This window comes from Odocoileus virginianus, chromosome 27, assembly GCF_023699985.2.
Source record: "Odocoileus virginianus isolate 20LAN1187 ecotype Illinois chromosome 27, Ovbor_1.2, whole genome shotgun sequence".
Classification (NCBI taxonomy): domain Eukaryota; kingdom Metazoa; phylum Chordata; class Mammalia; order Artiodactyla; family Cervidae; genus Odocoileus; species Odocoileus virginianus.
In genome coordinates, this window is record NC_069700.1 from 43,970,394 (window position 1) to 44,039,052 (window position 68,659).

General features: G+C 47.6%; 3 protein-coding genes, 1 long non-coding RNA gene and 1 pseudogene across 10 annotated transcripts in view; 4 read left to right on the forward strand and 1 right to left on the reverse strand.

The window, feature by feature from the left end:
* The first annotated feature begins 1,269 nt into the window (after positions 1-1,269).
* Positions 1,270-1,937, forward strand: LOC110127292 (large ribosomal subunit protein uL13 pseudogene; annotated as a pseudogene).
* Positions 1,938-9,410: 7,473 nt separating this feature from the next.
* On the forward strand, positions 9,411-16,095 carry ZFP57 (ZFP57 zinc finger protein). Of its 2 annotated transcripts, XM_020877443.2 has the most exons (4): positions 9,411-9,596; positions 10,048-10,174; positions 10,857-10,937; positions 11,775-16,095. In XM_020877443.2, exons 1-4 carry the CDS (start codon positions 9,411-9,413, stop codon positions 13,055-13,057), a joined length of 1,677 nt encoding a protein of 558 aa, XP_020733102.2. In that variant the 3' UTR covers positions 13,058-16,095. The 2 variants fall into 2 exon arrangements, with proteins under 2 accessions (XP_020733102.2, XP_020733103.2); XM_020877444.2 differs by lacking the exon at positions 10,857-10,937.
* Positions 11,564-24,027, reverse strand: MOG (myelin oligodendrocyte glycoprotein). 4 transcript variants are annotated; one of them, XR_011484003.1, is made up of 9 exons: positions 23,750-24,022; positions 22,292-22,639; positions 18,131-18,244; positions 16,893-16,913; positions 16,546-16,566; positions 14,741-14,857; positions 14,422-14,442; positions 12,581-14,041; positions 11,564-12,263 (listed from the first exon to the last, which is right to left on the reverse strand). XR_011484003.1 is itself a non-coding variant. In XM_020877447.2 (8 exons), exons 1-8 carry the CDS (start codon positions 23,832-23,834, stop codon positions 14,028-14,030), a joined length of 741 nt encoding a protein of 246 aa, XP_020733106.2. In that variant the 5' UTR covers positions 23,835-24,022; the 3' UTR covers positions 11,564-14,027. The 4 variants fall into 4 exon arrangements, 3 of the variants coding, with proteins under 3 accessions (XP_020733106.2, XP_070312972.1, XP_070312971.1); XM_020877447.2 differs by having other exon boundaries at positions 11,564-14,041; XM_070456871.1 differs by lacking the exon at positions 16,546-16,566 and having other exon boundaries at positions 11,564-14,041; positions 23,750-24,024.
* A 3,025-nt stretch (positions 24,028-27,052) lies between these two features.
* On the forward strand, positions 27,053-39,803 carry LOC110127306 (uncharacterized). The gene is made up of 3 exons (XR_011484004.1): positions 27,053-27,328; positions 39,019-39,120; positions 39,280-39,803. It is a non-coding gene; the product is annotated as an uncharacterized lncRNA (long non-coding RNA).
* Positions 39,804-43,110: 3,307 nt separating this feature from the next.
* The window catches only part of GABBR1 (gamma-aminobutyric acid type B receptor subunit 1), a 29,113-nt gene continuing 3,564 nt past the window's right edge, over positions 43,111-68,659 (forward strand). Inside the window, exons 1-20 of one of the 3 annotated variants that reach the window (XM_070456867.1) lie at positions 43,111-43,235; positions 43,819-43,903; positions 44,553-44,756; positions 45,504-45,689; positions 47,050-47,070; positions 48,616-48,776; positions 52,150-52,284; positions 52,663-52,833; positions 53,893-53,994; positions 54,424-54,489; positions 54,929-55,120; positions 61,157-61,399; positions 62,018-62,081; positions 63,512-63,589; positions 64,945-65,095; positions 65,552-65,684; positions 66,992-67,108; positions 67,211-67,318; positions 67,738-67,831; positions 68,534-68,659. The exon at positions 68,534-68,659 is cut by the window's right edge and continues 2 nt beyond it. In XM_070456867.1, coding sequence (XP_070312968.1) covers positions 43,819-43,903; positions 44,553-44,756; positions 45,504-45,689; positions 47,050-47,070; positions 48,616-48,776; positions 52,150-52,284; positions 52,663-52,833; positions 53,893-53,994; positions 54,424-54,489; positions 54,929-55,120; positions 61,157-61,399; positions 62,018-62,081; positions 63,512-63,589; positions 64,945-65,095; positions 65,552-65,684; positions 66,992-67,108; positions 67,211-67,318; positions 67,738-67,831; positions 68,534-68,659 — 2,437 coding nt within the window. In that variant the 5' untranslated portion in view covers positions 43,111-43,235. Of the gene's footprint in view, positions 43,236-43,293; positions 43,403-43,818; positions 43,904-44,552; positions 44,757-45,503; positions 45,690-47,049; positions 47,071-48,615; positions 48,777-52,149; positions 52,285-52,662; positions 52,834-53,892; positions 53,995-54,423; positions 54,490-54,928; positions 55,121-61,156; positions 61,400-62,017; positions 62,082-63,511; positions 63,590-64,944; positions 65,096-65,551; positions 65,685-66,991; positions 67,109-67,210; positions 67,319-67,737; positions 67,832-68,533 lie in introns of those variants that run through there. The other 2 variants (XM_020877395.2, XM_070456868.1) reach the window with 2 other exon arrangements.

Consider the following 68,659-nt stretch of genomic DNA (forward strand, 5'->3'; position numbering starts at 1 on the left):
TGTTAAAAAATAATAAATAAGCTACTTTGCTATTTATCTGAACTCCTTCATAGTAAAGTCTCTTTAGAAAAAATCTATACCAGCTCCCTGCATTCTGGCTTCAGTGCCCATCTGTCCAACAAATCCCTTTCTGCTGAGCCATCAGCAAAGAGCTCCATGTGGCTACATCCAATGAACAGTTAAGGGTAGAATGAAGAGAAGAATGTGCCAACAACAGCAAAAGACCCAACAGGCATTTGGCAGCAAGAGGGGTCAAGAATTTAAGGGTAGGAATGCAGTATGTAGAAAATGAGAGACCAGAGAAGAGCAATCATCCTGAGAAGCTGGAGATCAGGCAGGGCACAGTGGGACCTGTTTAAGAAACTGGAGTAAAGTACCAAAGGAACAAGATAAGCAAGCAGTCATAAGACTCAGGATAAAACACTGGAATATGAATAGAAGCACTGACAGATCCAAACTATTGAATTGGTCTCCACTTAGGATCGAACAAGTTCTGAGTCTTAGGCTGAGCTGAGCTGACAGTTGAGGGTTTAAGAAAGTCCAAACTAGGTACTTCCCTGGTGGTCCAGTGGCTAAGACTTCTTGCTCCCAGTGCAGGGGGCCTGAGTTCAATTCGTGGTCTGGGAACTAGATTCCACATGTTGCAACTAAAAGATCAAAGATCCTACATGCCACAACTAAGACCTGATGTGTATATATATATATATATATTTTTTTAGAAAGTCCAAAATAGAAACAGAGATTATCAGGTCACAGAGCAGGAGACAAAGCAGATAATTACTATAACCCTCATAGTGAGTCACTTAACATGATATAAGATTTTAATTCATTAAAGCATGCCTGATATTATCTCTAACCATGAACATCATAGTGGCTTGAAAAATGAGCCTCAGGATGTAAGATGTACAAAGCTGGTGTATTTTAAATAGAGCTAAAGTCTTACAAATTAGAATAAGTCTGAATATGTGGCATTTTTAAATACTAATGTGGTAGGAAACATAAAAAATTGATTGATACCTTGACTATCATCCCATTGTCAAGTGGCTTTGCAATAAAAGCCACATCATGTTGTATGAGGCCTTCCCAGATGGCACAGTGGTAAAGAATCCACCTGCCAAAGCAAGATACACAAGAGTTGTGAGTCCAGTCCCTGGGTCAGACAGATACCGAGGAGTAGGAAATAGCAACCTGCTCCAGTATTCTTGTCTGGAAAATTCCATGGATGGAGGAGCCTGGTAGACTACAGTTCAAGGAGTCACAAAGAGTTGGACACACTTTCCCAGGCGGCTGCCGAAGATGGCGGAGGGGCAGGTCCTGGTGCTCAATGGCCGAGGCCATCTCCTGGGTCGCCTGGCGGCCATTGTGGTCAATCAGGTGCTTCTGGGCCGGAAGGCTGTGGTCGTGCGCTGTGAGGGCATCAACATTTCTGGCAATTTCTACAGAAATAAGTTGAAGTACCTGGCCTTTCTCCGCAAGCGGATGAACACCAACCCGTCCCGGGCCCCCTACCACTTCCGAGCCCCCAGCCGCATCTTCTGGTGGACAGTGCGAGGCATGCTGCCCCACAACACCAAGCGGGGCCAGGCTGCTCTGGACCGCCTCAAGGTGTTCGATGGGATCCCACCGCCCTATGATAAGAAAAAGCGAATGGTGGTCCCTGTTGCCCTCAAGGTTGTGCGTCTGAAGCCTACGCGGAAGTTTGCCTACTTAGGGCGCCTGGCTCATGAGGTTGGCTGGAAGTACCAGGCAGTAATGGCCACCCTGGAGGAGAAGAGAAAGGAGAAAGCCAAGATCCACTACCGGAAAAAGAAGCAGCTCATGAGGCTACGGAAGCAGGCCGAAAAGAACATTGAGAAGAAAATTGGCAAATTCACAGAGGTCCTCAAGACTCACGGATTTCTAGTCTGAGCCAAATAAAATTGACTGTTTATTCTTCATGCTTGGCCTGGCCTGCCCTTCCTCCATCGCCACCCTAGGATGTGGGGGCCCCCAGGGGCTGCCATGCAGGTGCCACAGGCAGACGGGGTATAGCTGAGGGGTGTTAGTCAGTGTAGGCAGGTCCAGGGGCCGTGCAGGCATCGTTGGTCTGCAGCCTATTTGTTCGTGAGACTTTTAAGACATGAACAGTTGGAACAACCAGTCCAGTTGCAATATTGGCAGAAGTGAGCTGGAAGACTTAATTGGAAGGGATTCGCATGTCTTACAGGGAGTCTGTTCACGCTTCCCCTGTGGTCGGATACTATACTCTGCAGCTGTTAGGGGGTGAGACTGCCCAAAAAGTGTCTCTGGAAGAGAAGTTTCAGCCAAGGGGTCACAGGCATCGCCCTTGTGTCTTCCCTGTATTTTGTGATCCAAAACCAATAAATTATTTTTTTAAAGAAAAAAAAAAAAGAGTTGGACACAACTGAGCACTCGCGCGCGTGCGCGCGCGCGCACACACACACACACACACACACACACACACACATACACATCTATCTATCTACTTACATGTATGAGAGAAATCAGAATTATACAGATCAAAGTTGTGTTTTCTGGAAAGCCAAAATCATGACACATTAGTTTCAATGGTATGGATGGAGGAGGCTGGACTAGAATAACAGCACTGTACCCTAAAGTGTGGGCTTCCCCAGTGACTCCGTGGGTAAAAAAAAAAATCTGTCTGCAATGCTGGAGCCATAGGTGATGCAGATTTAATCTCTGGGTTTGGAAGATCCCCTGGATGAAGATATGGCAAGCCATTCCAGTATTTTTGCTTGGAGAGTCCCATGGACAAAGGAGCCTGGTGGGCTGTAGTCCATAGGGTCACACTGAGTCAAACACGACTGAAGCAACTTAGCACACACACACCCTAAAGTGTCAACACTCAGGAGACACCACTAATAGCCCTTGAGGGGCTCAAAGAGCCAGTGAAGCCCATCTGCCAGGAGCGGGTGTGGACAATGCCCCATGCTGTGTGGCCTCACTCATGGTAAGACAAGTCAACCTTTGACAGTAGTCACAAGTCCAAATCAGAAACTGGGTCCTGAGACTTCTCTGATGGTTCAGTGGCTAAGACTCCAAGCTCCCAATCTGGGGGTCCAGGGTTCAATCCCTTGTCAGAGAACTAGAACTCACTTGGAGCAGCTAAGAGTTCACATGCTGCAACTAAAGATCCCGAGTGCCATGCAGAAACAAAGACCACAACTAAGACCCAGTGAAGCCAAATTAAGTAAATGTTGAAAAAAAAATCTGACTCCTTTACTTTGGGCCTAGTTGATGATGGTGAATATCTTGCCATGTCTGGTGTGATAATGGACTCAGGCAGCAGGGGAGACAGTTCACAAAACATGTTTCCATCTGCAGCTTGATTAGTCAACCCCATCAGAGACTAGACTCATTCTGTGAGGATTCACCTGAGTGACCCAGATGGTGGTAGCTTACGATGAATGATGTCGGAGTTGTAATCTCTGAAGAAGATTTAGCTTCAGGACCAGGGACCAGGCTTGATCACTCAAGAACTTTTGTGTAGCAGAGTTTTATTAAAATATAAAAAGGGACAGAGAAAGCTTCTGACATAGACATCAGAAGGGGGCGGAGAGTGCCCACACTCACCAGTCTTTGCATGGGAGCTATATACCTTATTATAGTAAAGGGTCTTACCAGAGGCATTCCCACAACATACATCTTGAGATAACAAGATTAGTCAGAAGGTTCTTGTTAAGGAGAAACTTGTCCTAGAGCAAGGTACATTGTTATATTGACTAAGACAAAACAATTCAGAAAAAAAGTTTGTCCTTTTCTCCTCCTTGAGAGCCTCAGACCCCTTTCTCCTCGAGGGCCCTGGATCCCTTCCTCCTCATGGGCCCTGGGCTCCTTATCAACCTACCTAAGGATGAACTTTCTCAATGGTTAGATAAGCATTTATGATTTATTTCCACAGTTTCCAGCTCCAAAGAGATACCTAACCAGTCTAGTTTTCAAGCAGCAGACCAAATAGGTTGGCAACAGCCCAAGAGGCAGTAAGACTACAGGAAGGTTGATCAAAGGGATTATTGGTCAGAGGTACGAAATGGCCTTGAGTTCTGCCCACCAAGAGGACTGACAACAGCCATTTTTGACTCTGCATCACTGGCAATGAGACTGAATGGCTGAATCAGCCAGGGAGAGAGTTGAATTTCAGCTTAGCTGAACCACAGTGAACCAGGGCCAGACATATAGGGAAATCTCTGTGAACCGAGAGCCACATGAACCAGCAGTTCTCTGCCTCAGTTGGCAGAGTAGGGGGTGAAGTTTTCCCCAGAGGGATATCTGCCACTTTTTCATGTAAAGTAGAGATGTTGAGGCCAGGTCAGCCACACCCTAAATATACCATTTCCAAGTGAGGATTATTAAATCCTTCCCACTTTGTCAGAAATTGAGTCCAAGCTGTAGCATGTCTGACTCTGCAATCTCAGGGACAGTAGCCCGCCAGGCTGCTCTGACCATGGGATTCTTCAGGCAAGAATACTGGAGTGGGTTGCCATATCCTACTCCAGGAGATCCTGAGTCCAAGTTGACCTACACCCAAATGTGAATATTAAGTAAGAGTATCCGAAGGCCTCCATGTGTTAGGTGTTTAGTTTCAATAGGAGCCCAGTAGCAAGCTGATGTGGCTTTTCAAAAAAAAGAAAAGTGTACCCAGTAACCATGATAGGAAGGTGGCAGGTCCAAAACCCTAAGGGGTGCCACTGAACACAGGCTGCCTCCACCACCATCTCCACCAGCCTACTATCTCCATCTGACTCTGTGGGTGCCTCCTCAGCTTCCCCACATGGATCATCTGTCTGCAAAGGCAGATCACTGGTTCAGGTACCTTGGGAATACTCAGGTTTATCTAGGGACTTCCCTGGTGGTCCAGTGGCTAAGACTCTGTGCTCTCAATGCAGGGGTCTTGGATTCGATCCCTGATCTGGGAACTAGATCCCACATGCTACAACTATTAATAATAAAGATGATGAGTGCTGCAACTAAAAGACCTGGTACAGCCAAAACATAAATCAGTTCAGTTCAGTTCAGTCCAGTCGCTCAGTCATGTCCAACTCTTTGCAACCCCACAAACCACAGCATGCCAGGCCTCTCTGTCCATCACCAATTCCCAGAGTCCACCCAAACCCATGTCCATCGAATTGGTGATGCCATCCAACCATCTCATCCTCTGGTGTCCCCTTCTCCTCCTGTCCTCAATCTTTCCCAGCATCAGGGTCTTTTCAAATGAGTCAGCTCTTCGCATCAGGTGGCCAAAATATTGGAGTTTCAGCTTCAACATCAGTCCTACCAATGAATATTCAGGACTGATTTAATTTAGGATGGACTGATTGGATCTCCTTGCAGTCCAACGGACTCTCAAGAGTCTTCTCCAGCACTACAGTTCAAAAGCATCAATTCTTTGGCTCTCAGCTTTCTTTATACTACAACTCTCACATCCATACATGACCACTGGAAAAACCATAGCCTTGACTAGACGGACCTTTGTTGACAAAGTAGTGTCTCTGCTTTTTAATATGCTATCTAGGTTGGTCATAACTTTCCTTCCAAGGAGTAAGTGTCTTTTAATTCATGGCTGCAATCAGCATCTGCAGTGATTTGGGAGTCCAGAAAAATAAAGTCTGCCACTGTTTCCACTGTTTCCCCATCTATTTGCCATGAAGTGATGGAACCAGATGCCATGATCTTAGTTTTCTGAAGGTTGAGGTTTAAACCAACTTTTTCACTCTCCTCTTTCACTTTCATCAAGAGGCTCTTTAGCTCTTCACTTTCTGCCATAAGGGTGGTGTCATCTGCATATCTGAGGTTATTGATATTTCTCCTGGCAATCTTGATTCCAGCTTGTGCTTCCTCCAGCCCTGCGTTTCTCATGATGTACTCTGCATATAAGTTAAATAAGCAGGGTGACAATATACAGCCTTGACATACTCCTTTTCCTATTTGAAACCAGTCTGTTGTTCCATATCCAGTTCTAACTGTTGCTTCCTGACCTTCATACAGGTTTCTCAAGAGGCAGGTCAGGTGGTCTGATATTCCCATCTCTTTCAGAATTTTCCACTGTTTATTGTGATCCACACAGTCAAAGGCTTTGGCATAGTCAATAAAGCAGAAATGGATGTTTTTCTGGAACTCTTTTGCTTTTTCGATGATCCAGCGGATGCTGGCAATTTGATCTCTGGTTCCTCTGCCTTTTCTAAAACCAGTTTGAACATCTAGATTTTACGGTTCCTGTTAGACTCTTTAGTGACCCCATGGACTGTAGCCAGGCTCTTCCATTCATGAGATTTTCCAGGTAAGAATCTGGAGTCGGTTGCCATTTCCTTGTCTAGGGTATCTTCGAAACCCAGGGGTCAAACCCAGGTCTCCTGCATTGCAGGCAGATTCTTTACCATCTCAGCTACAGTGGTAAAGAACAACCCACCTGCCAGTTCAGGAGAGGCGGGTTTGATCCTTGGGTCAGGAAGATCCCCTGGAGAAAGGAATGGTAAACCATTTCAGTATTCTTGCCTGGAGAATTCCATGGACAGAGGAGCCTGGTCCATGGGGTCACAAAGAGTCGGAGACGACCGAGCTACTAACATATTCTTTACCACTGAGCTACCTGGGTAGCCCAATTGTGTGTTTTCATCAGAAATAATTCAATCCTTTTCCCCTCAAGAGTGAATTAAGACTGGGAATGAGATCCTAGCCTTGGGTGGAACCAGCAGCTACAATTGGTAGGAGGGACGGGCTAGTGGGGTGGGCGGTTCCTTTTTCTTTCAAGCTTCCTAGATTGTTTTGAACTTTTGACTTTGGCGGTCCCACAGGCAAAACCGTGCAGGGTACGCGGTGGGCCTGCGGAAACCAGCGAGGAGAGCGGGGCCGGGACGGGGCCCTGGCAGGGACGGGGCCCTGGCAGGGCCGGGGCGGGGTCGCGGGCGCCCGGTACACTTGCGCTGGGTTGGAACGGCTAGCCGCTGGCCCACCGGAAGTCCTACGTCCTGGAGCGCCGGTCCTCGGCAGCGGCGGGTGAGTAAGGGCAGCGGGGAGTTGAGCTCGCGGTGGTGGAGGCTAGTGAAAGGTTTGTCCCGCGGTCTTACGCCCCTGACCTCGGCAGGCGAGGGGAGCATCGCGCCCCGAGTCCTGGCGGAGTTTCCAAGCCCTGGGGGCCCCTGGGGAAACCTGGACTACTCAGGGTGGGTGCAGCGACCACTCACTCCCTGGGGATTCGGCCCAGAGCACGGGCTGCTAGCACGTGTTGAAAAAGTCGGGGTCCCAGCAACGAGGTTTCGGGGCAGACGGGCATCGGCCAGTGCAGTTCCCGTCAGCGGGACCCGTTCAGTGGGTATTGAGGAGCGGGCCACGCAATCGTGAGCGAAACTCTCTGTCCCTGCCCGCGGGAGCCTCCGAGGCTGGGGTCCGAGGCCCGGCGCGCAGTGGCTGGAGGTGAGCGCTGTGGGCCCGCGATTTGACCCGGCAGAGCTAGGACCGAGCAGAGACCCGAAGACCGGATGAGAAGGGCGAAGGCCCGAGGGTCGTTCTGCCTGGCCGGAGGGCAGAAAACTCCAGTGGCTGAAGCAGCGGCGAGGGCGGACCCCCGAAGCCTGGAGGGTGTGTTGGGGGTTTCAGTGGTTCTCAGAATCGCTACGGGAAACAATGGACGGGTTTGGGGTTAGAGATCCGGTGGACTCAGAGCACTGGAAAATGGCGACACATTCCCTCGAGGGGTTTACGTTCTTGGAAGGGCGGGGACGGGCCCTGAACTGATAAACAGGTCTGCGCCTAGAGTCATAAGTTATCCCAGCCGCTTTGCACTAGCCGGCCAACCGGTTTGAGCTCTGGGGCGAGTGGATGTAGAAAGTACTATCGAGGTCAACGTGCCAGGGGCAGGCGGCAGCGGCCAGAAATTAAGACTCCATAGTCATGCTCTCTCCCCAAACCAGACAACCAGCCTAGAATCTGGATCGAGCGCCCCTGGCCACCACCCCCAGCAAATGCTTTTGAGAAAGACTTAACAAGGGTGGGTCTTTCCTGAGGGAAAACAGGAGAGCCAGAACTTTGAGGATACGATTATAGAGACTTTTGAAGTGTTACTTTTACTGTGTTCCACGGGCTAGTAGGAGAATAATCCAGACCTGCACCATCTCACCGCTTGATTGTGCTTGAAGCGAAGGGAGGGAGGGACAAACTTCACCTCTTAGGAAAAGCACCTTTCCTGTCAGCTTTCTTTTTAGCAATCCTATTAACTTCATCGTTGAACGCCCTTTGCCTTTCTGGCATTTTCAATTCTACCACCTTTCAAAAAAGTGAAAGGAAGAACGTCAACAGGTTTAAGTCTTCATTCTTTTCATTCCATTCATTCCATCTGGAGGGAGGCCTAGCGGGGTGAGTGGCAGTCCGCAGGAGGTGGGAGTTCCGCCATGTTTGGGCAGAGCAGAACTTCCCCGGTTGGATTGCAGCTCCAGCGCTGGCCCCCTGGGAGCCCTGTGTAAGTGTTGGTTGTTGGGCTGTTACCTTTCTTTCTTTCTTTTTTTTAACTGTTGTTAAACTAACTCTGCTGCGGGGCATGCAGGATCCCCATCAGGGATCAAGCCTGGACTTTTAACCACCAGACCAACAGGGAAAGTCCCTCCCTTATCATTCTTTACAAGGATCTGTATGTATTAAAAATTAACAAAATCATCTTAGATGGGATCTTAGAGAGTCTCCTTTAATCTTATTTTCCAGTAAAACCACATCAGAATGAAGACACTTGCACAAGGCTGTTTGTGACAGAACCAGGGCTGGTTACCTGAGGCATATGCTTTCTTTCCAGAATACCATACTGCCACCTTAGAGGGGGCTTTGGGACAGAGGGAATCTTGTCCTCGGTGATAGAGTCCAGGCTTTGAACGCTAACTCTGCTGTGGACTGGGAGCATCCCTGAGCACATTACCTAGCCTGTCTGTACTTTAGATGACTTAAAATGGGGTTATTAATCATGACCTCATGAGGCAGTACTGAGAAGTTTTAGGTACAGATCAGGGGTTCAATAACTCTTGGTGTTTCCTGACCAAATTAGGAAGCTGTTATTCCTCATTCTCCCTCTTGCTGATAAGTTTTGTTTCTCTCTGACCTCAGGTTCCTGGAGGTGGGCAGCAACTAGAAGCGGGGTGAAGCAGAAGGCAGACGACACCTGCAGAGCTGGCATTACTGAAGAGTGACTGTTGAGCCAAGGGGGACCAGGTCCCTGCACTCTGTGGGGCTTGAAGGGAATCAAAGGTGTTCTCAGTTGTGAAAGAGGAGAGTTTGGATAGCAGAACAAAAAAGGAAGATAGCCCCCTGGAGCAGATACCTTTGACACAGGAGGCCAGTTCAAACCCTTTGCAAAGGCCTTTGCCAAGTCTCTCCATCTGCTCAGTCGCTGGAAGGTAGATAGCCCCAGGATGGAGCCTAGTCAGCCTTGCGGGCCAGGACAGGCATGGATAAAGCTAAAAACAGACAGCATGGAAGAGAAGGTGTCTGACCAGCCGAAGCCAGTGGAACCTGTACAGAAGCTGCTCCCTCAGGTGGATGAGGAGGACCTGCTGAAAGCCCAGAAGGGAGGGTGCTGGTGGAAGATGTGGGTGAAGGTGAGGAGACGAAGCCAGAGGGAGGGAGGGAGGGCCTGGGTCCTGGACTCCAGGAGCTCTTTCATCCATTATCCTGTCAGCAGACCAAATGGAATCTCAGAGTTCCAAGCTGAAAAGCATCCAGGAGAAGGGGCTTTGAGTCCTTTTTTCAGATTCCACACCAGCCTGGAATCCTTCAAGGACTACTTGCTGAAATTCATCAGAGTGGCAGCCTTTCATCCTTCCTACTTGTACATTCAGTACATACCCCTCCCTTCTCCCCCTGCATTGTTCTCCCTTCCTCTCCACCCTTCCTTTCCTGTTTGTACATTAAAGTTGCTGATTTTGTACTTGTCTTTTCCTATTTCTTCCCTCCTTCCATGGTTTTCCTTTTCTCTTAGTGTTCTGAATCTTTAGACTGGATGTCTGTCTGTCTGTATACAAACTCCCTGAATCTTTCCTGTTCTTCCAGAAGCCAGTCACCTTTGAGGATGTGGCAGTGACCTTTACCCAGGAAGAGTGGAAATGTCTAGATGCCAGTCAGAGGGTCCTCTACCAGGATGTTATATCAGAGACTGTCAGAAACCTGATGTCTGTGGGTAAGAGGCTGGGGTTCCTCACAAGCTCTCTGTCCCAGGCCTTTGGGACATCTGGTTTCCCTGGATAGGTAGATCAGCTCACAATTATCTTCACTGATCCTTGGTTTTGGTTCTTTATGTTCCAGGTGGGAAAGATCTGGGTTACTAGGCTCAGGGTGAAAGAAGGAATGAAAGCTTGCATGAAGGCAAAGATAACACTTGTAACATGATAACAATGTTTTCAAAGAATGCAAATCTGCCTATTCATCCAACCAGTATTTACTGAGCCACTTGTCTTCCCTGGTGGCTCAGCTGGTAAAGAATCTACCCTTAGTGCGGGAGACCTGGGTTCGATCCCTGGGTTGGGAAGATCCCCTGGAGAAGGGAAAGGCTACCCACTCCAGTATTTTGGCCTGGAGAATTCCATGGACTGTATAGTCCATGGGATCGCAGAGAATCACGACTGAGCGACTTTCACTCACTCACTCACTTGTCTTATGTACCCAGCACTTTGTTGGAATCTGGAATCTGGCCTTTTACATGTCTCCTCCTAGCACTTAAGTGTCCCAGATTATGGCTTTTAAACCACAGATATGCAAGAAGGGAGCCTGTTGTCCCCATGAGGTGTGAAGGGGCTGAGCCTGGGACCTCAGCTCTTCCTCTCCTTCCCATCCCCCAGACGGAATCTTTCTGTCTAATCTAGATCTGATCGCCAAGCTTGAGCAAGAAGAGAAACAGTGGGAAGCAGATCTCTGTTCCCCGAATGGAGAAGGCTTTCATTCAGGTGAGAATTGCAAAGGAGAGAGGAGGGTGAAAAGGGCCCAGGACATGCCTCAGGAGGATGGAAATGAAATGCCTGAGAGGAACAGGGCTCTGAATACCTGGTCCTAGCTTGCATGCTTCCTGCCTGGACATCATCTGCTCGAGTCCCCTGGCTTCAAGAAGATGAGTATCTGAGCCTTTTGGGATGAGTGAATAGCTTCAGTTTCCAGAGACAGAGAGATTCCATGTCAGTTACTTATGATAGCGATAGCCTCTTGATTAAAAAGTCCTTCCCAGGAGAAAAAGACAGGGATGGGAGATAAACTTGATGCTGAGTTGGACTAAGGATGACTTGTTCCTGAGAGTACAATAAGGACTTGAGAGAAATTTAAGTCTGAGCTGACCCCACTCCTGGTTTGCCGGGGCAGTTCTGGTTTATGCTTCTCACCTTAGCTTGATTCTTAATAGCACCTCTGGTCACCCAAGTGTCCCAATCCTCATGATATATTATGAGGTCACCTGTGGGTATCTGGGGTGTCTGGGAGTTTGATCAATATTGAAAATGAGAGGAATTAGCACATATTGTAAATAAACTATACTTGTTATTGAAAAAAGAAAATGAAAAGAAATGGATTTCAAGAAATGTGGTTAAAATTTTGATCTCCAATATTGTTGGAAGAGTCCAGTTAAATTTTTATTTGCTTTTAATTTGAAAACCCAAAAGTTTACTCTTATCTCTGGTCTCTGAGGTGTAAGAGTGAGGGTGAATGTCGGGTGGGAGAGGAAGCAGTGTGGACTGAGCAGAGAGCTGTGTCAGGGCTGTCATGATGAATCCCATCTTTTTTCTTGTTCCCTCCAGGAGGCAAGAAGGAAGGATGCCAAGAACAGAGTCAGAGTTTGGGAGATGAAGGGACTGTTGATGACAAGAAGGCCTCCCTTGATCACAGAGGCTCAGGCCCAACCTCTCCTCCAACTGGGTCCCCGGACAAGACGCCAGCGTTGCCAGAATCCTGGGCTCGGCCAGCCTTTACCTGTCACACCTGTGGCAAGTGCTTCAGCAAGCGCTCCAGCCTCTACAACCACCAGCTTGTTCACAACAGCGCCCATTGTGGGAAGTCCTTCCAGAACCCCAAGGACCTCAGCTCCGGCCGGCGCAAGCAACTCAGGGAGAGGCCCTTCCGCTGCTCACTCTGTGGCAAGACCTACTGCGATGCTTCTGGACTGAGCCGTCACCGCCGTGTCCATCTGGGCTACCGGCCCCATGCGTGCCCCTTCTGTGGGAAGTGCTTCCGGGACCAGTCTGAGCTCAAACGCCACCAGAAGACGCACCAAGGCCAGAAGCTGGGGGCTGGAAACCAGAAGCATATTGTGAGGACTCCGGATACCAGAGCTGGATTACAGGGGCTGGCAACAGGGAACCATGCACCAGTGGCTGGGACCCAAGGACCCACACTTAAAACCAAGGGTCCCCAGACTCAGCCCCAGCCGTCAATAGACAGGAACCAGGCACCTGCCACCAAGAACCTGGTAACCACTGTGAGAGCTCAGGCCCCAGTTATTACGGCCCCGGAGCCTGTGACCAGAACCCCAGTCCCAGAGCCTGTGACCAGAACCCTGGCAGCCAACATGGGAGCCACCCAGCTGAATACCAAGTCCAACTCTCACCCAGAGAAGCCTTCAAGACGCAAGGTCTTCTCTTGCCCTCATTGTCCCTTGACTTTTAGCAAGAAAACCCGTCTCTCCAGTCATCAGAAGGTCCATTTCACAGAGCAGTCCAACCGCTGCTTCCACTGTGGCAAGTCCTTCACTTTATTCTCCGGGCTGATCCGGCACCAGCAGACTCATTGGAAGCAGAGGATCTACTGTTGCCCTATCTGCGACGTCTGCTTTGGGGAGAAAGAGGACCTTTTGGGTCACTGGGGGGGCTACAGAAGCAAGGGGCTGTTCCTGGGCAGTCCCCACAAGTGCTGGGCCATCCTGGGTCAGTGGCTCGGCTTCTTTCCTAATGCCTCTGCTGTGGCAGGGAAGGAAATGGATCTTTCTCCTGGATCTAGACCCTCAGGAAAGGGGAGGAAGGGAGAGGAAAAGGCATGCAGAAGAAAGAAAGCAGAGAAGGCAGTGAAGGTCTTGGAAGGGAAATGAATGGCCTGTCCGCCCGAGGTCTTTCTCTGTTTGGTTTTCCAGAGGAATGACCTCCAGGGTAAGGAGACTGGGATAGAGGAAGAGAGGTGAGGGGATAGTGGAGGACATACAGAAAGGAAAGGGGACAAGAAGTGGCACTTGGAAACTTGTATTGTTATTAATTAGCACCTAGCTTGTTTCTTTGTGTCTGATAGACCATCAAGTAGTAATTGTTCAAAAAGACAGTGGATCTCCAATAGGTATGAAGATGGGAGGGAAAGGATGAGAGAAGGGGAAATCTGAGGGGCCCATCTGGAGGGGTGTGAAAGTAGAAGGGAGGTGTTTGAAAGCAGGCGTGTTGCTCCCTTCTCATCCCTTGCTCCCCTGGCTCCTCGCTGAGCCGCCCAGACAAGATGGAGCTCTGGCCAGCACTCTATGGGTTTCTCCCCAGGTCCTTACTCCGCAGGTCACTTGGCTCTCTCTTGGATATTGTGGACTTTTCCTGCACCTTCTCTTCAACCCTTCACACCCCTCAGCTCTGCCTACGAGGGCTGAGATCTTGGAAGAAATGACCACCATTTGCAAAGCTGATGTGTTGTAATTTGCAACGAGGAGGTTCCTGGTCTCCATTTCATGGCAGAGACCCTCTTGTCTTCGTTACTCTGCAGCACAGGTGTCCTCTGACAGAAGAACACCTGCCTGGCTATAGCCCGAGAAGACTTCCAGGTGGAAGACAAACCAAGGAGCAGAACGATGTGGGCAGCAAAAAGGGGGAGAGGAAGGAAGGAGCTGGGGAAAGGGACAGACAAGGTAATGACAGAAGAGAAGTCGATCCTGTTTGGAATTCAGAGCATTCCTGAAGTGCAGATTGCAATGTCCCCGCAGCGAAGAGGGAGGCCAGTGAATGTGCAACTCAATGGATGTGACATCCCAAGGACTGATCCTTGGACCAGCCAGGCTCTTCTGCATCTCAGCCAAGATGCGGTGTCCTTCAGAAGGGGTTTCCTAGAAGGAGGAGAAAATAACTTGAAAAAGCTGTCAACATTTTCTGTAATGAAACTGTTAAACCAGAGAGAAGACAGACCCCGAGGAGTCACCCAGCATCAGAGGTGAGGCCCGGAGCAGCTGCTGGAGGGCATGAATGAACGAATGGGAAAGGAGGCAGTAGGAGTGGGATTCCTGATAGTGGGGCTCATAGCTGGGGCAGATCAGGCAGCAGATTAGAGTGCCTTCAGATCCCATCGCCCAGGAGACATCCCTCCACCCAGGCTTGCCAGTCCCGTCCTTTCCTCTTGGATTTTGATCCCTCAGTAGCCCACTCTTCCCCTTGCTGCTGCTTTCTCTCTATTTTGCTCTCAGCTTATAAGAAAGTGAAAAAAACTTACTTAGCTCTTCAAGAAATTGCCCTGAAAACAAAGAGAAATAGGTGATGAGCAGAAGATGACTGGCTCCTCCCACATCTTCCCTGTGGACTTTGTAATCATGCCCTTCCCCCCTTCCACTAAGACAGCCCTCAGATCTCAATAAGTGGTTCACTTCTTGGATTCTCTGAGGAGCCTGGGGTTGGCCATGGGGACAGAGCAGGAAGGACATTCCGGCTCTGAATCTTGAACCCTGCTCCCATCCACCCTCTTTATGTTTCCCGTTCAGGGCTGGCTTGGTCCCTCTGGCTCAGCGGTCCTGTCTGCGGCCCCAACACTGCACCTGCTAGTCTGCGGTGTAGCCAGTTATAGCAGATGATCAAGGCCACTAGGGGTCCGAGAACCGGCACGATGACAAATAGGGTTATCTTCCAGCAGGGCACCATCAGGAAGTGGGGATCTGAATTATTTGCCACAAAACAAACAGGATTAACATGTGTCCGCCCCCCCCCCGCCTTGTGTCCCACCCACCCCCTCCATTTATTATTGCCTTTCTTTGGGATTGGGGGTTCTTAACCTGGGTCCCAAAATAGTTTGGATAGAATCCAGGGAGTTCATGAATTTGCATGAGAAAAGCACTACATTTTTATTTTCACTAACTTCAAACTGAATTTAGCTTTTTCTTCCTGAAAAAGGACTGTAGGTAACAAATCAGTTATCAGTGGTACCTGTGGCTTTATCACCAATGGAAACAGCATTCCCATCAAAGTTGTTTCTGAAGTCTCAAAATACTGTTTATCAATATTTTGAAATACCAGATTGTTAGACTTGCCAGTACATTTTATTATTTAATCTATAGTTTTGTTATTTAAAGAAACATTGGTTACTTTAATCACAAATTTGTTTATATTGCAGTAACTTTCAAAACAATGGTATTCTTTGTAATCATATGGGTTGTATTTTATGTGTACATTTCAAAACATTCTGGGAAGGGAGAGGTTCATGAGGCTTCACCAGACTATTGAAGAGTATAGAGTTAAGACCTTTGTTATTTGAATTCTGTAAAACAAAGATCTTGGTCCTCCCCTTTGAGTTGGAAACTGTGTGTTTTTTTCTACACACTGATTAAATGCCAGGGTGGAGTCAGGGACACCTCCAGCCTTCAGAAGCAAAGGCTGTTGGGGAAGGCTGCTCAGGGCAGGGACCATATTAAAATTTCTGCAACATCCACTCAACAAGTATTTGGGTGCCCTTCTGTTGTAGGCATTGTCCTTAGGCACTAGATGATCTGCAGTGAACAAAAAGGACAGAAACCATGGCCTTGGGCCAACCTTTTTTTTTTTTTCCCTGCTGTGGCATGCGGGATCTTAGTTCCCCCACCAGGGATCAAACCCGTATCCCCCTACAGTGGAAGTGCAGAGTCTTCTGCAGTGGACTGCCAGGGAAGTCCAGGCCAACATTCTGCGGGGTGTGTCTTCACTTGCCCCACTAAGTCTTCCCCGAGGAGTCAGTTACTTATTCTGCACTCATGAAAACTCATTTTTCCTCGTGATTTGTCAATGATGTATATGTACTTTCGTTCGCCAGTTAATTTATGTGTATGTATCACTTCCCCAACTAGACATCAAATTGATGTGCAAAGGCTCTGTTTACCTCTCCTTTCTAATTCCTGAAAAAATAAATCATGTACGTAAAGTATTTGTAATTCCTAGAGTGAGTTAACTTTGGGAAGCTGTTAGTTATAGTACCACACATGAAAGTGTGTGCTTGTGAGCTCAGTCATGTCCAACTCTTTCCGACCCATGGACTGTAGCCTGCCTGGTCCCTCTCTGCCTGTGGGGTTTTCCAGGCAAGAATACTGAAGTGAGTTGTTATTTCCTCCTCTAGCGATCTTCCCGACCTAAGGATCGAACCCACATCTCCTGCATTGCTGGCAGATTCTTTATCACTGAGCCACCTGGGAAGCTCTAAGTGTTATTAATTAATAATGCTATTATCTAACCAATCTTAGATGCAGACAGTGACATTCAAAGAAAGAACAAGAGAGGGAGAAAACCAACCAGGAGCCGGGGGTCGTTTTGTCCCCAGGTGACAGGAGTCTTGTGAAACACCAAGCTGACCTGGGGGGCTGGGTATCCCAGAACTTACCAAAAGTCCGGTGGAGATTCTCTGAAAGAAGAGAAAATGCAAATGAACTTAGTAGTGCGCTTGCAATGATCCTTTCTCCTTTGAGCCTTTGTTATTTAATCACTTTCAATTGTTTGTAGTTGTAAGTGGTGCTGATGATGGAGGAAGGGAAGCTGTAGGATTTTACTTCTGCTCTCCCTGAAGGCAGGGAAGAGGAATGAAACTGTACGACTGGCTTTAGGAGTTTTAAATAGTGAAGTTCCTGCTCCAAGGAGCACAGGGTGTCGGGGCAGAGGCAGAGATGGTCAGAGAAAATGACTATTTCAGTTATGAGGAAGGTCTGGGGAGGGAAGGTACCTGGAACTCACCTATCTCTGCCCAGAGTTTTCCTAAAATAGAAAAAGGCAACATTAATTCTACCGCAGGCAGTAGATGGGGCCCTCCACCCACTGCCCTGGGCCTTTGTGCAGGCTCTTTTCTCAGCAGCCTAGGAGCATCCTTAGCGTGAGAACCAGATTTGAATCCCGGACTTCAGGCTCATTCTTTGGCCATTGCCTGGGTTAAAGAAAGTGGAGAACCTTGGCAGACAGCAATGTCCACCAACACCCCAAACCAACCGTTACCTCCCCCACTGCTCTCTGCTCCTTTTCCTGCTGGTTCTGGGGTCACAGGGCACTCCACCTGCTGGGCTGTCAATTTGTTAATCTAAAGCTACTTCCCATCTGGAGGAGGAAAGAAGGAACTAAACATTTAGTTGAGCAACTGCTTTTGGACCGGCTCTGTATTAGGCTCTTTACATAACACTGTCCCCTACCTTCTAGGCGGGAGGGTGTTATCTGCCTGACGCAGACAAGGCAGCTGAGACTTGGAGGAGGGTTCTGGTCTTTGAGCAGGACCCAAACCCAGGCTGCCCAATTCCACTAGTCAGGTCCTTTCTCCTCAGCCATGTGGGTGAAGAGGTTACTGAGTATCTGGGACGAGGACACGGGGAGAGAAGACCCCACCAATATCACCCCTTATACTCCAAACCCTCCTTGCTGCTTTAGCCTCTTAGGAAGGGGAAGGGGAAGGAGGCCCTATAGGCTTTGGCTTTGAGAACTCTTGGTGGAGGGGAGAAGTCTTGACATGAACGCTCTTGGGCACAAGAGGCAGCTTCAGACAGCTGGACCCCAGTCCTCGGTGTTGTATGGAGAAGGAGTCCCTACTACGTGCTAGGGACTTTTACTTACAGTATCTTTGCTTAAACCTAATAACACAGACCTGCCCGATTCTGAAGTTCATGCTCTCCCAGAAGGATGAGCTGCTGTGTATGGTACAGGGGCCAGAAAATAGGGGTTTCAGTTTGAGCTCTGCCACTTAGAAGCTGTACCAGCTTGAGTAAATCTCTGAACCACTCCAGGCCTCAGCTGCCTCCTCTGTAAAATGGGGTTATTACATATCAGCCCTACCTCTTAGCGAAACTACAGGTCCTGTTACCTAAGTGATATAAAACTTATTATGGAGTTCTGAACCCAGGAGTCCCTCAAAAATAGATGGCAGCTGACCAAGCTCCAAGAGGCCAGGCACTTCAGGGACGGTCCCCCACCAGCCGCCCTCCAGCCTGTACCTCGGAGCCTGCGCTGCAGGCACAGGAAGACGAGGCCCACGGTGATCTGCAGGAGGAGCACTGGCAGGACCGCGATGAGCACCAGCACGCCAGGGTTGATCCAGTAGAAGGGATCTGAAAGGCAGAACCGGGAGGCCCAGTGCTCATCCTCAGCACCCAGCACAGCGCCCAAAGGTGACTCAGGACTGACACCTGAGCTTAGGCTTAAAGGAAAAGTGGTTGTTTCCAGGCAGGGCCGGTAGTTTAGAATGACAGGAGTCTATATATTGGGCAAGTCTTGGAGAGTTTTGAGAACCACAGAAGAGACTTAGATCTGACCCTCAAGGTCACGGGGGTACTCTGAAGGATTCCATGAAGAGGAGTGATAAGATCTGACACAGTCACTGACTGCAGGATGGGGGGCGGGGGTGGGAGGGGCAGTCAATTAAGAGGCTATGAAAATAGTGAAAGTAAAAATCATGAGCCTGAACTAGGACAGTGTAGGAAATCGAGGTGAACTTAAACAGGAAAAAAAAAGTCTCTTTAGTAACTTTTAAACTGAAATGTAGTGTTTCTTTCAATTATGTTTGTAGGTAACACTCTGAAACAATATGAACAGAACCTGAGACTTTGTCATCCCTAAAACGCACAACTACTTTCATATCACCATCACTGTTGGTGCAGAAATCTCAAAATATCACCTATGTTCACCGTTTTGAAATGACACTCTGATCAGGGCCACCCCATATCTTTATTTAAAGGTAACCTGGAACAACATGATTTTGATAACTATTTCAGTACAGGTATATTATTTGTTTCAAATATCCTTCTGAGAAGGGGTCCGTTGACTTTACCAGTCCGACAAAAGAGTGCATGACACAAAGAAAAGTTCAGAACCTCTGTTCTGGAGATTTTGAGATAGTGGAATCCATGGATTTGGTAGATGTGGACTGGAAAGGATAAAGAGAGAGGGGGTAAACTTTGCTTTTCTGGCGCCATCTAATGCCCATTTTAGAGTCTGCCCTTCAGCGCCTCAAAGCTCTCCCCGTGTAGTCTCAGCTTGCAGAGACTGCTCTTTTCATTTTGTTCTCTGCTTTAGGGGGCTAAGGGCTTGCCTTGTGGCTCAGTTGGTAAAGAATCCGCCTGCAATGCGGGCGACCTAGGTTCGATCCTGGGTTGAGAAAATCCCCTGGAGAAGGGAAACGCTACCCACTCCAGTATTCTGGCCTGGAGAACTCCATGGACTGTATAGTCCATTGGGTCGCAAAGAGTCCGACTCGACTGAGCGACTTTCACTTACTCACTTAGGGGGCTAAATAAAGATACTGACATCAGGGTAGGCATTAAGTCACAGCAAAAAACCTCAAACTGGTTTTTGAGAAGGAGTCAAACGGACCCCTACCTATTTTACCTATTTTTCTTAGGTAAAAATACCACCCTTCAAGCTGCAGTTTCAGGTTCTTGTCTGTTACTGTGTCCCCCAGGAGAAAACACAGTCAACTCTGCTTTCAGAGTTCTTATCGGAAGTAACCTGGAGCAACATTATTTAGCAATTACATACTTTAGTTCCTTTCTTTGTACACCTTTTATATTTTAACAAAGGGTTAGAATCACAAAATGAGAGAAAAGCAAACATTGTGAGACCTCTGATGTAAAGAGATAAGTGGAATATATAGCATCACCTATGAAATATGCCTGACAAAACAAATCAGACCTGAATCTGATGGTGCATATTCTATTCTATGAGTTCACAGGAAACAGGATATGGAACACCATGTTGAATAACATGGGAATGATATCATGGAAAACTCTACAGGGTGAATACTTACCAGTGGATCATGTTTGGATTGGATTCAAGCAAACCAACTGTAAAAATGTATTTATAAAATAATCAGAAAAGTGTGAACACACGCTGGGTATTAATAAGAATTTCTGTTAAAGTTTAGAGATGTCACGGTAATACTTTGGCTATGATTTTGTTTTGTTTGATGAGTTTTTCTATTTGAGACATACATTCTTGAGGATTTAGCATGACATGATCATGTTGTCTCGGATTTGCCTGAGTAATTCAGCTGGGGAGTAAGTTGATGAATGGGGTCGAGTGAAACAGGTTGTCAGTCCTTGGGTCATAACTGCTGCAGTCAGGTGATGGGAACTGGGAGGCTCATTATAATAATCTCTCTACTTCTGGAAGTTTTTTACAGTTTCATAATGAAGAGTTTAAGAAAGGTTTAGAGACAACTAGTAATAAAATCATAAAAGTGACAAGGAAAATATAAAGTTGGAAAGTGAGATTAGAAACTCTTTAGAGAAAAAGGGAAGGTAATTACACCTGAGTATCCCATGGACAGAGGAGCCTGACAGGCTACAGTTCATGGGATTGCAAGAGTTGGACATGACTTAGCGCCTAAACCACCAATTACACCTGAAATTTGGCAATCACATACTTACCGCATTTCAGTCCTAAATTTGTCTTGGCTTCCTGGAGCCACAGGCTAGGAGTGGTCCCTTATAAAATACTCTTTTTTTTTTTTTTTTTAAAGACTCTTAAGCATGCAGATGAGACAGGAGGAAGTGGGCTGTATTATGGAAATCTACCCAAAGGAAAACTTTCTGCCCGGGGAGGTTTTTTTTTTTTTTTTTTTTTGAGGGAGTGGGGATGGGAAATGTACTGGGGGAGGCAGTTTTTGAGCAAGGAGGAAGTTATTGAACAGGAATGAGGAAAATCAGCCACCTGGAGGTCCTCACTCTTAGACTCCCTTGCAGGTAAAAATCCCCCCAGTGAGAAGAGCTGTATGAAGAACATTCTGTGCTACACAAAGCTATTTTCACATGCCTGAAATCCCTCTGTAGAAACAGTGCTTTGTTATCCCACATACAATGCCATCTTCTGGTCCCAGCACTGCGACAGTGGCCCTTGAGACACAAAAGTGATCGATTGTCTGATGTTTGTGCTGCAGGTGGGGAGGAGGGAAGGAAAATGACCTGAGGCTCTGGCCTCAGAATATTTTTGATCCTCAATTATATAGCAATTAACTTTCAAATCTCCCCCTCCTTGTACACATCTTAACTCCTCAGGAATAGATAAAACAAAATTTCAAAGTCATCCATCACACAAAACATACTGCAATGAAATTCTGGAGAAAGAAAGCAATGGGGGTAAAATCTATAGGTAACGTGTCTTTCTATGAATTTATTCAGACATTCGTTCTGCTTGTTTAATTCACTTGCTGCTATATTTATCAGGAATATATTCTTCAAAAGTGTACCTCATCTACTAAAACACCACAAACACATCAACCGAGGAATTCATTGTAATAGGATTTGATCAATTTGACCCCTTAGGAATAGGGCTCTTGTTTATAACAAATATATAGAAAGACAATACAAAGCAAAAGAAGGGAAAAAGTCCACTTGGATACTTCAATTAACTTTTAGATAATTCATATTCCCCTCGAGTAGCACAAAATAACCACAAATTGATTATTCTGGATCTTGCTGCCTGCATTTATCATTTTTTTAATATTTAAAATTAAAAAATTTCCCTAAGGATATCCACAAATACATTATATATACATTATGTATACATTTGCTTTGTATATATATGTATATATACAAATGCATTATATATACATTTTTATATAAATGATAAGTATGATGATATGGATAAAGTCACAGTCCTTTTTCTTTTTCAGTTGAATCACACCCTATCCTCCTTTCTTTCCCCCAAAGTGAACCATATTAACTTTCTTATGGATGTCTTTTTATATGTTTCTCTGATATAAAACATAAGGTTTTGTTCTGTTCCCTATATTCTGTAGCTTTCTTTTGTTATCCAACAATACCTTGTGAAATGCCTCCAGGCTGTCTGGTATGGCCCTAAAGCAATTTTTTACGTGGCTCCATGATTTTCACTATATGGACAACAGTGTTTACTCAGCCACTCACTACTCTTGGGTATGGACTCTGATTCTGGCTTCTTTCTCATGCAGAATAATGATGTAGCAGACATCATGGGCATAGGAATTCCTATGTACTGATGTGTGTTCTCTATGGAGTTAATTCCCAGGAGTGAGCTGTTTGGGTTATAGGATTTCATCTCAACTGAGAGAATGATCAGAGGCTGAAAGGAAGGTTTTGGCCATCGAACAGACAATACCTACTGACAGATGCACTACTCACCTTCCACTTTCAATTCCATCGCTGCCTCCTCTTGGTAAGAGTGATCTCGGAAGAAGCAGGTAAAACCTCCTTCATCTGAGAACCTCACATTCCGGATCCTGAGGGTCACCTTCCCCTCCCCAATAGTCTCTTTCAGCAGCTGCGTGCGGCCCCGGTATTCAGGTGCCTGCTCTTCGTCTTGGTCCTTGCCATTTCGGTAGAGATGAACCACCCTGGAGAAGGGGGGCCGATACCATCCCACCTCCATTCCTGTAGCGTTCTTTCCTGGAGATATGCGACAGGGCAATTCCACTTCATCCCCCACCAGCGCCCGGATGGGGTGCCCTGGTCCTATTACTCTGAACTGTCCTGTCCAAGACACCAAAGAAAAGAAACTGAGCGTCAGAGGGAACCTGGACAAACAAGTCCTTCGTGGGCAGGAAGGGCTGCTTCAAACAGGGAAAGAAGAAGGAGCTTGATTTTTAAACAGAATTCTAGAGCCAGGGAAAAACTCAGTTTTTCTTAAAGGTCTCTGGTTGGAGAGACACCGCGAGTTCCCTGCATAGACCATTCTAGCCAGTGGCCATCCCAGCCAATAGGAATGTGGCCAAACATTGCACAGTTTAATGGTTCCGTGGGTCTTCCTATTCAGACTTGGCCAGATTGATCCTTACTCTCCTCTTAGCGGTTTTGCTTTGGTCACTTCACTGCTACCACCTCTCTATCACTTCTCAGCTCTCTGTCCTTGTTCATACCCTGGGCCCAAATTCTTCTCTGAGATCACCCTAGAGGTGGCTCTATTTTCTTCTTCATTTCCTCTGTTTCTTCAACCCTCTCTATAGCTCCTGGACCCTGCCCAGACATGCTCCCTGTCTGTTTTCATCTGTGGGATATATCTCCTCGTCAGACTGGCAGCCACTGGGAGATGAGGCTGCTTTCTCCATTAGACCTGCAAAGATTTCCTGAAGGCATGCATAGGCCCCCTCTGTTAGGTGGCTCCTTAAGGTTGGGAATGTGTCTTCTGAGGGCAGGGCTCCTCTGTAAAAACTTATTAGTGTCTGATCGTGCGGAACAGAACTCTCAAATGTGACAAGACACTTCTACAAACATTTATCGAGGTTTACCATGGGACAAGTGTGACTAAGCATTTTATATGTTTCATCTCATTGAACCCTGACAGCAACTCCAAAAGGTTGTTATGATATTCCCTGTTTGATAGGTGAGAAATCAAAGCTGGAGAGATAGGTAAGAACCAAGTTCAGGGAGAGCCCTGAGTTAAGGTCGCATGATGGAGTTGGGGTCCCTTCTGAAGGCTGTAGGTTGGCACTGAAGGCCTCTGAGGGGAACCATGTCAGCACATCTATGTTTCAGAAAGATCACTTGCAGGCAACTTGAGGATGTGTTGAAGGAGGTGAGCCCGGGGAACTAGCCTTTCTGTTCTCAGAGTCTCCCCAGGGCAGGAATAAAGAGAAATCTTACCTGCAGAGCTGGAAGTCAACTGGAGGAGGAGGAAGAGGAGGGAGGGGAGACAGCTGGGCAGAGAGGAGCTCAATAAACTGGCCATCTCCACTGTCGGTGGGGACAGAGAGCCCCTGCAGCAGGGTCAGGCCAAGGAGAGGCCCTTGGGGTGCAGGTCCCCACCCCTGAAAAAGTCCTCGGGGAGGATCGGGGCGGGCAGAGCTGCCCTGGCCCTGCCTCCTCCCCAGCAGAACCACAGCTGTGCTCCCAGGCACAGCCCCACGTCATCCCTGCCAGGACTCACACAAAAGGACCACAGAGCCAGGGGATGACCAGGGTTTGCCTTCCCCACCCCCTCAGAGCTGGAGCAGAGGCTGCCTGGTACTGGGCCTTCCTCCCCCACCCCCTCCCAGGGGAGCGGCCAGCCTTCCAGGGGGCTTCTAGGATCTGACCTGTTGGGATGAATCACTCACTGGACCTCAGGCTGAAGCTTGTCCAAGTGATCTGCAAGGTCTCTTCAACCCCTCGCCTCCAGGTGCTAGCCAAGGGAGAGAGATCTGTGTTGGATTTTTAAAAAACGAAGAAACATTTAGACTTAGTTTCCTATTTCTACCATCTACTGTCATCACCAGGCCATTCATTCCTCTTGATGTCTGACCTCCCTCTCTCTCACCACAAATCCAAATGCCCTTCCTTATGTTCTGATGTGTTGCTTGGGTTTAGTTAGCTTCTCCCTCCCAAAGAATATTAATACAGTTTGGAAAGTCACAAGTCGAGTGTCACGAGTTGATGGCCACCTGTGCTTGGAGAGGCAGGCATGAAGAAAGTATTATAAGATCTGCAAAGTCAGTGACTGTCAATCATCACAGGCATTGAGGACAGACCAGCAACTAGGATGCATCCTCCAGCCGGCGCATCACTCTCCAGTTTCCTCTGTGTCACAAAGAAAGTGAGATCTGGGATGGAACCTGCATGGAACAGACCACGGTGTCGCAAAGAGTTGGACACTGAGCAACCAAATAAACAAATAAGAATCCATTTTCCTTGCATTGGACGCTCAGAGCCCCAACCACCGGATGGCTAAGGTAGTCCCTGCGAGCTATTATTTGAAGTCACTCTACCTCTGAAGAGTTCACTTCCCTTGCCTCCATGCCCTCGACTGCCTCACATCTTTGAAAAGGGGGTGGGTTTCTGGAGCTGGGGTGACCAGTCCCTTGGATGACATGGTCTCTGGACCAGGGGAGAGAATGGGGAAACAAAGCCGGTGGGGTTGCCATTTATAGAAATCACTATAGGAACCTCTGGGTTTGCTGAGCATGGGGTTGTGTCTAACAACAACCCTGTGCTGTTGGTCAGGCTGGTCTTGACAGTCAGCAGTTAATTGTTACTTTAATTTTGTGTGGCATATGTTATATGCTCTTACAAATATTCTTCAGTTGTCTCTTGCTCTCCTCAGTAGTTTCCATTTGATCCACACCTCTCACCAGGTCTGATAACAGTCTGTGTACACAGTCATGTATGCAGAGTGACATGTTATAAATATGTTAATATATATGTTAATCAACCCACTATCCGTATGTGAAATAGTAAGCACTCAATAAATGGGAGCTTACCTAGATGTTCCTTAATATCAGTACTGCGTAAGATTTTTTTGAGAATGTGTAAAATAAAGATCATGCACTGTTTGCTTCTTATGTTTACTAAATAATGCATGAAATGAAGTGAAGTCGCTCAGTTGTGTCCCACTCTTTGCGAACCCATGGACTGTAGCCCACCAGGCTTCTCTGTCCATGGGATTCTCCAGGCAAGAATACTGGAGTGGCTTGCCAGTTCCTTCTCCATAATAATGCATAATCCCACATTAATACATAATATAGCCCTCTTGAAGTTTTGCAAATAGATTTTTATTTGTTTATTTGGTTGTTCAGTGTCGACTCTTGGCAACCCCATGGTCTGTCCATGAAATTCTCCAGGCAAGAATGCTGGAGTGGGTTGCCATGCCCTTCTCCAGAGGATTTTCCCAACCCAGGGATTGAGCCCATGTCTCCTGTATTTCAGGCAGATTCTTTACCATCTGAGCTACCAGCTACTAGGTTACATATAAATGTATTCCATTAACTTAAATTAATAAATATTTATTAGAAATCATGTGTGTCAATCCTTATATTAGGCTCTGATTGTGAAAGTTTCAGCAGGACAAAGAAAAAGTTTTTTTTTTTTTTTTTTATTCTTTGGCCCATACCATGAGGCTTGTGGGATCTTAGTTTCCTGATCATGGTTGAACCCGGACCTCCTTCAGTGGAAGCCTGGAGTCCATGCCACTGGAAAGCCAGGGAATTTCCAAGAAGATTCTAGCTTTCTCTATGGTTTCACTCTTGATATGACACAGTGGCTTTGTTTTCATTTTTGCTATTTAATATTGCATTTCTTCAGGCATCAGGGTGAATGCAGGCCTTCCCATGTGCTTGGGGTCCTGCCCTCCACTGGGCACAACACATGTGTTTGCCTGACTCCACGTCTCTCCTGTGCCCAGGCTCCTGCTAGGGGGCACTGAGGGTGGCAGTGGTTCCTGGGGGGAGTTGAAGACATCTGAAAACCAGTCCTGGGGAGATTAAGAAGCGAGATCAAGCTTGAATCTAGGCCCCAAACCCTCAGCACACATTCTATACCCCATTGGACTTCACTTACAAAACACAAATTGAAAGAAAAGTGTTAAGAATTTCAAGACAGCGACACAGAGGGCAATTCCCTGGTGGCCCAGTGGATAAGACTCGATGCTCCCAATGCAGGGGGTCTGGTTTGGTCCCTCTCAGGGAACTAGATCTTGCACGCTGCAACTAAAACCCAGAGCAGCAAAAAAAAAAAAAAAAAAAAAGATAGTGATACAGAGCATTAAAGCCCAAACACAGTGTTCCCTCCTAATCATGGGGTCCCGTGCAGCTGCGCTGGTTGAGTGCTCACGGAGTTCACTGCCTTCTATACAGGTGCAGTTGTTAGCTCAAAGAGCATGTGCAGTTGCAGTTTTAATAAATTGCCCTGCACAAAGCTGTATACTCTGTACCTGTGAACACACTATAGCTCAGCTTCCTCCTCTGCAAGTAGAGGAGAATGACATCTGTCCCATTAGGACTGTGAACAGAATTACAGGAAGGAACCCACGGGAACTGTGAATGGTACACAGTAAACACTCTCTAAGTGCCCTTACTTGCTCTCACTTGCCGTGATTTTTTTCTCCTGGAGCTCCCCCTAGTGGTACAAATATCAGGAGGAAATTGATATTTTCCGCTTTTGTGGCCTTATTTTCACCAGTATGCTGCTGCTGCTGCTAAGTCGTTTCAGTCGTGTTCGACTCAGTGCGACCCCATAGACGGCAGCCAACCAGGCTCCTTCCTCCCTGGGATTCTCCAGGCAAGAATACTGGAGTGGGTTGCCATGTCCTTCTCCACCCATGTGCTTAAACTGGTTTGCAAGTTCCTAGGAGATTCAATAACTGATAGACCGCAGAACGTCTAATTTCTATCCATTTAGCCCAATGTTTCATGGGTCTACAGAAGAAATGAGAACACTGATCTGAGTCAAGCTGATGCAGGCATCCAGCAAGTGAGTCCTTGTAGCAAAAACTTTATGTTTTATCTATCAATATTTCTTCTATGCTTGTGTCTTCTTTGTTATTATTCTGAATTTCACCACCAATATTTTCATTTTTCAAAAAGAAAAACATTCAACTTGTTATGAATCAGGTGAGTCAAGCATTTAGGCTTGCTCCCCACCCTGCCTCCCACCCCATAAATGGGAATGAATTTGTGCTGATTTTGAGCAAAATGTAATGAGTTGTCCTATGGAAGAGGCGTTAAGCTGTTCTGAGGCTCCTCTTGGAGTAAAACAGGTGCAAGTCAGAGCTAGAGTTCAGTTCAATACAAAGGAGAATCTTCTCTCCATCAAACTGAGGGAGAGAGCTGGCATCCCATTCCTGGACGTCCAGCCAACTTAGAATGGCAGGTTAGGCTAGGTAACTCTAAGATGTTTTTCGTAGCTGTACGACCTTACGAGAATAGACATTTTCTTCTTTCTTCCCCTCTCCTCACTTCTTTCCTACCTCCCTGATGCCTTCACTTTTCGCCAACGCCCACTAAAGTTGTTGCACTAAAGACCCAGGAGGCGTTCCCAGTCTGCCTCGCAACAGGTGACGTATACGGCTTTTGCGCCAAGAACTGGTTGCCAGGAGCCCTTGGGGGGCGGGGAATAAGGCAGAAGCAAGGCGCCCTCGGACCGAACAGTGACATTCAGTTCCAACGGGCAAAGCTTTTCTTGCTCTTTCAGTTTAGACCCACCTCCCTTGGTTACCTAACTTCCTCCTCTGTCTCCTTCCTCTGCTTTTGTCCAGCCTGGATTAAGGAGCCCTTAAATGTTGCTGGGCCAATAGCTCAGGAGAGGGAAGATCCAGCTGGCCATTCTGGCACCTGGCCCAGTCCCTGAGAGCACCCACCTGCGAATGGCCCTTCTGTCACTACGCGGTTGCTCCTACGGAGGAAAACGCGGTGGCCATTTTGGAGCTGAGAGACTGTCTTTTTGTCCATCATCTTAGAGTCTGGCAATGACAGTTTTTTTTCTTTTTTTCACCTACCAGAGAAAACTATACGGAGAGAGAATTCTGTTCGGAATTCTTACAACTTTTTCAGAACTCCCAATATCCCTATTCCAGGATATGACAGACTCTCTATCCCTCCCTCCCCCCTCCCCCATATATATGCCTAGATGCTCAAGTGCAAATTCCAGCTCCATGCAGCTGATTGATAAACATGCCAGACTCCAGTTTACTACCCTGTGGGAGAATCTGTTACCTTGGACAGAAAAAGAAACCTCAGCTTCTTTAACTGTTTTGGGGTTGATATGAGGATTGAATGAGACAAGGTATGTAAGGTACTTAGGTCTGTGTCTGACTCTCAAAGGCCATAATAACACCTTTTGTTCAGGGCCTGCCTGGGCATAGAAAGTCCAGCCATGAGAGCAGGACTCTATCTTGTTTTCCCTGCATCCTCCTAGGCTAGAAGAATGAGGGATACATAATAGAATATGGTTGTGTAAAGAATAAATGAAAAACTGGAATTTTCACCTTCAGATCGCCAGCATTTGTAGTCTCCTCTCTTTCAGGCTGTAGGTTCTGCCTTCAGGCACCTTCTTGCACTGTAATCCTTTTAGATCAATATTTACACTTTTACTTGGTCTATGATCATACCAACTTGTTAACTCAGAGGTTAGTATTTTTGACTTTTTATCTTGAATCCTGGATTAAGGGTTTTGTGTGATGAGGAACTTCGGACGTCTGCTTGCCTAAGGAGGGAACTATTTTGAGGGGTAGGGATGACCCATGATAAATGGCTTTGGTTGCTTTTCAGGGGCCAAATGTGGCTTACCTGGAGCCAGGATCTCCTCGCCCTTCCCCCTCACCTGTGCCATCCCTTAATATTATCCCCGGGACTTCCCTGGTGGTCTAGTAGTTAAGAATCCACCTTCCAACACAGGGGATGAGGATTTGATCTCTGGTTGGAGAAGTAAGATGCCACATGCTGTGGGGCAACTAGAGCCCAAGTTCAATAACAAGAGAAGCCCACTTACTACAGTGAAGACCCAGTGCAGTCTGTATATATATGTTATTCCCAACCTCCACTTCCACAGCTTCCAAGACTTTCACAGGCATAGGACCCAAGTCTTTCTCTTTATGTCATCTTCCCTCCTGCTCTAGGAAAGGAAGACATTTTTTCCCACCAGTGGCAATCCATCTCTGTGTTTATCCCAGGGGACATTGATGCTGTGAACCCACAGCACCCGGCTGCTCAAGCATCCTTCAAGTGCCAGATGAGAAGACTGATGTCTAGATTTGTTAATCAACCAAGTTGATTCAAACATATTCTTTCTTGTTGAATGAACGTTATGACAGGCATTTTGACTAATCAGAACAATTTGGTTCTCATTTGCCCTTGTCAGCAGCATTCTGAGTGGTTGGTGTTGCGAAGTCATGAGATATACTTTTATCTCAGAAAAAAACATTATGGAAACAGAAAAATATTATATTTATATGTTTGACTGTAGGTGTTTTTTTAAATCCTTTGGCCACAGACTTTATTGTTTGAATATTGCAACTATTATTCTATACATAAATTGTAATTTCTTACAAAACTCTATATTCCATATTGCTAGGTCACTTCATTCCCATTTTATATCAGATTTCCATCAAGAAGTAGTTTCCTAAATCACAATCTGCCTGATTGTGTGTTGTTGTTGTTCAGTTGCTAAACGTGTCCAACTCTTTGTGATGCCATGGACTGTAGCCTGTTAATCTTCTGTACATGAGATTTCCCAGGCAAGAATGCTGGAGTGCGTTGCTATTTCCTTCTCCATGACTGTAGGATTTTTTAATATGCTTCTTGAAACCATTCTTTCAAGTTACTAACTAACAACCACAGAAGTTCAATCAACTCAGTTGATCTGTTGATGCTATTCCCTCAAAGAAGGACAAAGATTTTGAAAGGAGACAGTAAACTATTAACGACGATTGGGGCCTTAAAATTAGTGAGAGTGGAGTTGAATGTGGAGACGTGTGTCTCTATGGGTGGGGTGGGATAGACATTTGGCATAGTAGTTTTGTGTTGGTTATGGCTATGCTTCCAGTGTGGTCTTGAAACATTACAGCTATTTCTATTTCCCCAGCACAGCTTTCTGCTTAACTGGGGTTAATCAGGGCTACATGCTATTGCATTCCAATCAAGGCTAGGAAATGAGACATTTCCTTTTTATTTCATACACTGTTTGATATAGTTTCACAGTGAACATATGGCCTTTATAATAATGATTAAAAAAAAAAAAACCAACTTACCAAACAAACAAACCTGGAAAGGCTCCTTAGTTGGGAAAAATAGTTTCTGGAGGAACTTAAGCTTGCTTTGTAACCAGGGCCCTCTAGTGATTAAATTAAGTTATCGCTCTGAGATTGGACACATATCAAACATGGAGGGATGCTGGGTGAGGTTCAGCCAGGGTCTGTCCCTGTGAGAGTACTTAGTGGAAGACTTATTGTACCATAGTTGGTTGACAAAGTTGCACAGTTTATACTCACTGAAATATTAATGCATCAATGAACTCACATTTAAGAGCTTGGTGGTGTGTAACATACCAGCATTGAATGCAAATTGTGGAGGAAATAACTAATTTTCGTTCTTGCGAAATTTTAACCTCCTCAAAATGTTTTCTATGATTGTATTAATATTTGTTCCTCACAATAATATGTAGCATAGGAAGATTAAATAAAAGCTTTATTCCTTTTTGTAGGTGATGAAATTGAGACCAGAGATGCTGTGAGGGGCCCTAGGTCGCCAGATGATTATTGTCAGGGTAAGACCTAGAACTCTGAATTCTAGGTTATAAGACTGGCATTCTTTTCCAGATGTTTCTGCTCCAGTTAGGGGTGGAGATATGCAGGCTTTGTTTTATATTTAGATATTTTATTAAGTTCAATTAGATATTGAAACTAATAGTTCACTAAGTTTTCTCTACCATTTCTGTAGCTTTTAATTCCCTTTCTATACCTTTTTATTATTTTCCTCAAATTGAACTCTGTTTGGAGACATGACTTTTAGCAACAGCATAAAATTTGTATATAATTAATTTTTTCATATTAATCAAACCTATTTTAAATTATAACTTCCTCTAGTCTTCTAGTCATTGCTATGAGTGTATGGGTTTGAATAATTCTACCCCAGAGTAAGGAACCTTGATATTTTAATTAGTTCTCATATCCAATATATATTATCTGTTTTTATTTTTTAAATTAAAAAAAAAAAAAACACAGAGCCTGAAGTATGGATTTATTTTGCCATCTTTCTAGATTCCAGTTTTAAAATCACTTTTGCAGATCATAAGGACTATGAAGGCTGACACCATATCTCTCAGGTGTGTGAACCCCCAGAGTGCCTGGCATTGTGCTTTGCTCCACAAATATCTGTTGAATAAATGAAAAAAAAAAAAAAAAAAAAAAACCAACCTACAGCCAATGCGGTTTCCTTCACACAGCTGTAATACTTTCAATAATAGTTATGGAACAATAATATTTTCTTATGAGGCTCTTAACCATAATGCCAATGATATAGATAAAAACATTCTAAATCCTTTATTTTTCTGAGCAGACTTCTTGGTGATATCCTCTTTTTCAGGCAAGAGTCCCCTTTTGTCTGTGTTCTGTGCTCAGTCTCTCAGTTATGTCTGACTCTTTGCGACCCCATGGAGTGTAGTCTGCCAGGCTCCTCTGTGCATGGGATTTTCCAGGCAAGAATACTGGAGTGGGTTGCTGTTTCCTTCTCCAGGGGATTTGTCCTGACCCAGGAACCAAACCAATGTCTCTTGCAGCTCCTGCATTGGCAGGCGGATTCTTTACCACTGAGCCACCTGGGAGGTCCTCCCTTTGCCAGTAGTTTGGTAATATTTGGCAACCCCGCCCCCCAAATTCATACACGATTTACCCATTTCTACTCTTATGGAGTGATCCTGCCAATAAATCCTCACATGTGAGAATAATGCATGTACAGAATTATTCAATGCAGCTTTGTTTGTAATTGCAAAATATTATAAACTTCTTAGGGTCTATTAAAAGAGAGCTGATTGAATATATTTTCAGCCATTGAATGATGATTGTATGGAGACAGCCATCCAACAGAATGTTATTCAGCTATGATAAAGCAAGAGGAAGACCTTTGTGTATTATTATAGAACAATCTCTCCAAACACAATCACCATTGTGTCAGAAAAGGGGAAATATATTTGTTTAAATAGCCATAATCTATCTCTGAAAGAATACAAAAGAAATCAATTCTGTCCATCATGAGGGCATGATAGAACTTCTTTTCTATACCCATTGTGAGGTATTTGAGCTGAGACTAGGCCAGGGGGGACTTATAGGAGTGGAGGATGGGGACTCTTTTGGCCTCTGTGGGCTAGGAACTTTCACATCCAAGACTACCTCACTTGATCACCAGGAGACATATATTATTACCTCATTTTGAGAATGAAGCAAGGCACAGAGGGCTAAGCAATATATTTGTATATCTTGGAGCTGTGGCGTCTGGGTACTTCCTGGGGAGTCAAGGACCAGGTGCAATAGCAGCATGCAGAGATGGAAAAGAACTAAGAATCTGAATGAAGGACTCTGAGAGGAGGCCAGTGCCCTCTCAGGGTTCTGTGAAGGGAAAGGAAGCAGCTTCTCTTCGCTTGCTGCTTCAGACATCCTGGGGCTTCCCAGATGGCTATTGGTGGAAGATGGTGAGAAGGTATTCTTTCTGGGATGGGGAATCAGAAGGACTCCATGTTTCTGTTTCTAAATTAACCACAAACATTCAATGAATTGTTGCTGTTTTGTTAAGTTGCTAAGCCGTGTCAGACTCTTTGTGACCCCATGGACTAGCACAACAGGCTTTCCTGTCCTTCACTGTCTCCCAGAGCTTGCTCAAACTCATGTCCATTGAGTTGGTGATGCTGTCCAACCATCTTATCCTTTTTGCCCCTTTCTCCTCCTGCCTTCAATCTTTCCCCAAATCAAGGTTTTTTCCAGTGAGTCAGCTCTTCACATCAGGTGGCCAAAGTATTGGAGCTTCAACTTCAGCATCAGTTCTTCCAATGACTATTCAGGGTTGATTTCCTTTAGGATCGACTGGTTGATCTCCTTGCAGTCCAAGGTACTCTCAAGAGTCTTCGCCAACACCACAATTCGAGAGCATTAATTCTTCAGCACTCAGCCTTTTTGGACCAACTCTCACATCCATACAGGACTACTGGAAAAACCAGAGCTTTGTGCAATACAGACCTTTGTCAGCAAAGTGATATCTCTGCTTTTTAATATGATGTTTAAGTTTGTCATAGCTTTTCTTCCAAGGAGCAAGGGTCTTTTAATTTTGTGGCTGCAGTCAATGTCCCCAGTGATTTTGGAGCCCAAGAAGAAAATCTGCCTGTTTCCATTTCCCCCAATCTATGAGTGCCTTCTACATTTGTTACTTTACAGGCAAACATTCATTTTCTTGGTCTTCCTGTCTCTTTGAGGCCTGGATCATCCTACAGTAACACTTTACATACTTGCACTGTGTCAGAGTTTTCAATCGTATAGAGTGCTTCCTGTTGTTTGAACCTCATAATTATTTAGCAAAGCAAATGAATGAGGGTAGAATTTTTCTTCCATTTATAGTTAGAAACTAGGGATCAGTGATGTCAAGTCATTTGCTCATATCATGTGCTATTTGCTAGGGTGCTATTGCTGGCCGATCTGATTCTTTGATTCCAGGTTGGTTTTTCTTTTTCCACTTCAAATTCTTTTCTCTTTTACTTATGTTTTGCTGCCTTTCCCTCATCTAAAATAATTCCCTAAATTATATTGCCTGTGAAGCTGTCTCATAACTGAGAAAAGTACAGACGTGACATATCTTATATTTCAAGTCTTACTTCTTTCTCCTCCAAGCAAGGAAGCATAACACTTGACTCTCTTTTTATTCTCCTCCACCAAAAAAATACATGTAAAAAAAGATGATGTATAAATAAACAAAATACATAAGTGCACCTCACAATATGGAATAAAAATGTTCTTGTAAACTATGTTCATGTAAATTGAACAATTCATATTTTATTAGATAAATCTGAAGTCTAAATTTATTCTATCCTAGATACTTTTGCAATAAATCAGTTCTATTTCTAACATATTTTTTTGAGCTCACCTGAAGAAAGATATATCTGCTGTCCTGTCTCCCCACAAATAAAAGTAAACCAATTTCCTGGAAAAAAAAAACAAAACAAAACAAACCAAAACCAACAACAACCACATGCAACCTAAGGCTGCAGTAACTCCCAGATAGACTTTGGAGATTGCATGACCCCTCAGTGCCCACAGGAGGAAATTACTCAGGAGTTAAAATCAAGAAATGGTCGGGGACTTCCTGGGTGGTTCAGTGGTTAAGATACCACCCTTCCAATGCAGACAGTGCAAGTTCAATCCCTGGTGGGGTAACTAAGATCTCACGTGCCAAGCGGGTAGTCAAAAAAAGAAAAAAAGGTTGTAGATGCTCAGCCCATCCTAGTTGTGCTTCTCTTTTGAGCCATTTCATCCTCCTTCCCAACCAGTACATCCACATTCCTCCCTCCACATTACTCTCCTGTTTAGCTTGTGCTCTTTCCTCATAGGCCCCTAGAGTAGCAGCTACGTCATTACCCCCAGTCCCCTCAGTAACATGTTGGTAAGAGGGTAGGAAATTCAGGGATACTTGCTATTTAAAAATTTCCCCACAATGGCTTCAGTTGGTTTGGGTTTAGGGAGGGAGACTTCAAAAGGTGACTGTTCTCAGATTTAGGACAGTGAGCACAAGAGGAGGATGAAACAAGACACCCTGTCTTGCCTGCCAGCTGCTTGACAGCAACCAGGGGCAACAGGGTCACCAGTCCTTTTCCCAAGGTCCACTGGGTCTCCATCTTCTTTTTATTTGTCCCCTTCCCCTGTCCTACTTGTAATTAAAGAGACAGAATAGAAATGTGCTCCAGATACAGAGAGAAGATCTCTACCTTTGTCCCTATTTCACAGCAGCATCCTAGAATAAAACCAAGAAGACTGATCTTTGGAAGGGCACCTTCCTTTAAGAGCAGCAGAAAGGGCAGGAGGACCAGCTTTCCAGTAGCAGCTTACTGTACTAGCATAGTACATGGACACCATGAGTGCTGCCATGTGGGTGAAAATTTATACACGCACCAGAAACTATACCTAAAATGCCATTAGAGGAAATTTGAGGGTGATAGGAAATGAGCAGAGATCCTGCCAGGTTAAATACTGGTGAGCAAGCTTCAGTTTACTAATCCAACTAGGATGGGCTATGCAGCTAAAGGAAGGATATGGGCATCCCAGCACCATGGACCGCATAAGAACAGCATCTGCAAATAAGGCAACTAAGGAGAGATATCACTACAAGTTGTTTAGTTGCTGAGTTGTGTGCATGGACTGTCCCATGGACAGCCCTCTGTCCCAGGCAAGAATACTGGAGTGGGTTGCCATTTCCTTCTCCAGGGGATCTTCCTGACCCAGGGATCGAACCTTTGTCGACTGCATCGGCAGGTAGATTCTTTACTGCTGAGCCATCTAGGAAACTCATAGCTAAAAGGGAACATCTCAGAAAATACTGGAGAAGTCTTCCTGAAGAGGAACCCTGCCTGTGTTCCTGCCAATCCCCTGGCTCTATCTATGCTTGGGTGAATCTACTCCTAACAGAAATCTTACTCATGTAATGTTGCCCCAGTGGTTCCATCCACAACAGCATGGCTGATACACAGAGGACTCCCAGGGAGTCAGACCCCCCGGGTGCTTTCAAAATACTTCCCACAGCTGGTCATCAGGCTGAGCAGGGTCTTTGGAGTCAGATAAACAGATGTTCTGATCTCAGCTTATTATGTGTGAGACACTGGGCAGATGTATTAAATTCATTTGCTTCTCATTTTTCTAGCTTATGAAAACAGAAATGATATCTATACCAGAGAATGCTATAAGGAGCAAGTGAGACAGTCTAAGTAAATCATACAGCCCCAAACTGTTAATAATACAATAAATGCTATTATTATGATCCTGTAACTATAGGATGGAAAGACCTACATGTGTGGAGGGCGTGTCACCATGAGCTATGGAGGTAGCTCAGTTGGTAAAGGATCGCCTTCAATGCAGGAGACGCTGGTTTGACTTCTGGGTCGGAGGATCCCCTGGAGAAGGGATAGGCTATGTACTCAGTGTTCTTGGGCTGCCCTGGTGACTCAGCCGATAAAGAATCCGCCTGCAGTGCAGCAGACCTCGGTTCGATCCCTGGATTGGGAAAATCCCCTGGAGGAGGGCATGGCAACCACTCCAGTTTTCTTGCCTGGAGAACCCCCATGGACAGAGGAGCCTGGAGGGCTACAGCGCATGGAGTCACAAAAAGTCAGACATGACTGAACGACTAAGCACACAAAAAATGCAATCAGGCCAGCTTGGTTGGAGCATGGTGAGTGAGAGAAGGAAGGACCTAAGGCCTGGGTTTGTCACCCAGTTCTGCTATTTATTGGCTGTGTGACCTTGGGGAGTTCATTTAAACTTTCTGAGCAGCAGTTTTCTCATCTGACAATGGAGATATTACCACACTGAAGCAGTTGAAAGGATTAAGAGAGATAATGTGAGTTCTTTGTAAATGATACACCAATAAGGTATTATGTTTCCATGCTACTCTAAGTGTAATAAATACTGAAAGCATCTGAAGGTGTGGATGAGTCATGTTTGTTTTTAGAATTTCAGAATGATGTCTTAAAGAATAGGGAAGAGTTAAAACTCAGCAGGTGTTTGTTTACTCTAGGTTGCTAAAAGCAGAGCTTGCTTCACAAGCAAGCTCACAGTTGTTCGAGGCTTGCTTTCTGCTAGGATTTGAGTGGTATGATATGATTCTCTGGACCAGGGCAGGACCCATCTGCCCCACTGTAATAGGGTCATGGTTTCCATATAGGGCCTTTATGGAAATCCTCAATGGTGTTTTTATGGTGTAGTCATGGTAGTGGTAGTTTAGTCATTAAGTCATGTCTGACTCTTGTGACATCATGGACTGTAGCCTGCCAAGCTACTCTGTCCATGGGAGTTCCCAGGCAAGAATCCTGGAGTGGGTTGCCATTTCCTTCTCCAGGGGATCTTCCCAACCCAGGGATCAAACTCAGGTTTTCTGCATTGCAGGCAGATTCTTTATGGACTGATCCACCAGGGAAGCCCGGTTTCTATGGTATTTCCATAAGCAGAATTTCTAGTCTGTATGTATACACACACACACACACAGACACACACATACATAACCGAATCACCAGAAACTAATACATTGTAAATCAACTATAATTCAATAAAAATTAAAAAATAATAAAAAATTAGTTTTAGTCTGTTACCTCAGATATGTTCATTTGACTCCTAAAAACATATATTTCTAGTTCAGATGACTTCTAAGGAAACTATTACAGCCAGATGGAGTGCATGTATTTAAAATACATTATGTATTGTTATGCAGCCACTCATTGCTTTTCACAAAATAAAACTCTTTTAAAAACTACCTGAACTGTGACAGGGTTCTGCCTGGCACAGTGTCTGATGCTCAATAAATATCTAATAAATGAAAAAAAAACAAAAACCAACCAAACAAAAAACCCATATATTTATAAATATTTTCTCATACTTATATAATGGGTTCCACACAACCTTTTCTGTAATTCCAAAATCCACAATGCTCTGAAAACCAAAATTTTGTTCCTAAACTCGTTTGGTGGCAAAACCTGGCTTGACTTGCTTCCATTTTGTGGCAAAGCCAGAGGTAAAGCTATTTATGGTCTTTACTCGACCTAGTATTAAGAGTCATGCATTTTACTGCAGAAACATAATTGTGCTTATTATGGGCTTGAGACCTGGATGTACATATCAAATAATGGAGTTTTCAACATTCTGTGGTTTCTAATAGAAAAATCTGGGTGATGTCTTTTTACTCTGAATATTATTTGGTTAGTGTCCTAGAGTGCTCCAGTACTTTGGCCAGCTGATGGGAAGAGCTGACTCATTTGAAAAGACCCTGCTGGGAAAGATTGAGGGCAGGAGGAGAAGGGGATGACAGAGAATGAGATGGTTGGATGGCATCACCGACTGAATGGACATGACTTTGGGTAAACTCCGGGAGTTGGTGGTGGACAGGGAGGCCTGGCGTGCTGTGGTTCATGGGGTCACAAAGAGTTGGACACAACTGAGCGACTGAACTGAACTGAACTGAGTGTCCTAAAGTGCTTAGCACTAGTGAGAATCATGATAGATATGTGAATTGGACATTTCAGAAGACAGAAATCTGTTACAAGAAAATGAACAAATAGAATCTCTACCAACCAATTTCATACATGCATTCTGATGCATGTGTGTTTTGAAATGGTATGATTAACTATGCACAGTTATGCATACCTGGTGTATATACTTAATTATATATATTTAATTAAACATGATACTTCCTTGTCTTAAAATCCTTAAAAATTCAATCATCTCGTAGTTCTAGGAGTAGAAATACTTACTATATTTGTTTGTGAGAACAGAATATTTTCTAGATCTGCTAACCTGATCTCATATACCTTTTATAAGAGAGACAAACTTACCACTGCCTTTGTTATTGCTTAGGTTGACCTAGTATTTCATTACATTGTGTTCATTCATTATTATAGAAGGGCTTATTTATGGAAATTATTTGCAGAGGTAATTCACCGTGTCACCCTTATAATCTGGTTACTACTGGCCCAGAGCTCCTGAGAGACAGTGGTCCCCAAGACCTCAGAGCATCTTGTGGGTATGGGAGGTAAGTACTGGGCCAGACATTTACAATATGGTTTTTTAATTTCATTGAAGTTTTGTGAATTCCTGATTGGATTCCCCTGTATATGCCTGAGTGAAGCCCAGCATGCAAATAACTCGTGTTTGAATTTTTAATCTTTGTCCTATACATTTTTCTTAACAGCAAGATCTGTGCAGGACAGAAAACCCAGCCTGAAGGTGATGTAAGAGGGTACAAACACCCTCCCTTCACACACTGCTGCTGCTTCAAATGGGAAGACAGAACTGAAATGCAGTGTGATCTTTGATGAAGAATGCCTTGGGGTGAGAATTGAATGAGAGATGTGCCTTGAAACTAAGTCTGGATGCACTGGAAAGTCTTTGGAAATGAATTCAAATATTGACTCTGCTGATTTTGTAGCGCAGTATCCTCTGATTTGCTTCTTAACTTCCCTAAATCACAGTTTACTTGGCTCCAAAATTAAAGCTTCCCTTGTGGCTCAGCTGGTAAAGAATCTGCCTGCAATGTGGGAGACCTGGGTTCAATCTCTGGGTTGGGAGGATCCCCTGGAGAAAGGAAAGGCTACCCACTCCAGTATTCTGGCCTGGAGAACTTCATGGACTGTATAGTCCATGGGGTCGCAAAGAGTTAGACACGACTGAGAGACTTTCACTTTCACCTTTCACAAAATTAAAACGTCGCCATCTACTTTGCATGGTTGTGTGAAAATTATATTAGATGCCCCATGAAAGCATCTAGCAAATTATCAATTATCTGAGCTACTTTGGTTAATATGTTTTAGGGCTTACGAAGTGTTACGTAACCCTCTCAGGGTTGGACAGAACATGAGGCAGATGAGAGGAAAGAAACTGGAAGTATGGGAAATAAAATGAACATGGAAATTGGTCAGGTAATTGGTCATGGAAATTCTCAGTTAATCTGAGTGGGAACTCCACTGTCTCTATAAAAAAATAGTCCAAAACTGAGAAAAGAGGTGGTGTTACCAAAGGCATGAAGAATACAGGAGCTATGGAAGGATAGAATCAGGTCCAAGGACTTTTCTGGAGGAGAGGAGTTCTGAGCTGGATGTGGAAGAAGGAAGTGGATTGACTGTGGGGAGGAGGGGTTAGGATACTCAGCTGTGACTGGGGAATATGGGCCAGGAAGCTAGGAAGCCATATTGGAGAGTACAAAGGTGTGAAAGGAGGAGCTGCAGCTACTGGTGGAAAAAGGTGAGTGGTTTGTATAATGAATATAATTGGAGCCTCTCTCCACACCCTCAGATGCCTCTGCCCATTGAATAACAGATATTGGCTAGACTGCTTCAATGTGCTTTTGAAGGTTAAAAAAAAAAAAAACACAACAATTAAAAACAAGTATGATAAAGGTAATATTTGTAAAACATTTGAAAAAAAATTGAAACAATATGACCAAAAAAAGTATCTAATAATCTATGGCCCCAGAGGTAATCATAGCTAATATGTTGATGTATTTTCTTCCAGCTTTTAAACACATGTATACCACAATTGCACACATTTTTGTATTCTGCTTCCCCCCCCAAATTTGCTTATTTTCCCATGTAAATATCATTAAACACCCTTAAACATGTTTTTATAACTATTCCTTTGAATGGACAACATTCTAATTTATTGAATCAACATTCTGTGATTTGGACATTAAGTTAAAGTTATTTCCTTTCTGGGCTAGCATCAGCAGTGTGATGATAAATATCACTAAGATAATTTTCAATTCCATGGAATCTTAAACTCCTCTTTTCTGGGGGGTGGGGGATTCCATCCTTCCGCCCTCCTCAGTTCAGTGTAGCAAAGGACTCAAGACTTCAGGGAAACAGAGACAAGTTTCCAGAGTGAGATATTAGGGAATTCCCTGGTGCTCTCATTGTCTAGTTCCTGGGTTTGATCCCTGGTCAGGGAAATATGATCCCACAAGCTGTGCATTTGTCAAAAAAGAAAAGAAAGACTAGATGAGGACCTTGTGGGCTCCTGGGAGAGTTCCTACTGAGACACTCCCCTACAGGAAGGCCCTGCTGGGAGCAGGGGAGGTGTCCTATGGGCTCTCAACCTTGCCAGGACCAAGAAAGAGCATGGAGACCAGACAGCTGACCTAGTCCATAGACAGGGCAGAGTCAGGAAACTCTTCTTTCAAAGCAGTCTAGGAAAATTCTCATCCATATGATTTTTTTTTTTTTTTTGGCTGCTTTCAATAACTTGACACCCACATTTTTTATTCTGCCTTGCTGAAAAAACAGCACATCTTTAGAGGAGGGGTCGCTATCATTTTGAGAGGTTAGAAATCCTGCCCCTCTCTTTTCTTCTCTTCTGCCCTTTTTGTAGCTCAGGGGATCTCAACCACTCCTTAAAGGACAGTTTGAAAAGTTGTGGGCTTTCTTTTTGTAAGCGATGGAGGGGGCTACCCAGGGTCCTAATGGGTACAGCAGGGGAATAAGACATCCTTCAAAGCATAGCCTGCACAGTGAAAAGCTGTCCTTCCTCCAGATTCTCAAGTATCCCCTAGGACCTTCATTTAGGTGATAACGTGTGTTTAATTATCTGAGCCTAGAATTTAATACAGTTAAAAAAGTGGCTTTAATATACAATGAACTTTCTAGGAATGCAATTACAGTTCTGTGTGAATTCAGGGAAGATTGACTTTGCTACCAAGAGTTGTTCAACATTTTGTTAAGTCACTTCATTGATGGCAACACGCTGGAGGTAGTTGAGTCACCGACTCAGCACCTGTATCAACCGGCATTTGTAGCAGTTCCAGCCCTGTGATTCTATGGATAAGTGCTAGCATCTGCCTACTTCGTCATGACTTCAACACTCACACGTTAAAATACTGTTTATGTTCTTTTACTACAAATTACTTTTTTCCCCCTTTCTTATGCTACAGTCAGGGAAGCATTTTTTTTTTAAGTTCTGTGTGTAGGTAGGTTATTTCCTTTATGAGTTTCAATTCAGCACAGTAAAGGACTCATGACAAGATGTTTGAAGGGTTGAAGGTTGAGAATTTCAGTTTAATCAGTCTGATAGTATTTAGCTTTTCCCCACCCCTTCCCAGGGCAAGCCAGAAAGAAATCCCCCCCTTCCCCCCGCCCCACAAAAGAGCCTTCTGTCTCCCCGGGCAGCCCAAACTTATCCCCATGAACCATACACACACGTGTGCCTGCACACATGCACATTTCTTCCTCCACTAGACAATAGCTTGGAGCCTCCGGAACTGTCAAAAGGCCTGCACTTGCCCCGCTGTCTCTAGAGCGCCCAGTTCTTCCTTAGTCAAGAAATATTGATTGCTAGGCCCTGCTGGAGCGGAGATAATGCTGGCTTCTGCCCACTTGGAGGTTCTTTATTCTCTGGTCTTTTTTCTGTCTCTCCCCACCCCCTCCACTTTAATTTCTCTCCTTGATGCTACCCTCCCGTCTTTTGCTTCCAGTCCTCCCTCCGCGTTCCCTCCCCAGGCAGGCGAGTAGCCTCGCTGCTGGACCCACGGAGCCGCTCTGGGTTCCACCTCCGTCTTTCCATCCAAGAACTCCTGTCGCGCTGAGGTGGCTCCCGGCCTTCACCCCCTCCCCTCCCCGCCCCTCCGCTGTCTGACCCTGGCTTCTCCTTTCCCTCCCACCCGTCTCGTCCTCCTCCTGGTCCTCGGCTTCAGCCTCTCCCGTCTCACCCCGACCAGGGCTGCTTCTCTTTGTGCAGCCGTCTTTCTCCACCTGCATCCCAGGCTCCCTGTCTCAGCGCTAGCTCCTCGGCCTTTGGCTTGGGCCCCCTCCCCAGCTCCCAGTGGTCTGGTCCGCGGGTCCCCGCGCGCGTGTGTGCGGGTGCACCGGCGCCCCTCTCCCTTACCTCGGAGCCCCGCTCCCCCGCCGCCCGCCCCCCGGCGCGGTGGGCGGTCCAGGGCGGGGCTGGGATCCGGGGCGGCTCCCGGGGTTTGGGTTGTGGGCGGTGCCCTCTCCCCGGTCTCCCCCTCTTCCCCCCGCCCTGTCTCCTCCTGCACCCTCCTTCTTCCCTCCGCCCGGGAGCTTTCCCGGTCCCCGGCGCCGCCTCCTTCCCTCCCGGCTCCCCGCTCCCGCGGCCGCCGCCGCCCCAGGGAAGGAGAGACGGGGGTGGGGTTTGGGGGAGGTGAGACCGGAGGGAGAGACCCTGGCCGGGCTGGAGAGCGGATTCGCGGGGAGGAGGGTCGGGAGGAGGGAAAGGTGGAGCAAGGGAGGAGGGGGGAGCCGGGAGGAGCGGCCGGGCCTGGGGCCTTGAGGCCCGGGAGAGCCGGGGAGCCGGGCCGGCGCGCCGAGGTAAGAGCCAGGGCCCTGGGGAGGCCGGGCTTGGAGAGGGGAGCGCGGGGAAGGAACGAGCCGGGGGCCGGGGGGCCGGAGGAGAGGAGAAGCGGCGGGGAAGGGAACCGGGAGCCGCGGGGCGGCCGATCGGGGAGCGCGGGGCAGCCGGGCTCGGGCGAGCCGCCGGGGCCCGGGGAGAGGAGGTGGTGAGAGGTGGAGTCCCGGGAGGGTGGGGGGGGCCGAGGGAGGCAGGAGGAGGGTGGGGACAGGCTCTCTCTCCTCCTCTCCCCCCACCCCGCGCCGGGCTCCGCCCCCGCCTCCTCCGCGGGGCGCTCTCCCGGTCCCCGGGCTGAGCCGGGTCGGAGCCCGCGAGGCGACCGGAGGGAGGCCAGGCCACCTCCCGGGTCCGATCCTCACGGCCGCCTCTCACTCAGATGCTGCTGTTGCTGCTGCTGGCGCCGCTCTTTCTCCGCCCCCCGGGCGCGGGCGGGGCGCAGACCCCCAACGCCACCTCTGAAGGTGCACCCTTCTCCGGCGACCTCGGGCACCCCGCCACCCCACTCCCCCTTTCCTTGCATCCCCTCTACTCTCCCCTACACGGCATCGGGGCCTGGCAACCCCGTCTGCTCAGCCCCACTTTACTACTCCTGACCTCCTTTCCCTCACCCTTCATTATTAGCCAGCACCCCCTTCCTCTGCCCCTTATTACTACACTAGGCCACCTTTTGTGACCCGCATTGTTTCCTGCACCCCCACCCCTCTTTCCTGGGCCCACATTGCTACCTCAGTTCCGCTTTTTCCTTGGTCCCACATTGCTGCCCAGGTGGCCTTGGAAGACACCCTTCTCCTCTCATCCTCATTCAACCAGATTCTCCTTTAGCCTTTTCTTACCAAACTCATTTGCATACCATACCCTTTCTTGATTTCTTACTTTTCTCCATTACCCCAACCAGCATCCTTCCCTTTCCACTTGTGGGCTCCCCGATTAGCCTTAACCCTGGCCCATTCCGCCGTGCCCTTTAGCCCAAGGCTCTCTACTCCCCTCTCCCACCCTCCGGCACCTCATCCCAGCACCTGTCCTCCACCTGCCCCCTAGACCCCGCCCTAGCTCCCCTGCCTCCGGCTGCTGACTCTGCCTTTCCCCCCTCCCTATGGACTCACCCCTCAGGTTGCCAGATCATACACCCGCCCTGGGAAGGGGGCATCAGGTATAGGGGCCTGACTCGGGACCAGGTGAAGGCTATCAACTTCCTGCCCGTGGACTATGAGATTGAGTATGTGTGCCGGGGGGAGCGCGAGGTGGTGGGGCCCAAGGTGCGCAAGTGCCTGGCCAACGGCTCCTGGACCGATATGGACACGCCCAGCCGCTGTGGTGAGTAACCTCTCAAAGCCCCTCCCCTTTTCCAGCCAATTCTTCCTGCCTCAAACTTGGCATCATTGCTGGCAAGTCAGCACTTTAAATCCAGTGTAACTAAATTCACAAGTACATTTATGGAATGACTACTATGGAAGAGGGACTTTGCTGTGTGCAGTTGCAGGCAGTAAAGTTAGCAGCCTGCAGGTTTCATTTCATCCTTCATTAGGCCACTGACCATTTGAGGAAATAACTTGGGTATTCATCTTGTGAGTTAGTCTATTGAGGATGACCAGTGGCAGTTTATGCAAAAACATTCTAAAGTGATTTCATCCCATTTTGGAATACCTGTCTCCAGTGGAGAGACCAGTACACCGCCCCCCCACCCCCCTGCCACCCCCCAATTAAAACCCAGTTTAACAGGAGTATAAGCCAACTATAATAAGGCAAATCTGATTGTGCATCTAAAGTTACATACATCTACACATCTCAAAGCCAGACAATCGCCCACTTTGAAGAGATCCCATTTTATGTGCTTATAGCTCCATCTTGGGTTCCTATGATGGAAATGCTGTTTCTTTTCTGAATGTAGATGCTTACAGGGTTAAGGGAGGACTGGAAACTAGAGAAGCTATCTTTTTAATACCTGATTTCCTGCAGAGTAAGATGCTGTGGACTCAAACTCAAAGCTGAACCCCCTCCCTCTCTCTAAGGGGAAGGAGCCTTCTCCAACTTGCCTCTCTCTTTATTTTCCTGTCTCCACAGTCCGAATCTGCTCCAAGTCTTATTTGACCCTGGAAAATGGGAAGGTTTTCCTGACGGGTGGGGACCTCCCAGCTCTGGATGGAGCCCGGGTGGATTTCCGATGTGACCCCGACTTTCATCTGGTGGGCAGCTCCCGGAGCATCTGTAGTCAGGGCCAGTGGAGCACCCCCAAGCCCCACTGCCAGGGTGAGGGGAACAGCTGCCTGCATGCAGCAGATGAGGACGCTTGTCAGAGGATGGGAGTGGGGTGGGAATGGATGGTGGGGAAAACAGGGTGCTTTGGGGAGGCAGAGGTGAACGCTCCACTCTTTCCTCCATCCACTTGCCTCAGACTTCCTCCTGAAGTTCCCCATTTCCACTTTCTACTGAGGGCTTTCTTCCTTTACCTTTCTCTTGTTAATATCTTCCCCATGCTTTCAACCCTTGGGTCTCACATTTTCTCCTTTCCTTTATGAATCTCACCCTCCATCACCCTTCTTAAGATTAAAATACTGCAGTTTCCCCCAGCCTCAGTCCCTTTCTCTAAACTTAACATTTCCTATGCATGATCCTCTTCTAGACTTGATCTCTCTCCATTCATTATATGCCTGAATTATTGTAAAGACTCAGCAATAAACCATATGTCATATTTAGAAAAATTAATAAGATTGAAAAGAATATCCAGGGTGGAAAATTATCAGGGTAAAAATGAAAGACTTCAAAGTGGGGGCAGAATTGTCAGAACATTAAGGACAATCCAGGGATGGGGAAGGAAGAGGACAGTCTTTTTCTATACTTCCCAGACAACCCCCATCATTCCCCAAGGGAATCTGTCTTGTGTCCATCACCTGTTTCTCCATCTGGCTCTGCAAACTTCCCACTTTCCTGGGCTCCCAGATTCTCCCTCTGCAATCTTCTCTCCTGGGATGCAGGCATACCTCACGCTTCCTCTACCCTTGTAGACCCTCTGCCTTTTGAGATGCTTGGACCTGTCTTTCCTCACTTAAATTACTCTGTTTGTGGTTTACCACTCCATTCTGGGAAGTGGGAGTCCCATCCAGGGATGAGTTAACTATGACGCTAATGAAATTTAAGCTCCAGGGTTCCTTACTTATGCAGGGCTCTTGTGCTCGAAAAGAAAAACGTAGAGGGTTTAATAATGTGTTCACATGGTTACAGGGTTTTGTAAAAATTGCCAAAGTAAGATATTTTAACAGCAGTAGCTTCAAGTCAATCGCATTTGTAATTTTTTTTTCTCTTAAAGAGAGACCCCCACATTTTATAATATTTAGGCTCCACAAAACCAGGATCTGCCCTTGTCTTAGCTGTTGGCACTCCTGTCTCAAATTCTGTTGTCCTTTGAAAAATAAAAGAAGAAAACCACAAATCCTGACCCACAGCTCCACTTGCTCTTATTCCCAGGCACCCTCCCCTCAGAAACGCAGGCTTCTGCTCCCCTCCCGGTCTTCTTCGGCTTGGACAGGTGTGGGAGGGGGCTGGGGATCAGGCTTGGGAAGCTGGGCGCCACTGGTAACTCTTCTCTGATCCCCGTCTTTCCTGCTGCCAGTGAATCGAACGCCACACTCAGGTGAGATCAGAAACCCTCATCGCGTGCACTGCAATTCTCTTACCCCTCACTCTTCACCCTCCACCTCCAGGGATTCTGCCCCTTAGGTTGTGGGTTCTCATCCTCCCCATTCCTCCCCCACCTTCCCCCACTCACCCCAGTCTCCAGTACGCGGCCGGCCCCTTCTTTCCCTACCTGTTTCCAGCCTCCAGTCCCGGTTTTCTGCGAGGCTGCGGTCCCTCCCATCTCCCTGCCTGGCTGCACCCCCCTCGGCTCCGCCTCCTCCAGACTCCGCTTCTGCCAAATGGCAGAGCCCCAGCAGGGGGCGGCAGAGTGCTGGGAGACCCGGAGCGTCCAGCTCGCCTACCCCGATGGGGTTCCTTCCGACCTTCTCTGGAACCCTTCCCTGCCTGCCCCCTTCCTAGGATGTCACCTGCTGACTCCATCAGCCCCGTCCACCCATCTCACCCACCGCCGGGCCTCACTCTCCCTTACCTTCAGCGCCTCCCCACGTCCTTCCCTTCCCTACGCCAGTTCCCTTTTCTTTCATCTCAGGTCCTTCTCCCACCACCCTTTCTCTGTCCAGACTCTGTCCAACCAGCTCCGTGTTGCCTTCCTCTGTCCCCATCATCCGCACCCCGCCCCCCCCACCTCCACGTCCTTTACCCCAGCCTTCCCTCTTACCCGCCCAGCTCTCCCTTTCTCTCCACAACCGTTCCCATCGCCCTCTCCCCCACCCCTCAGCCCTTCACTCCGTCTATTCACACCCCCGTGAAGACGCTCAGGCGCCAGCCCCTTTTCTCTCGCGTTCCTCTCTCGTCCTAGCCTCTCCATCCCTCGCCCCTCAGAGCTTCAGCCTCCCGCGTTTCCCTCCGCCCACCCCGCCCTCCTGGCACACCCCTTCCCCTCTTTCCTCCTCCCCGAACGTTCCCTTAGGTTGGGACCCTCGTCTTCCCGTCCGTCCCTTTCACCCTGGGGGTCGCGGCCGCCCTCCCCTCCCTCCTCTCATCCCCTCAGACGGAGGTTCCCTCAGCCGCTCTCGCCTCCGTCCCCGCCCCCTCCCTGCCTCCCCAGCCCGGCCCCCCACCCCCTCCCCGCCGCCGCGCGCCGCCCGTGACGTCAGAGCCCCCTCCCAGCCCTGCCTCTCCCTCCTCCTCCTCCCCTCGGTCGGTCAGTCAGTCAGTCCGCGAGGAGAGTCCGCGGTGGCGGCGGCGGTGGCGGGAGCCAGAGCCGTGGGGGCCGTAGGAAGCCAACCTTCCCTGCTTTCCCGAGACCCTATCTCCCTCCTCTGCACAAAACCAGGGATGGAGGCGCCTCCCCGACAGCCCCTCAGCAGCCCTCCCCAGGAAAAGTGTCCCCCCTGAGCTCGTTCCCCTCCCCAAGCAGCTCCCACCCCCTCCCCCTGCCCGCCCCCTGCCATGGGTCCGGGGGCCCCCTCTCCCGGGGTGGGGTGGCCACTGCTGCTCCTGGTGGTGCTGGGGGTGGCGGGGGTGACTCCGGTGAGGGCCTCCCACTCCCCTCATCTCCCGCGGCCTCACCCGCGGGTCCCCCCGCACCCCTCCTCAGAACGGCGCGCTGTGTACATCGGGGCGCTGTTTCCCATGAGCGGGGGCTGGCCGGGGGGCCAGGCCTGCCAGCCCGCGGTGGAGATGGCGCTGGAGGACGTGAATAGCCGCAGGGACATCCTGCCGGACTATGAGCTCAAGCTCATCCACCACGACAGCAAGGTAGCCCCGGAGAGGGGAGTGGGTAGGTGGGGTGGTGGGGGCTGGGGGGGCAGGGGGCCTGCTGCACGTGCCTTAGTCTGAGTAGCTTCCGCGATTGCCAGGCAGACCCCTCCCATGTGTGACTAGCTGAAGATAGGCGGGGGCTGTGGGAGCTTGGGGAGAGTGGCAGGGGCTGGAGGTTCAAGATGAGGCTCTAGGGGTTCGAGGTGATTAATCACGCTGCAAGGCAGACCCTTCTGTTCTCCGAGACCCCTGGAAGTGCCTAGGTCGGGGGTAGCTGGAGAAACTGGTGATGGCTTTAGGGAACAAGCCGATCTGGTTCCTCCGGGGAGTAAACTAACCCTGGGGTGGGTTGGGGGATGGAGGGAATGGAGCTGGATCAGGGGTTTACATTTACCATGGTAACAAGGTAAATCTTGGCAGCAGGTTGGAGCGGAAGGAATAGGGACCCAATCAGGAAAATTTTGAGGGACTTGAGTGCTCTAGTTTATTTTTCACAACAAACAGCACGGAAGCTTGGGTCCCCACCTGACTCTTTCTCATCCCTTCATCTGCAACCCTGTTGTGGATTCCTGGATTGTGGAATTGTTTTGTGGTCTGTTGTAGTCCGGAAGGCTAATGGTCAAGAGATGGGCAGAGGTGCTAGGAAAATGAATGGGATTAGAGGTCCACACAGGAGCCCCCACAAGAGCATGGGGATGGCAAGAAGTCAGAATGCAGGGAAGAGAAAGAACAGGAAAGAATGGCAGTGGGGGAGGGGGGCCAGCAAGAGGAGTGGTGACAGCCTGAGACCCTGGGGTGTCTTGGGGAACTTGGCTCTTGAGTTTGCCTTCCCTGAGCATTGAGGCCTTTTAAGATGTGAGAAGGGAAATGGAATGTAGGGTTAGGGAGAGGGGAAATAGGGAGAGGGGGAAAGGTCCAGGGGTAGTAGGGGATAGTGCTGTAAGATTCCTTTCCCACCCCAACCTCCACATGAATGACTAGGAGTATGGGGGAGGATGTAGCCCAGGCAAGCAAGGCGATTTGGGATTTCAAATCTATCATCTCTCCCAGAAGGCCCCAAAGACTTAAGGGTTTGGGGGAGAGTGAAAGAGCACAGGGGTGGGTGAGCACCTGGTGATCTTACACCTGGGGTGGACTGGGCATTTATAGTGGTTCTTTGGAACAGCAGTGTACCTAGAAATACCTGTGTGAGGGAGGAGGGGGCAGAGGTGGAGTTGAAGATGGGATGTTTGAGGAGGAGAGGGTACAAGGACTCTTCTGGAACTTTGAATCTCTTCTGACACTTTGACAGTGGTTCTCAAACTTCAGTGTACCTAAGCCTCACCAGAGAAGTTTGTTATGAATCCAGATTCTAACTCCTCGGTCAGGGATGAGTCCCAAGGGTCTGCATTTTCACCAATAAAAATCTTATTTGGCTAACCCCAGGATGCCTATAGGAAGGGTAGCAGGACACAGGAAAAGAACTAGTTAGTGTAGGAGAGGCAAGAGAAAGAAGATTGGGTTCCATGGAGGAGTCAATTTAGAAGAGTGGTAATTGGCTATGGGAAAGGGAATCTGGGGAGAGGGACAGGGAGGGATGGGTGCAGGCTTTGGGATAAGGGATCGTGGGGAGCTAGGGGAGCCCTGGGTGTGAGCTCCAACTTATCCACCATGACAGGTGATTCCCTGGAGGTGTTGGGGAGCAGATGGGGGCCTGAGAGAAGGGAGATGGAGGAGAAAATAGCAGAGGCGGCGAGGGGGAGATGAAAAGCCAGACAAACTGGAATGTGTCGTTTCCTGTCCGCAAATCCGGATCCTTGCTCCTTGGGAGAGAGAGGAGAGGAGAGAGGGGAAGACAGATCTGGTCTGTTGGGGAGAGGGTGAGAATCATGTGGCCAAGGGAGTGTGCAGTGATGGATAGAGTCTGGAAGGGGGAAGGAGTGCAAGAGAAGGTAGGGAAGGAAAGAGGAAACAGAAGGAAAGACATTAGGGTCCTATATATTGCCCTGTTTGCCTGTATCTTATGTGTTCTTATATGTTCTCATGGTTCCTAATAACCTCCCCTCAGACAAGAAAGGGAGGACTACTGAGAACCCTTGGGAGAAGCTGGGGGCAGGATCTGGAGTGATAGATGCAGGAAGCTGGGATGTGAGGATGGTAAAGATACACAAAGATGCCCAAGTGGCAGGGATGCAGAACCTTCTAAACATGCAGTTGAGCACGCACTGAGCACTGCCCTTAGCAGGGGTAGGCCTGGGTGGGCAGCAGGGAGTTGGTTCTATGGGCCAGCCTCGCCTGACTCCCCCGACTCCCCCTTCTCCAACTTCCCACAGTGTCCCAAATGTCAGGCCTCAGTGGGAAGTGAGCAGGCCCTAGGGGGCCTTCTTTATTTCCTTCTACTTGCCCTGCCCTCCATCACCCTCCCCAGTCCACTGTGCCTCCTGTCTGTCCCCTCTGCCCTGGCTCCCCACTGGCTTCCATTTCTTCCCCCCTTCCTTTGGGGCTCCAGCAGCTTCTGAAATGTCATATTTCAGCAGGAGGGGAACAGGCAGTGGGAGCTCCATGGCTGGCTGTTCCTCCCCCCACTTCCCCTCTGCCCCTGCCCCTCAAGCTCTCTGCATTGTTTACTTTCCCAGCTTTGTCCCTCTCTTGCAGGCACCCCTAAAAGCATCTGGTTTCTCCAGCATCCCATTCTATTTATTCTCCCCAGCTCTTCCCTCATCCTTGTTTCTCCCCACCCCCTTCCGTCCCTGAATGTCTTTTTTCCCAACACACCGCCAAATGTCAGAGCCCAGCAGGAGGGCATGAATCCGCTGAGCCAGGACCCCTGGGGGTCTGTCCCTGTTCTCTCCTGTTTGTGTGTCTCTAGCCCTGAAAAGAGAAGAGGGAGGAAAAAAAAATAGCAGGTGGGAGAGGGAGTTTGCAGAGGTGAGGGAGGACTTTTCTTAATATGGCTTTCAAGAGGCTGTCTGGGGACTTGGGGAAAAATTTATTCATATTCCTGCAGACTCTTCTACTCACAGGTGTTTGGAGCATAGAAACCTAAGGAAAAGAGGAGGGAGGGGTCGTTGAAGGAAGGTGGGCTAGGGGGTGTCTGAGGATGTGCTGAGAGGAGGGAAGGCAGTGTTTGCATGCACACTGGCAGAGGGCGTGCAGGAGAGGGTGTGGGTAAGGTGCCAGGTGGGAGGCAGAGAAGGATGTTTCACGAATGAGGGGAAAGGAGACTCAGGAAAGAGAAGAAATGGGGATAATGAGAAAAGAGATTCAGCAGGGGGATGGGTAACTAGGCAAGTGACTAGGTTGTTGGGAAAAAGAAGAGAGTAGGAGTTGGAGGGAGGGGCGGAGCCCTGGGGGAACCTCCCATCACCCCTCCATCCTCGCCCTCGTGCAGTGTGACCCGGGCCAAGCCACCAAGTACCTGTATGAGCTGCTCTACAATGACCCCATCAAGATCATCCTTATGCCTGGCTGCAGCTCTGTCTCCACGCTCGTGGCTGAGGCTGCCAGGATGTGGAACCTCATTGTGGTATGCGGGGCCCTGAGGGCCAGAGGTGGGGCTGTCCCCTCTGGGGCCATTTACGAAAGAGGAGGGTGTATTGAGGACCACAGTGGCCACACTTCCAAGATCAGAGTCCTTTGGAGATCTGAGCTAGTTGGGCTGCTAGCAGCAGTGGTCTGACAGGGCTGCAGCTGACCTGCTTACCATCAGAAGGAATGGAAGGCAGATGAGTGAAAGGGTACCCTGAGGGAGGGGGCTTTTGAGAATCACTTTTCCTTGGGCAGAAGTAGGGAGGCTTGGCGAGAGTGAGCGAGAGAAGCCCAGAGGCAGGGAAGGGTGGAAGGAGCTCTCTTAGTGAGGCTGCCAGGAACACACTGGGACAAAAGGCTGTCCCTCCTCTCGTAGCTTTCCTACGGCTCCAGCTCACCAGCCCTGTCGAACCGACAACGCTTTCCTACGTTCTTCCGAACTCACCCGTCGGCCACACTCCACAATCCCACCCGGGTGAAACTCTTCGAGAAGTGGGGCTGGAAGAAGATCGCCACCATCCAGCAGACCACCGAGGTCTTCACCTCGGTGAGGATGGATGGGGTGATGGGGGCCTGGGCTCAAATCCCAGCCCAGAGGGATGCGACATGGGATTCCTTTTGCCAAGGGGTGAAGACCTTGGTTCTTTATCGAGAAAGGACACATTCTGAGTGGGTTAAGTGCATGTTCTTCCTGTAACCAGAGGAGTGAACCAGCTGAGTTTTCAGGACCCTCTCCAACTTTTTGATTTTAGGATCTTTAATTTTCCCCTGCTTTGATGCTCTATCCCCCAGACAGACAGACTCCAAGCAACCCAGTTCTATTAAAGTGGGTTCATTTTAAAATTGAAGTAAGGTAAGGGAGAGAATATGAAACTAGAACCTGGGGAGGTAGTAGATTCCAGAGGCACTCCAGGGGAGGTGGTGGGCGTGTGTGATGGGAAGAGAGGGAATAGAGAGAGCTCCAGGGGGGAGGGAGAGAAGAGAGAGGCAGACAGACACATGCATGCACATGGTTGGTAATTGACGCAGAGGTGCAGACGTGCAAGGAGAGGTGGAGGGGGAAAGGGGAGACTTGAGGGGGGTAGAAAGGAAATACCTGGCTCTTTACCCCGAAGAAGACAGTCTGCTCCCTCTCTTTAATTCTATTCTTTGGGTCCTCTATTCACTTTCGTGTTTGGTGACTCTTTAATCCTCCCCCAACCTTCTCAGTGACTCAGGACATTCTCTGATCCTTTTGTCTGTCTGCCCACTTGCCTCTTGAGGTTGACATCATCCTGCCTAGACCAGACCCTGCCTTGTCTTTTCCTGGTTCTTCTGTTTTCCTTTCCCCATTTTTTTGCTGTCAGGCAGGAGTGGGGTGATGGGGGTGACTTCACTGGATGCAGAGCCTCAGGAGGGATTCACCAAGCACCTTCCCGGAGGAAGCCATGTCCTAAGACACCAGAAGCTGTCCTTCAAACTCTCCCCACTGGGGAAAGAGCTGTTGGAGGGAGGTTCAGAATCACTCTTCCTTTGTTCTGAGTATGTGGTCCCCAGGTGACACCTCCAGGCTTTACTCCAATGTGCACCCTGTGCTTTCTCTATTTGATCCTCATCCCCTCCCAAGACTCTGGACGACCTGGAGGAACGGGTGAAGGAGGCTGGAATCGAGATTACCTTCCGTCAGAGTTTCTTCTCAGATCCAGCTGTGCCTGTCAAAAACCTTAAGGTGGGATGGTGGGGGCTGGTGGGCCCAGTCTGCAAGGGTCTGGGTTAGGGGGAACAGTGGTGGGTGGGAAAAGAGGCAGGCAGGGACGGGTTGGATTTTTTTTTTTTTTTGGTGTTGAAATATAATTGACACACAATGCTGTATAAATTTAAGAAGTGCAGTGTGTTGATTTGGTACATTAATCTATTGCAATTTGATTACCATCGTAGCATTAGCTAACACCTGCATCAAGTCACATAATTTTGATTCTTCGAGGCAGAAGCATCTCCTGGGGAAGGTTAGCTTCATCCTGTAGTTGACATTTATCCACTACTCATCGAGCAGAACCCTACACAGAGCGCCTTGGGACAGGAAGTCAAAGCTGTGAAAGTGCTTGCCTTGGCCCCTTCCTGCATCCCTCAGGAGCTCTGTTCTCTCTCCATTCCATAGCGCCAGGATGCCCGGATCATCGTGGGACTTTTCTACGAGACTGAAGCCCGGAAAGTTTTTTGTGAGGTGGAGTTGGAATCCGAGAAAGGAGGGGCGCTGGGTGGGCTCTTTGCCTTGGGTGTCTCCTGGGCTCTCCTCTCTGCCTCTCTGAGCAAATGATTGGAGGATAGGATTAATATGAAATTCCTGTCTGTAGGCTCTGACTCCACGTCTTGGCCTCACACACATGACACTCTCCAGGTCTCATTTTCCTATCACTTTGTGTTTCCAGAGGAGACGGAAGAATCTCATCTTTCCTGTCTGGCTGGAAAAGGCCACTCAGAAATAGAGGCTGGGAGACACCTAGAAGGAGAAGTAGTCGAACCTTCCCTATTACCCCCAGACTTGTAGATTACTCTTTTCAATGCTCTGTTTTTCTCTGAATCTGAAGAGGCTGAATAGTGTTATGTGAGATAAGACAAAGAAATGAAACGAAGACCCAGCCCCACTCCTTCTCTGCACTCAGGTGTACAAGGAGCGGCTCTTTGGGAAGAAGTACGTCTGGTTCCTCATCGGGTGGTATGCTGACAATTGGTTCAAGATCTATGACCCGTCCATCAACTGCACAGTGGATGAGATGACTGAGGCGGTGGAAGGCCACATCACCACTGAGATAGTCATGCTGAACCCGGCCAACACTCGCAGCATTTCCAACATGGTGAGTGTGTGAGGACTTAGAAGCTGGCCCTTGGGCAGGAGGAAGGGCCTGAGGGGGTCTCTTAGGTGAGGGGAGCAGGTATAGGGCTTGGAGGTTTAGGAGGGCAAGGGGCCTCTGCTCACCCTCAATTTGTGCATCATGTTTCCTATGGATTCCACCTCTGCTGTGACTTCCTTGGGCAGGAAAGAGGGACTTAAGAGAGTGGTACGTTCAGTGGGCCCCTGATGAGTTGCAGGGCTGTTACCATGGAAACAAGGAGCAGTTGGCAAGAAGTCAAATGAGGGAGAGGTGTTAATGACAATATAGATGCTGAATCTGCAAGCACACCTTTATAGGAGCGCTGTTTCTGGGCAAAAATTCGTTTTATTTTCTTGGTGACTTTAGAGCACTTTAGAGTTGCTTAGTATTCACTCTTGATTGGTACTCAATTAGCTTGGCTCCTGATGCTTTTTTAAAAATGATTCTCTTTTAGAATTTTAAATGCAGAAGGGATTTTTGAAATCAGTTAGCCCCAGATAGCTGGTTAGTGACGGACCTTGGGCTAAAAGACATACTGGTTGATGTGGGAATCAGCCTAGAGGTGAGGGGCACAAGTTGGTAGGGTGTGGTGTGGCGGGGAGCCTCCTTTCTGGTTCAGGACTGCACTAATGAGTATGAGAATCTTGGCTGAGCTTGATAGGGAAACCTGTGTGTCTGCTTATTATACAGATATAGACCCAGATCTGGAATACCTGCCTTGGAGAGCATGCTAGGAGTGCATGAATGACTGTAAAATCACATGAATATCTTTTATTTTTTATTTTTTTGTCACACTGCAAGGCATGTAGGATCTTAATTCCTGGATGAAGGATTGAACCCATGCCTCTTGCATCAGAAGTGTGGAGTCTTAACCCCTGGACTGCCATGGCAGTCCCAAGAATATTTTATTTTTAAATTGCTGTAGTAATAATCACTTTTACATAGTAAACCAGGAGCTTAGGCAAATGATTTCAGTGATGCTCATAGTGATATTCTAATGTAGATTTTTCATTTCTATCTTATAGACCAAGAAATTGAGACTCAGAGAGGTTAACTGATTTATCACGGGTCACTAGCTGCTGAGTGGTGAAGCTGGAATTGAATTCTAGTTGAATCTAACTCCAAACCATCTGTTCTGTCACCTCCCATGGCAAACCTTGAAGTCTCACTAAAAAGCTTCCCCTTATATCAGCTAACACTGTTTAGCAGATGACAGTTCTTGAATGAGAGAGAGATAAGATTCAGGAAGTTTATTCTGACAGTGGATTGTGATGGAAGAGTCAGTTGCCATGTGTACTTTAATCATGGTTACTGTCCTGTGACATTTTCAAGGGATCTTGGTTGAAAAATTATGATAGAAAAATTCTTCCAGGTCGTTTCCATGTAGAGCACCTGAGAGGTGAGTTGTCCTGGGACCTTGGGGAAGTAGAGGAGGTAGTAACTGAAGCCAGAAAAGCTGGTTGGTGCCCTGAGCCCAGGACCTGCCAATAGTGCCTTCTGTCCCTTCTGCCCTGATAGGAAGCAGGGATTTGGATGGGGGTATATAGGCCCCTGGGCTTTTGAGTTGGAGGATCTTTTTCTGACTTTTGGTCTCTAGAGAAAGATTGTGCCTACCTTTGAGGATTAGAGGTATTGCTAGGCCTGCTTGGTAGCCTAAAATGCCAGATGAAGAGGCCAAGATTTTTCAGAGTGTAAAAGCCATCTTAATAATTAACTAGACACGAGATTATAGATGGATCAGATAGGACCAAGAGCCTATGGTCCTATGACTGAGAACCTAGGAGATTTAGAAGAGAAGCGGAGTTGTCTTCACTCTGTAAGGAATGCCTTGCATTTAGATCAACAGTTCTCAAACTTTAGCCTCTATCAGAACCATGACTGGGCTCTTCCCTTGGAAGTTCTGATTCAGTGGGTCTGGAGTGGGACTGGAACTTAATACATTTCAACAAGTTCCCTGGGATGTTGATGCTACTGGTCTGGGGACCACAGTTTGAGGCCTGGTAGTGTGGTGGTTTTCAATCAGAGGTTGCATATTTAGGGGAAGTTTTGGTTGTCACAACTGGTATCTAATGAGTTGGCTAGGAATACTTCTTTTTCAAAATATTTGTTTGGCTGTGTTGGGTCTTAGTTGTGGCATTCGAACTCTTAGTTGTGGCATGTGGGATCTAGTTTCCTGACCAGGGATTGATCCCCAGCTCCCTGTATTGGGAATGTGGAGTCTTAGCCGCTGGACCACCAGGGAAGTCCCCAGGAATACTTCTAAATAACTTACAATGCAAAGGATCATCCCCACAACAAAGGATTATCCTGCTCAAAATGTCAATAGTGCAGAGAATGAGAAATTCTGGTTTAGAGAAATAGTTTTTAGGAGTCATATATGGGAGAGTGGATTAGAGTGGTTTTGGAGAAAAATAGCTCCAGGCTGGAGCTGTACTAGAGCTCAGGTATGAGGCAGTATACTTGGGGATAAGATATGGGAAATTTTCTGGCATTCCAGCAGTTAAGACTCCATGCTTCCAGTGCAGGGTGGGAGGGTTCGATCCCTGGTCACGAAAATAAGATCCAACATGCTGCCAGGAGAGGCCAAAAAATAAAAATTAATAAATAATTTTTAAAAGTCTGGAAAATTAAAAAAAAGATTGTCAGTAAATTCTGGTTGGTATAGATAGAGGACCTGGGTACAATAGAAAATAAAAATCTACCTCTGGATATACATTTTAGATCACCATTGGACATCTATTCTGACATATAGAGACTGCCAACAGGGCTGTTAAAAATTTAGGATCATACATTGGTACTTGGGTAATTCATTAATAATTCACTAATTTCTATGGGTTTTGTGGAATTTTTGTTGTTGTTTTTCTTAAGCCGCCTTATAACATTTCCATTTGAAAATGTATAGCCATCTTTGCTGACCCAAAGGGGAGAGACTTTTTGGTAATTTTAGTCGTGCCTGGGGCAGTGGTGCTCCCCGTATCCAAGTGTGTTAGTGGTGGTGACCTGAAGCCAGGGGAGTATGAGGATCCGGGCTGGGGAGAGTGACATGCAGAGCAGATGATTCCCTTCCTGTCTGAGTGATTTTTGGATGCAGGGTTTACTTTGAACTGAAGGCTGGATGCGCTTGGAGGCTGACAGGTTGCTCAGGCTAGTTGCTATCTGCTGAGCAGGTGCTATGGGAGAGAGACATTCCAGTTTACAGGGTGGATGGAAGCGGATGGACTTTGAATGGATTGGAATCCCAGCTCAGCCATGTGCTAGCAACATACCTTCAAGCAGGTCAAATGGTTCTGTGTCTCAGGTTCCTTGTCACTTTCTAAAATGAGCTTATATAGTATTTACCTCATTGAGTTATCTGAGAATTAAATAAGTTGATATATATGAGGACAATAATAAGAACAATGTAGATGTCAGCTATAATTATGATTAACATTATTCTGTATAAGAAGTGATTATTAATGAAACATTTCAGCACAAAAGTATTAAGAGGACTTGGTGATTTGAAAGAGTCTAAGGTGATCCTAAGGTTTCAGTCCTATATACTGGGGAGTGTTAGAAAAATAGAGCTTAATCTTAGATATTTTTGAGATTACTGATTATATAGTTACAAATACCTAAGAGACAGAAATTCAGGGCTTGAAATATTGAGCTGGAATTACAGATTTGAATATTGGTAACAATGATGAGGTTGAAAGAGAAAATGTAACTTTATACTTAGCATTTTATAATGTTGTAATTTCATCCTTATAATAACTTTTCAAGGTAGTTAATATCACTCCCATTTTAAAGCTGAATAACTCCATGTGCTGTGCTTCATTGCTCAGTTGTGTCCAACTCTTTTCGACCCCATGGACTGTAGCCCGCCAGGCTCCTCTGTCCATGGGGATTCTCCAGGCAAGAATACTAGAGTGAGTTGCCATGCCCTCCTCGAGGGGATCTTCCCATCCCAGGGATCGAACCCAGGTCTCCTGCATTGCAGGCAAATTCTTTACCGACTGAGCCACCAGAGAAGCCTGAATAACTCCATAGTGAAATCTAGTAACTTGTTTGAGATTAAATAGCAGCTTGGTGGATTATTTGGAATTAGAAGGCATCTTTCCATTTATCCACCCAATGGACATTTTTCTTAAAGATGGTTTTTTGAAAAATAATTTTATTTATTGATTTATTTAGGCTGTGCTGGGTCTTCATTGCTGCGTGGGCTTTCTCTAGTTGTAGTGAGCAGGGGCTACTGTCTGGTTGTAGTGAGCAGGGGCTACTCTCTAGTTGTAATGTGTGGGCTTCTCATTGTGGTGGCTTCTCTTGTTGTGGAGCACGGGCTGTAAGGCATGCAGGCTTCAGTAGATGCGGCTCCCAGGCTCTAGAGCACAGGCTCAATAGTTGTGGCACACAGGTTTAGTTGCTCCTCGGCATGTGGATTCTTCCTGGATCAGGGATTGAATCCATGTCTCCAGTATTGGCAGGTGGATTCTTTACCACTGAGCCACAAGGGAAGTCCCAAAGATGGTTTTTTTGGAAGCAGTTTTTGAGTTCACAGGAAAATTGAGAGGAAGACACAAAGGTTTCCTATATGCTTCCTGCCCCACTCATTTGTAGCTTGCCCCGTTATCAGCATTCCCCACCAGAGTGTTTACAGCTGATGAACCTACGCTGCTACATCATTAACACTCAATGTCCATTGTTTACAGAGGGCTCACTCTTGGTGTTGTACACTGAGTGAGTGTTGATAAATGGATAACCTCATTTCATTCCCTTCATCTATAGACACTTGTTTGTCCAGAATGGGCGGGGCACAGTGCTGGATGCTGAGGATTAAGAGGAGAAGAGACTCTGGTCCTGTCCTCAGGAGGAGCAGAGCGCAGGCCTGCTTGTCTTCAATCCTGGGCTGTTTGCAGCTCACCACATTGCACATCCTTTGCATTTCCCATTCCCCTGTGCCTCCAGAAAGCTGAATAGAAGGGAAAGTAGGCAGGGCATCAGGAACAGAGATTCATATTTATTCTTCATTCATCTATTCATCCCTTCATTAGAGTATGTGTGTATGTTGGCCTCCTGCATTGCAGGCAGATTCTTTGCCACCTGAGCCACCAGGGAAGCCCATGTATGTATGTCAACACATTCCAAGTCTAAACAGAGCTGTGTGGTACCCCTGTGTATTAGCTGTGCCTTGCCAAGAGGTGGACACTGAGCCTTTCCTGGTATGGTTTCTGGGAGGTAAGGAAGGGCAGACATGATTTTCCCCATTATGTGGAAGACAGTTCCAAAAAAGGAAGCAATTTACTTGCAGTCGTTTAGGTAAACAGTGTTACTGCTGGGTGTAGAAATTCAGCTCTCTTGATCCATTTCATGATAGAGTTAAAGGAGCTCTTATTTTTTTTAGCTTTCTTGGAAAAAGAAGATGTAAGGTTGGGAGGGGTGTGGGTAGGGATTGAATAATCGACTTCAAACGTGTGAAGGGTGTTTCTGCAGCCCCAAGTCTTCTGAAAACCATCCAAGAGACAGTGAACGGAAAGCACATGAGGATGGCAGGAAGTTAGCACGCTAAAGAAAAATCTTTCTGGTTGACAGAGCGAGAAAGGCTGTGGTGTCACCTTCTCTGGGCTCTTTCAGACTTGGAGGAGCTGTTAGTTCCTGCGTCAGCTCTGTTGGAAGAGTCTGAAGGCTGAGAGAAAAACCAGTGCTGCAGCTCCTCACTGGCGGGGCCACATCTTTGCTTTGCTCTCTCTCTCTGCTTTCATTTCATTCTCTCTGCTGTTCATTATGCAGAGCATCTATTTATTAAACTTCTCTGCTTGCAGTTCTGAGCTTGCAGCTGTGTACACTAAGGCCATTGGACCCAGCTAACCCCTGCTCTAGTCTAGTAGCTTCTGATCTTAGATGCGCATGTATAGTTAGGGATGTTGACTGTACACAGGCTCAATCTGATGACTTGAACACAAACCATCCATTCAAGTCAAAGTGTCAGAGCCAGACTCAAGCCCACCCCACTCCAATCCTTTCATCCTGTTCTTCCCTTCCTAGACATCCCAGGAGTTTGTGGAGAAACTGACCAAACGACTAAAACGACACCCTGAGGAGACGGGAGGCTTCCAGGAGGCACCTCTAGCCTATGATGCCATCTGGGCCTTGGCACTGGCCCTCAACAAGACGTCCGGAGGGGGCGGCCGTTCGGGTGTGCGCCTGGAAGACTTCAACTACAACAACCAGACCATAACTGACCAAATCTACCGGGCAATGAACTCCTCGTCCTTTGAGGGTGTTTCCGTGAGTTACAGCAGCCCCTTTGCTGGCCTCTGTCCTCCCATCCGGAGAGACCTCTCTGAGGCTTCTTCTTCTGGAGACATGCCTTCTCAGTTACCTCTCTGCAATAATTAGTTTTAGACCAGGGAAGTAGAAGCCCCCAAGCCAGAAAACCCCACAGAAGTCTAGAAGAGCGATGATATATTCCATTTCTTCCAACCTCTCCCCTCACTTCTCTCAGTCCCGATATTTATGAGTCAGATGAAAATTATAGGATTTTAAAAGAGGAAGCAGCCTAAAAGATCCTCTCCTTATTCCTCTTAAAGTGGGGAAATAAGCATCCAGAGGGACTTGGTGACTTGTTCAGGTCACACAGCCAGAGGCCAGGTCCCCTGGTATTCCATCTGGGGATTTTTCCGATTCAAATCTCCTGGGTGAAGCTTCTTTTCCGAAGAATAATGTTTCTAAAATCTAGGGTATGGGCATCTGGGGTATGTCCTATATGCGGGCAGATGCCATAAATAGAAATCATTCAGAAGCTCAATTACTTCAAAAACATAAGGATTCAAAGAGGCCCTGATGTTCTCGTTTGGCTCTTGCTTTTATCCCCATTGCCTTCCTCCACATGTTTCTCCCCCTCAGGGCCATGTGGTATTTGATGCCAGTGGTTCTCGGATGGCGTGGACGCTCATCGAGCAGCTGCAGGGTGAGCACAGGGGTGTGGGGTGATGGGGAGTCGGTGGGCGGGCCAGGCTGGGGCTGGCCTAGGATACCGTCTGGGAGGAGAACCCTGGGAGACAGGAAGACATTGACTTGGTGCCTCCCTGCCTCATGCCTGCTCTTCCGTGTTCCTCAAGCTTTTAAATAATGATACTGATAATAAAAAGCTTAGCGATGGGTGAGTTTCTTTGCATTTTAGTGGTTGTGCATGCAAATTGAAAACAACCACTCTTTTCCCCTAGTGGCCCCCATTTTGATTTGAGAAATTTCCCTCTGGTGACTTGAGGGGTTCATGACTTGTCAGTGGCATATTCATGGACTCAAGGAAAGCTGAATCTAGGAAACAAGCTATTTTTAAAGGGAACCGATTGCATTTCCTTGATATGTAAACAATTAGGTCTAATTTTTCTGCAGTACATCTAGTTTGGCTTTTCTAGATGGTAACTTCACACAGTGAGGTATTTGCAAAACTTGTGAATTAGTTTTTCAATTCCACTCCACTCAGACTCTTAGACCAGGGCCAAAAGAACCATTTCTTGGCCTCCTGTGAAAAGTTTCTTTCTTTTCCTTCTCCCGACCTCCTACATCCTCTCAGATCTTTGTAACCAGGACAAGAACGAATAGACTTCAGCCACGGTCCAAGGGCTGTGAGTTGGCTTTAGAAGAAAAAGTTATGATAACTGGGGCAGCTCTAGAGATCTTAGGAGTGGCTGAATTTGTGGCTTTTTAAGAGGCAGATGCAACTTGTTTAAGAAATTAGAAGCCAAGTCAATGGAAGAGAAATTTCTAAAATTAAAATGAAAGCCTCTGGGAAAATAGATCTTGTGATTCTATCAGGAGAGGGAGAATAAGCAGAAACATATTTAAAGATTTTTAAGCCAGAATCACAGTGAGAGACATTTTCCTGAGGTGTGAGCCCGTGGAATGGGTGGCAGACATCCTGTGCAGCATTCTTCACTGAAGGGCTTAAAGCATATAAGATATTTTTGTTTGTTTGTGTGGGCTTCCCTAGTGGCTCAGCAGTAGAGAGTGTGCCTGCCAATGCAGGAGACATGAGTTTGATCCCTGAACTGGGAAGATTCCCTGGAGAAGGAAATGGCAACCCACTCCAGTATTCTTCTGGGAAATCCCATGGACAGAGGAGCCTGCAGGCTACAAGTCCATGGAGTCACAAAAGAGACATGACTGAGTGACTAAACAACAATTTCTTTGTGTTGCCTTGGAATCTATCCTATAGTGCTTTTCAATCAGATTGCTGTTTCAAGTGGCCCCCAGATCCTTCCAAGTATCCTTTGGGGGCTCAGGTGAAGGGAGAATCAGATATGACCACAGAGATCTACTTTAGGGAAGTGGGAGGTTGAGAATGCTTGGGATCAACTCTTCACCTACCTGTGGTTACTCCTATCATCTGTCCAGGTGGCAGCTACAAGAAGATTGGTTATTATGACAGCACCAAGGATGACCTTTCCTGGTCCAAAACAGATAAGTGGATTGGTAAGTGGATCCTGTCTATAATTTCCTTTAACCCCTCTGAACCATTGACGAATACTGTGTTTGAATGAGGGTGGGGTGGTTGGTACCATGGGGTTGAAATGTCCTAAGGAGATGAACCAGGGGCTGGGTTTCTGAGAAAGGGAATAAAACCTCCCAAGATGTGGGTAGGAGAGACTGGTGTATTTAGAGAGGGTATAGGTATAGGTAGCAATGCATTCTTAAAAATAGTACATTCCTAGGACGACTGGGGATTAGGTCCGGGGGCAGGAAATGAAAATTCCATTTGGGTTTCCCAGATTTTCTGGTGACCTGATGTATCTGAATCAGCTACTTCAAGTCTCAAGTTGCCTCTTAGCTTTCTTAGGAAGACAGTTGCTTAAACTGTAAGAGAGGATGTAAAACCTCATTTAATTGTCTTCTGTTAAAATGTGCTTTTTAAGGAGAGAAAGGAAGCAATTATATTCCTTGTGTGTTTGGTGGGCTAAATAATAGGAAATGGGAAAGATACTCAAGGTGGGCAAAATGGGGACTCTATTGATCAAAAAAAGGCTTGGTGTCTTCAGGAGGGGGAAGGGCACAGCCATGGAAGACAGCTGCCATCTGCCCTGCCCAGCTGAAATCTAGTAGTTCTCAGCACTGCTGGAGTTCTGAATTTTTTTTTTTTTTTTTATAATTTGAATTTAGGACAGTGTTCTGTATTGCTATAAATGCTGCATGGCCTAAATTATGCTGTTTTTTTTTTTTTAAAGCTCAGCAAATTGAAATTAGTCTCCCCCCCCCCCCCCCCCCTTTCTGTGAATTCTGTGACAACTTTGAGCTTCCCTTTAATAATAACTGAGAAACACCTTTGGGAATATCACCTGGCCAGGGTTAAAATCACAGATCAGTTTTTTTTTTAAAGAAAATTCCTCCTGAGGTTAGGAGGCCAGACTCTATTTTGAGGCACTTTAGCTTCATGATTCTATGATTGCCTTTTGCAGCTTCTGATTTGAGTTGTAAGAAACCTCATAAAATTTATTTCTCAGTATCCCCTTCTGTTCCTTCCATTCTTCTTTCCTGAAAGATGAAAAAAACACAAAGAACAAAAGGTAACAACAAAAAGACTACAACTTTGGTGATACAGCTCAGCCTCTAGTTCCATCTTCTTGTCTCATATCTGATTGCTTCCTAAGAGCCCCAGAATCAAAGAGCACTTGGGCTGCAGCAAGCCCTGATTCAGGGCAGTTAGGGCCTCCTGTCCTCAGAGTTAAGACCTGGGTGCCCATCAGCAGCTTGGTCCTTCTCCCCTTTCTCCTGTCCCACCTTCATGCCTTTGTCCTTCCTCCTTTCTCTTCCCCCTCCCTTGTGCCACGTAGGAGGGTCCCCTCCAGCTGACCAGACCTTGGTCATCAAGACATTCCGCTTCCTGTCACAGAAACTCTTTATCTCCGTCTCCGTTCTCTCCAGCCTGGGCATTGTTCTAGCTGTTGTCTGTCTGTCCTTTAACATCTATAACTCCCATGTCCGGTAAGTTTCTCTTCTGACATTTCCCTTCCAAGATAATGGTCATTTGCTTGAAGGGAGTGAGAAGCAAAGTATGTAGCTCCTGAGGCTATGCATCTCTGAGGTTTCCACTCTAGATTATTGTTTGCCCAGGGAACAAAAAGGGGGAAGCCCAGGTATAACTCCCTTCCCTGCTCCAAAGCAGCTAATGGAAAAATAAAAAAGCTTTTGGGATCAGGTAACATAATTTAGGGCTCTAAAGAGTGTGTGTGTGGTAGGGTCCTGTGCCCAGGAAGCCGTCTGTGGCCCCCCATGACCAAACTGGCTTTGTCTCTGATGCCATCTCCAAGGCCACCTGCCTTTGTCTCCGGCCCTGAGGTTGGGGTCAGGCCATTGTGGGGTGTTTGGGGAGCTGAGCCTCCCTGGAGAGGAGGGTAATTCTGCTCTTCAATCTCTCCCACCCTTCCGCCTCTGCCCTAGTTATATCCAGAACTCACAGCCCAACCTGAATAATCTGACTGCTGTGGGCTGCTCACTAGCATTAGCTGCCGTCTTCCCCCTCGGGCTGGATGGTTACCACATCGGGAGAAGTCAGTTCCCCTTCGTCTGCCAGGTGAGGAGGGGGTGGCAGGTCTCCTGCAGAGCATGGCTCTCCGGCCCGCCCCCTCAGGAGCGCCTTCTGTGATGCGCCGTCCCCTGCCTGTCCTCCTTGTCTTTCCTCCTTGTCCCTAGTTCTTCTCCTGACATCGCCCTCTGATCTCTGTCTGGCTCTGTCCCTTTTTTCTATGCCTCCAGACTTTTTCACTCTGTAGCTGGCTTGTCAGTTCCAAGGTTGCCATGGCATGCCTTGTAGAGAAGGGTGGGGAGGTACTGAAGGCACAGGAAGGGGGTCTGCACAGAGAACCCTCGGACAATGGTGGCCTGTCTGTGGCGCGGGGGCTGAGAACAAGAACTGGGGACTTCCCGTGGGAGCCTTGGTTGTGGTTGGGAAGGACGGAGGCGGGGATCTGAACCAACAGCAGGGAGAGTTGGGGGGAAGGGACTGCTCTCACACAGGGAGGAGGCCCTGTGGGACTCTTGGCACATGGAAGGTTCTGGGGCTGCAGAGTAAGCCTGGCTTCAGCGGCAGTATTTGTTTGGTTCTCTCTTATGCTGGTGGGAAATACTGCCCCTTGCTTTCTTGCCCATTCTCACTCTTCTCCTCTGCTCTGTACCTATCCTGATCACACACCTGGGCACATGGCATTTGCACACACATACACCTACAATTCTTTAGAAAGACCCAATACAGTGGGAAAGCAGATAGTCAGCAGTGACGCACAAGAGGTATCAGAGCAGGGATCTGCTGTGGGAGCAAAGAGAAAGCAGCTGACTGTCCGAGTGGCTGCATGGACCTCACCAAAGGTGCATGTGAATTGTGAAGGATGCAGGGGCTTTTGTTGGCTGGAGAAATAAAAGAGGGTTACTCCATGAGTGGAGGGAGTGTCCTGTGGGTAGCAGAGGCACCAAAGAGAGTAGATCAAGGGCAAGGATAAGTAAGCAAGCAGTTGAGCAGGGCTGGAGCATGGGGCAGGTGAGGGTCTGGGGCAGGTAAAAGTGTGGGGGGAGAAGAGCCTGGAAAGGTGGTTGGGTCCATGTTGTAAAGGGTCTAATGCCACAACTGGAGGTGTTCAGGCTGCAGTCTGCAGGCCTTGGGGAACAGTCAGAAGTGACTGGCCATTAAAACCCATTTTTTAGTAAGATTATCCAGGTGGCAAAGTGCAAAGAGACTCTCTGCTGCCCAATCGCCCTCCCCACCCAGCCCCTATTGGCTGCATCCTGCCAGTCTGGTCATCCGTTCCCTCCTACAGCTCTGCCCCATCCTGGCACTGTCCACCTGCTGCCCCACCCTATTCTCTCCTGCCCTCTCTCCTTTCCTAGGCCCGCCTCTGGCTCCTGGGTTTGGGCTTTAGCCTGGGCTACGGCTCCATGTTCACCAAGATCTGGTGGGTCCATACAGTCTTCACAAAGAAGGAGGAAAAGAAAGAGTGGAGGAAGGTGAGCTGCTCTGAATCCCTCGGCCCCTAGCACCTAGTCTCTCAGGGCTTGGGAGGCCCTGTCCCCCACCCCAACATGCCTGTACCCTGTGTGTTGACTCAGACCCTGGAGCCCTGGAAGCTGTATGCCACGGTGGGCCTGCTGGTGGGCATGGACATCCTCACCCTCGCCATCTGGCAGATCGTGGACCCCCTGCACCGGACCATTGAGGTACCCTTTGAGGAGGCGCTTGGGTCAGGAGGCCTTGCAGGAGGTGGAAGGGCCTCGGGAGCTGCAGGGGGTCCTGAGGAGAAGAGCTGCCCATGGGAGGTGTGTTCCAACCCTGGGTATCTCAGCAGCTCTCCCTGCTTCCTGGAGGGAGCCCTAGCAGACACTCTGAATTCCTGTGACGAAAGGAAGTGGTGGGGATCTGGGAGGATGGGCAGACTTTCAGACATCGTGGAAAGTGGGGGAATAAGCACTTACAATGTGTTTAGGCAAATGTTCCCAGACCTGGAGTTGGATCTGGCATGAGAATTGAGGATCTCTTCAGAAAGAGGGGGGCAGAACTGGGAGTTGGGACTGAGCAAAGGTGGGGAGGGGAGGGGAGGACAGCAACCATCTTGCCTGTGGCTCTGTCTCTCTCTTAGACTTTTGCCAAGGAGGAGCCGAAGGAAGATATTGATGTGTCTATTCTGCCCCAGCTGGAGCACTGTAGCTCCAAGAAGATGAACACATGGCTTGGTGTGCAGGGTGTGGGGGAGGGGTGGAGGAGATGCCCATAAAGGGGGCTAGTGGGGAGGGAGTGTGTGTGGAGTGGGCAGTAGCTTGGAGGGAGAAGGGTCTTTGTAAAAAGAGGTGGAGAGCTCACGTCAACTCAGTTCGAACCTCCTCCTGTTTGTCTCTGCATTAGTCTTTTCTGAGCATGGGGAGAGTTGGTCTTTTGCCTGAGGTGCTTAGTGTCCAGCTCAGGTAGGAGGCAGAGCTTGTGTTCATCAGAGGGACCAGTGATGTGGCCTCACCCTCATCTCCATCTCTTGTCTGGTCCACTCCCTGGAGTGAGACTGGGGCTGCGAGGGGTTAGGCCCCTTTCGCCCTTTTAACATCACTCTGACCTCTGACCACAAATGGCAAACCTACCCTCAGCATGGAAAGCCATCTTCCCACTCAGGGGGTGAGGAGGTGAGACACTGTGTGTGGCTCAAGCCCTTGACAAGGTCCTTGACAGCTGCTCATGATCATCATTGTCCTGTGTGATGGGGCTCTTAGTCCCAGGAGGAAGCAGTGAGGTCAGGGCGAGTGGGGTGGACCTGGGGGCAGTGGACAGGGAGGGGTGTACTAGGTCAGAGGGGCTGGGTTGGAGAGGAGGCCCCCATGTCACTGCCATCAGGAGGAGCACAGAGAAGGGGGTAGTGAATGGAAGATAACCCTTCCCTGCCATCCTAGGCATCTTCTATGGTTACAAGGGGCTGCTGCTGCTGCTGGGTATCTTTCTTGCTTATGAGACCAAGAGTGTGTCCACCGAGAAGATCAATGACCACCGGGCTGTGGGCATGGCCATCTACAATGTGG

Coding starts and splice junctions, on each gene's coding strand:
- ZFP57 (XM_020877443.2), top strand. CDS start 9,411: ATGGAGCCTAGTCAGCCTTGCGGGCCAGGACAGGCATGGATAAAGCTA. Junction 9,597..10,047: donor GGTGGAAGATGTGGGTGAAG/GTGAGGAGACGA, acceptor CTGTTCTTCCAG/AAGCCAGTCACCTTTGAGGA. Junction 10,938..11,774: donor TGGAGAAGGCTTTCATTCAG/GTGAGAATTGCA, acceptor TGTTCCCTCCAG/GAGGCAAGAAGGAAGGATGC.
- MOG (XM_070456870.1), bottom strand. CDS start 23,834: ATGGCCAGTTTATTGAGCTCCTCTCTGCCCAGCTGTCTCCCCTCCCTC. Junction 18,245..22,291: donor GATGGAATTGAAAGTGGAAG/GTGAGTAGTGCA, acceptor TCTGCCTTTCAG/ATCCCTTCTACTGGATCAAC. Junction 16,914..18,130: donor CCTGCAGCGCAGGCTCCGAG/GTACAGGCTGGA, acceptor TTTCTATTTTAG/GAAAACTCTGGGCAGAGATA.